Source organism: Anolis sagrei, chromosome 1 (genome assembly GCF_037176765.1).
Source record: "Anolis sagrei isolate rAnoSag1 chromosome 1, rAnoSag1.mat, whole genome shotgun sequence".
NCBI classification, from domain to species: domain Eukaryota; kingdom Metazoa; phylum Chordata; class Lepidosauria; order Squamata; family Dactyloidae; genus Anolis; species Anolis sagrei.
In genome coordinates this window covers 97,211,354-97,283,442 of record NC_090021.1, presented here as the reverse complement: position 1 = coordinate 97,283,442, position 72,089 = coordinate 97,211,354, and positions in this window count along the sequence as shown.

Here is a 72,089-nt window from a genome sequence, read left to right as displayed (position 1 = left end):
AACTGTTGCTGACCTTCAACAGGCTTGTCCCTTCCTTCAGACAGAATGGATGGACACTGCGAACATACCCCATCATGTACACAACAAGTATCAAAACAGCAGTGCCAAGTAAGTCAACATCTCTTGAAAATACTTTGTGCTGGCTAACCCCAGAATATTAGGTGTCCCAAAGTCCAACAGTTATTTAGTAGCCACACAAACATACTAGATACCACTGGGAATGGTATTCACTAACGTCACTATGCCAAATCTAAAGTAATCCAGAGAGTCCAAAGTTTAAATGCACAAGTCAAGGCTGGAGAAAACAGGTCAATGGTCATCTAAAGCAGAGATCAAGGTCCAAAAATTCTCAGCAAAATGCAAACAGTAAGTATAGAACAAAGTTTTTCCCACAACTGGCCCATAGCTTTCACAGCTGCTTTATAGTAAGCCAGCAAGCTATGGGTTGGATCCTGACTATGATCTGTCAGTTCCTCTCTCCTGCTCCCTTGCAGCTAAATGAGCACTTCTACACCTTTCCTTTAATACAAACCTTAGCCTCTGTTGCCTCTGCTCTCTTGGTGACTCAGGTGAGCTGAGAGTCTGCTCAGGAACAGATGGGAGACAAACCCTTACCCTGAGTTTGCTCCTGCTCTGTCTCTGCAGGCTGAGATGTTGCTACATTTCAATCCTTCTCTGGTGCCTCTGGGGCTGTCTATATCCAGATCTGGATCTGGAATTCCCTCATGCTTCTGGCTCTGAAAAGCCTCCGAAGGCAACTCATCCCTTGACTCCTCACTAACAAGAACAAAAAATATGGTCCACACCCTCACCATTACTACATGGTTGCCTCTAAACCATGCGGCAACAAGATTAAGTGGTCTCGTGAAACCCCCTTATAGTGCCGTGTGTCAGCTCACAGCAGCCATCCCCAATAAAGACACAGGACCTCCATCCGTTATCAAGAAAGGGCTTTACTGCTGGACACATGAACATACAGAAAGCCGGGATTGACCAGCAGCGGCTTGTCGCTCCTTATATACACACACCTACATTTGAATCAACAGTTCCCGCCAAGCCAAAACCCTGCGCAATGTTCCCGCCAACAGCCAACCGTCTTCTCCCAAGGCCGCCAGCTGCAGGGTCCTTATCAGGGTTTTACATCAGGATCCTAGATTTCAGCGCTGAAACCGAGGGCCTGGAAACAGGATCCTGACAGCCATGGCAATAGAAATGTTGGGAGGGGAGAGGCTGATAACCCACAAAAGATTACTACTATCACATCACCTCTAGATTATTAAATATGGTTGTCTGTGGGTGAGCAGATGGTGACTACTGGATGGCATATGTTCTGTGTCAGAAACTACAGCTGATGTGGTCTATTCAATGCAATTTTCTGAATCAGCACCCTAAATAACCAAACCGAATCTAAAGTTGACCAAAAACTGATTTGTACCCTTTTTGGTACTAATGTTGGAGAGTGGCCCCTGGTCAAAAAAAGGTTGAGAACCATAGATCTACCTGGTATTAAATAGCTTTAGATTTGTATAGATCGCTGACTCCTGTATTGGCTTAAGCTATACTTTTCCTTGTTGTTTCCTTCTTGCTTTATTTTTTAGGACTTCCAACTTTCTCAGTTGAAGCCTTTGTAAATGTCCTCCTTTAGCAAGTTCCCTGATCTATATGTATATAAGGTGGACTGTTTCCCCCTGCTAAACTTTGCCTTTTCTGGCATTTGCTTGTCTAGTCAGAGGAAACAAGTACAAGCAAATGTTTAATACGGAAGGCCACACGAGCATGCTTACCTTATCTCCAGTCCTCTGTTTGGTGAGAGAATTGTATGGTTGAGACAATATATCATCTATAGGGAAGTCCCAGTGGAGTTCTGTATGTGATGTGGCCAAGCACAGAAACAAATTATGCTATTAGCTATGCATTGCCCATTCCTTCTTTTCACCAGTGAAGGCCTCCAATTTTTCAAAACCATAATCACAATTTGCATATATAACCCCAATACCAAATTTGTTCATGTTTACTCAAACTTTCTATTGACACATTATTCCTCCCATACATGTTTGGCTGAAACTGGTATTTGCTTCCATTTATTGTGCTATTTTATAATGATGCTAAATAGCCTTTTTGAAACAGGACCTGTATGTGAGGCAGTAATGGCAGCATACAGTACTTAAGTCAGTAGCTCTTAGATTAGGATCTATGCAGTCTTTATCTGCCATAAAATGCCTTCTGCCATCTATTCAACTATGCTCTAATCTGCAGCAGTGTTCAGTCTACTGTAAACAGCAGAGCCTCTATAAGATTGTGATTTAGAGGAAGCTCAGACATGAATTGGTTGTTACTTTCACTTTCACTGACTTGCTGTTCTTTTTTTTTTACAATGGCATCTCTTTATTCTTTAGAGAAAGAAAACAGAGAGCCATTTCAGTAGAAAATAAAATACCTGATGGTTGTTGAACACTTTTGTGCCACATGTCAAAGAAAGATGGATGTATTGCAGCTTTGTATAAGAAGAAATAAAGACAAAGAGCTAAAAGGAATCTAAAGTCTTGTGGGACTAAGAGCTTGCTATTTGTTTCCTTCTTAGGGGGAAAAATCTTTACGTCAAATATTTCTTTTGTCTCATAAGATAGCATGTTGTTTGGGAAGAGTGGTTCTTTTAAAAAAGTTTTCTGCATGCCTTGACTTCTTTCTTTGCATTATAGTGACAACCATTGTTATATACATTTAACAAAATAACAAAAAAAGATTTTAAAAATAGATTGATTCAGATTTTTGCTGCAATCTATTGGTTCTCTTTGTAAATGCACAGAATTAGGAGTCTATGCACTAATATTATGAAATGGGCATGCACTTACATATTTCAGATGTAACATGCATGCAACATTTCTATTTCAGTGATTTCTTTATGGACACAGCTGGAAAATGAACAATAGGAAGACAAGCAATTTAAGGGTGTTTCTACACTGAAGCTAGTTGGGAACCATCTCCAGTTGGGAACCATTTCCAGTTGGGAATCACATCAGTGCACTAGACAGATATGGGATGGGAAAAATGGGAAACTGACAGGAGTGGAGGTAATCAATTTTCCCTCCCAGGGGATCAATTAGCCTCCTACGTATTTTTAACAGCAGTGACTTCACAACCTGCTGCTTTTCTAGTTGGCATGTTGGACTTATTTTTTCCCCATTATGAAAGGAGTGGACCAGTATATTATAGAGGGATACATAACTCTCTGTGTGATTTATTTCTCTTTTTGAACTTATACTCATTGGCCATTCCACTCAAGTTGTTCAATTTGGTATATCTGCCACTGAAACGCCGCCGCCCCTTCAGAATCCTTTCTTGAAATGTTATTGGGGGGGGGGGGGGGCTTCTTCCCCAAATGAATCAGAGAAAAGTGTCTTCATTTAATTATGATTTTGAAATGATTTCATTCTGCAATAATTATGTTTTACATTATCTTTCAGATAATGTGTCAATTTCTTATTAGTATTTTTATTTTTTAACATGTAAATAACTTGCATTCTCCACTTAATTTAGGTTGAAGAAAAGTCTGCAAAAAGTATAATTGACTTAATTTGGTTTAATTAACTGCAGGAGAAAGAGGACAATTAGTTAACATGTCTTAATGAATGATATAACAAATGCATGGCTCCCAGTGGAACAAATGTTTCATGTAATGGGAAAATTGGGGTTGTAAATATAGTGAAGTCCTTGATTCTATTGAAAAGCTTGCCAAGTATGTTAGTGTAAGATGCTCTTGGCAGTTGGAGTATTCTGACAAATTTAACTGTATGAGATTGGAATTCCCAATTCAATAGTAGTACTCCCTAAAAAATCTCCTTACAGCATATTACTTGACATTAGTTTTGAAAGAATTCTGTGCTTATTGGAAAAAGGAAAACAATTAGACATTCTTTCAAAACAGGAGTGAGGAACCTGTGGTCCTCCAGTCCTATCCATTTTTATATGGGTTGATAAATTGTAGTCTGAAATACACGATGGGCTGCAAATTCCTCATCCCTGTCTTAGAGCTTTTCCCTGAGAAAGTAACTTTTCAATTCAATTTTAATGCTAGTTGAGGGAAAATTGTCAACCATGGAGAGAAATGCTGACAACTGGAAGGAACAGAAATATTCTAGCATGGAATTCAGATCAAATTCACATCCTGAGCTACAGAAGACAGCCTGGTTTTGTTGAGTTGGAGAAGGTCAAATTAGGTTCCCAAGCAAGTGTGAAATGCAAAAAATCTATATTACCCTGAACACTCAATATTTAGTTCTATCTGATTTCATAAGCAAAATAGGTTGACACTTCTTAGGTCATAGACAGGATACCACCAGAAAAGACCAAGGATTTCTATATTGGGTTAGGGAAGAAAATTGTTTGTAAGAGAAATTCATTTGAGCATTAGCTGACAGTTGCATAATACTGCAACAGACCAAGCAGCTCAAACAAATGAATTATTCTACTACTGTATTAGATACTAGTATCATTTGTGAGTATTCTGCCAGAAACATATCAGCCTTCACAGAGTTTCAAGGACATATCACTGACAGACTGTCAGAGAATATGACATGGTTATATTCTCATATGCATTCTGAATCATTAACTCTACTCAAGCACCTATTGTTTCAGCTCTAGACAATGAGAACATGTTTTGAAAACACTAACAGATTCCACAGGAATGTTTTGAAACACTTGCAATTTGCATGAATATGCAAATACCATGTTGCAACAATTGTGGTTGCAAATTACCTGTGCTATAAGAAAAACATTCCAATTACTACATATTATAAATGAAGTCTATGTGCAATTACCATTGGTATGATATGTCTGTTGACATTTCATTAGGCAAAGGCATTTCAGAACAATACATATTTTAAAAATACACATTTGTAAATATTTATATAAAATAGCCAAGCTTGACCAAGAACTTGACCAAGTACTTAATTTATCAATTAATTTTTTACCTTTCATTGACTATTATTTCTAATTGAGAAGTCTATTCATCACAATAATTTTCAAATAAATTAATATTAAATTTGTGTGCATGTACCTTCAAGTTGCCCATAGACATATGGCAACCCAATGAACTTTATAGGCAAGGAATAATCAGAGGTGGTTTTGCCAGTTCCTTCCTCTGAAATATAGCCTAGAGTACCTGGTATTTATTAGTGGTCTCCTATACAAGCACTAACCAAAGATGATTGTGCCTAGCTTTCATGATCACTGGGATCTGGTGCCTTTAAGATATGGCCAGCACTAACATTACATGTATAAATCAAGTACACGAAAGAAGTGTCTAGGTCTAAATCTTTGTGACCATTTCTGGACAAATAATCATACAACCAAAAGCCACAAAGGCAAAGCCTGTGATAAGGGGAGTCTTTTGAAGGGAGTAGCGTTTATTGTAAGCATAGGAGTTGTAGCTTTTCAAAATCTTTAGCTTTCTCTGCCAAAGAATACTGATTTCTCACCAAACTACACTCCCAGGACTCCATAGCATTGAGTACTGGAAATTAAAGTGTTGTCAAACTGCTTTAATTCTATTGTATAGAGGTACTTCTAGTCTCTGTACCATCGTCCTATATCTGTTCATTTCATTTTTCCTTTATATTTCTCCTTCTTAAAATTCATTTTATTAATTTTGGCCCTGCTCTATAATCTGTTAAGGAAATTTTGAATTCTTATCCTGGCTCTGAGATATTAGTTATCCTTCCCAATCTGGTAACAGACTATGTGGCTGGTATCCTTTATATGGCCACTTCTACACTGCCATATAAAATCCAGATTATCTGTTTTGAACTAGATTAAATGGCAGTGTAGACTCATATAATCCAGTTCAAAGCAGATAATGTGGCTTGTCTGCTTTGATAATCTAGATTATATGGCAGTGTAAAAGGGACCTATGAGTTATGATGACAACGATCTGACCTCTGTCATTACAGTTTACCAGGACAAAATATTTTCCCAAGCTGCTTTTTAAGCAATGTAGCCCCTCCTCACACGGCCAAAATCACTTCTTCCATGTTGCTGGAGAGTAAAGAGATTAGAGAAAACATCTTCAGAACCTTTTCTTCAATTGTATGCTACTACAGGCATCTGTGAGGACCAATAGGAAAAGAGCTGGATGTGTCTCTGCTTATCCTCCTGCTTTCTAGTAACATGGAAATCATATGGACTAAGCTCTGTCTACATATCTGTCTACATATCTCCATTTCCTGGTACAGGATCTTGGCCACATATCTTTTTTTCTTTTACTTTAGAATCAATGAAAATTTGAACCAAATGGGACTGCTTAGTTCAGTTGTAAACTTGCTTCAAACTCAATACACAATACATACAATCAAAATTGAAGTGGCATTTTCCTCTTGGAAATGCATAGGATCCAAACTTCTTCACATCAATATCACGATAGACTATTCAATGGCCACCCATAGAGATTTGTAGATGCCAGAAAAAGGCAATTTCTGTTTGCTCAAGAGTTAACATTAAAAATAGGCCTAACTAATTTTTACCCCATACTTTATCATACATTGACTTGATATTAATTTTGAAAGACTGTAATAAAAAGCAAATTACAAGAAATAAACTTAATGTAACATAGTTTTACTGTTTTAAAAAACTTTATGATGGTAACATGCAATTCTAGTTAAATGGCCATCAATAAACTTTTCAACTTAATGAACTTCTCTCATCACAGACAATCCCTTGTAGCCAAGTGCAATTGACTTCCAAAGGTTGAGTCTTGGCAGTGGGTCCGTAAGTGACTATAGAAACCTATTCTAGATCCACATGGTCTTTCGTAGTGATGACATATGATACATTTCCAGATGGAAGGTGGTCCTGACAAGGGTTTGGTTGACACACCTTCCTCTGGGAACATTTCTCCCTTTCATCCTCTATTTGTGCCTCTTCAAAATCCATAGCACCATTGGTGATCACCAACCTCTGGTTAGAACTGTCAGGTGCCAGATCTTCTCTGTCCTAAGTGTTCATTCCACATTTTAAAAGGTTAGGTTTAAGCCCATCCTTAAATTTCTTCTGCTGTCCACCTTCATTCCATGTTTCATTCTTGAGCTGAGAGTAAAGTAACTGCTTTGGGAGATAATGATCAGCCATTTGGACAACGTGGCCATTCCAGCAAAGTTGATAGTGGAGTACTGTTGCTTCAGTGCTGGAGGTCTTTGCTTCTTCCAGAACACTGACATTTTTCTGGCTGTTTTCTCAAGAGATTTGTAGGATTTTTTGAAGGCAATGTTGATGGAATTGTTCCAGAAGTTGAGAGCAATGTTTGTAGAGGGTCTACGTTTTGCAGGCATACAATAGATTTAGGAGGACATTAACTTTATAAAAAAGCATCTTCATAACTCTACAAATGTCCTGATTCTCAAACACTCTCTGCTTCAACACTCTCAAGCTGCACTTGTAGAGCTCAAGAAGTGTTGTATTTCAGCATCAATGTTGACTTTTGTGGAAAGGTGGCTACCTAGATATTGGAATTGGTCAACATTTCCAACACCATTAAGCTTTACTTTTGGCATTGAAAAGGAATGGGTTGGTGCCTGCTGGTAGAGCACTTTTATTATCTCAATATTCAGTGGGAGGTCAAGCTTCTCGTAACATTTTTTTTAACTTCAAGTAACTTAAAAAGAACATATGCTCACTTAAAACTCACATTTCTGCTAACAATGGCTTTAGCACTGCAGGTTAACCACCAGCTGTAGTAAATCTTGCCAACCAAAAGGTTGACAGTGTGAATCCTGGGTCAGGGTGAGCTCCTGGCCTTTAACCAACTTCTGTCTACCTAGCAGTTTCAAAAACACCAATGTGAGTAGATAAATAGATGCCACTTAAGCGGGGAGGTATTTAAGGCACTCAGAAGGAAATGCCAGAAAAACGCTGGTGATTTGATCAAGGAGGAAGTTTATTAACAAAGCTCTTCGGCAGGAAAAGTAGAGCCACAGCATCCCCTAATGGCCGAAACCGAGCACAGCCTCCAAGATGCCAAAGATGGGAAAGGATGTATGTGTGTGTGTGTGTGTGTGTGTGTGTATACATACACCTGTATCTATGTACAGTTGTCTGTCTTGTCAGTGTAATACAACATTGAATGATTGCCATATATATGTTCTGTGATCCGCTCTCAAACCCCTTTGGGTTGAGAAGGGTGAGATATCAATACTGTAAATAAATAAATAAACAAACAGTTTTTATTTCTTTAATTTTTGTCAGTTGTGTTGATAGTTCCAATTGCTTGAGTTCAAGTTAACTAAGTGTCTGCTATATATCAAAATTGCCAGGGAAAATAAGCAGGGACCATTAGGCTGCCCTATCAATTTCAGTCCTTTTCTGGTAAAATATTCGAAAGCTACATCTTCCAAACACCAATTGAATATCAGCTATTTAAAGGCTTCATTTATTTGAATGTACTGTATATGCTTTGAGGCTTTATGTCAAAAGAGAATTTCTAAGAATCAAAATATTTTGATGTTTTCCATCATACACAAATGAAAGAAATTATACAGTAAGGCTATTTGAAAATTAGAAACACTTTATTCCATATCCTCCCTCTTTCCCCATCATACCTTAACAATAAAATCCACACATCTGGCATTGTTTGCTTCTCAAGCATTTATAAACCAGAAAAGTTATATACAAACTGTAGGTGCTGCATTCTGTTCAATGACATTGTATTTTTTCTTGATTGATGAATACTTTCTGCTTATATGTTGCGTTGACTTCATCAAACCGATTTTAGGTTTTGGTAAAATGTCATTGTACTTGATTTTAGAAGTAAGGACACTAATCAACCTTGCAGGAGGAAAATGATTCAGTTATTTCTGCTTTCAAACCAAATCAAATATCAACCTAAAATGATCTATTCAAGTAGCTCATTATGCCTGTAATTTTTCTTGAGAGAGAGATGACAGGTATCAATCAAACTGTCATTCTGCATAGCTACTCAACATCATCCTCTATGGGAAACTGTGTGAACCATAGGGAAGATTATTTTTAACGCATCACATGATTAAAATTATATAAAAACAGCTTATACACATTATTAACGCTTGTAAGGAGATGGACAGTTTTGGTTACACATATTTGGCAACATTTGATTCCTACTCCATAAGAGTTTTCCTTCAGAGTGTCTGCAAAGTTCATTGGGTTATTAGTCTCTCAGTCTTTTATGTATCTAAGCAAAAGCTTTGGGGAGCATTGGGACAATTTCATTACAATTTTGGCCCTTCCTAGGCCGTTTTATGTTGAGGCCTTTAAAAAGAACTAACCTAGAAATCAACATGATATTGGGAGACACATTTTCCTCGTGTTTTTTTTTGTAAGCAATTTCGCCTGAAAAACTCAATGTTTTGTACGCATTGATTTCACTCCAAGCGCTCTTTCACACGAAACAATTATAGTTCTATCACTCCACTTTAACTCTTTTGGTTGCATCCTATGAAATGCTGAAGTCTGTTGCTTTGGCTGAGAATTCTTGAAACCCCTTCAATAAGACCCCTTCCTCTCTGCCATATAAAATCCAGATTATCCACTTTGAAGTGGGTTATATGGTAGTGTAGACTCATACACTGAAATATATGATTTGATAACCTGGATTATATGCCAGTGTAGAAGGGGCCTAAATTTCCAGTTCCAGGTTTCATTAGATATAACCCTGGCAATTAAAGTAGAATTAAAGTGTCATAGGCCAAAATACTGTTTCACTATTACAGAAGTGTAACACACATGACTATTATGTATTCATGGCCTGGATATAACCTTAGTTTGGGGGCTACATAAGGGCCCAACTCTACTTTCTGGGGAGTAAACACTGCATTTAATGGAGTGTGTTTCCATGTCACTCGAAAAGCAGCTGACTGTTGCCATCTCTCCCCCTTGCACAAGCTATCTCTGACAAGAAGGGGAATTGTTTCTGCCTGTCACTATGGGGATCATTCACGAGAGGGAGTGGAAAAGACAGCTGCTTCCTAGGTAACATGGGAAAAGACACCCATTGTTTGCAACGGCTGAGGCCCAGGAAACAGGGATTTAGTACATAGTATTGTAACTTGGTGCTTACATATTCTTAAAGAGCATACAGGAATCCAGATATATGTAGTGTGAAATTGCTCCAATTTTCTTGTCCTTCCACCTGAAAAGAAAACAGAATAATTTACAATATTCATAAACTAATTTTTCTGGGTAAAATGTAAATACGACAGTATGAAAAAAAAAACATAGTCAAGAGTTTCACAGTGCTTTTTTAAAAAAGTGTGTGCATCAGCTGAGAAAGTATGTGATAGCTGAACAGTGGCAGACTGCCAGGATGCCAGTGTGTCCGATGGCACATGAGCCCTTTTAAACATCAGACAATATGGTAAAATGTTAAGGAACTTTTAGTAGCTTGAAAATAGAAGTTATGTTGTATTATTATTTTAATAATAATTTTAATTGTGCCTTTCACCACATTTCTATATCTATCTATACATATAATAAAAGTGAAGTGTGTGTGTGTGTGGTGGAGGTGTCCACTTACACAGACAGCTTCTAGCCTCTAAAAACAGGCTGTAGCTCCAAGTGCTGAGAAGCCTCCAAAGTCACTCCCTCAACTAACATTTCAAGGTAGATGAGCACCATGAACATGTAGCCCAAATGCTGCCAATGTCCTCCATAAACAACACACTGTCCACCACCTAAGGAATGTTTTCATTCAGGAACAATTTCATCCTAGATTTAATGTGTTTCCTTCACTACAGGCAGGCATCACAGGATTCCCTGTGTGGAATTTGCATGACCCTGCTCACTGCCTCTCCTTAATCCTTTACTACCCTGTCATATGGCACAGCAAACACAGAGGAATTGATTGTGGCAGAGTTTGGGGGTGATTGCTCTGGGAATCTGGGAGTTGTAGTTCAACCATATCCAGAGAGCACTAAACCTAGCTAATGATAAATTGGGACCAAACTTGGCACACAGACCCACCATGGGCAACTGTACATGCTGGCAGGATTTGGGGGTGTTTGCCCTGGGAATCTGGGAGCTGTAGTTCACTGTCATCCAGAGCACTGAACCCAGATGACAACGGATCTGGACCAAACTTGGCACATAGACCTCACATGTGCAACTATGAATACTGGGTTTGTGGGTGATTGCACTGGGAATCTGGGAGCTGTAGTTCATTATCCAGAGAGCACTGAACCCAACTGATATCAGATCTGGACCAAACTTGGCACACAGACCCTACATGGCCAACTTTGAAAAATGGCAGGGTTTGGAAAGGAGTTACCCATGACTCTGGGAATTGTAGTTCACCCACATCCTTATGCATTTTCTAATGAGAGCATTCATAAAAAAAAGAGAGCAAAGACTGGCTTTTTTCTAATAAATAGCATTATATATTACCAAACTGATATTACCAAACTTCAAAAAACAAACAATGCCTTTCTCAAATAACCCATGCACTGCTGGGTCCCCAAGCTAGTATTAAATAAAAACCTTATGGCTGTAAGTGGGGCTTCTTGGCCTCCTGGCAACCAATATTTTTAGTCTGCGACTATAACTGAAACCTATACATTTGGAGGCAGCATTATTCACAATCTCCTCCCTTTCTACCACTGTGGATGAAGCTCCATGAATGAAGAAAATGGGGAGTAAAATTAGGAATGCTGACTATTCATGATGTAAATCTTCATATATGGTTTGAATAATTGGGGTGGAGGGAAAAGGTTGCCAAGAAATCAAGTTCACTCTATTATGAGAGGTCAGACGAATTCTCTTCTGTCAAGCTTAGAAAGAGAGGCAAGGTTTAACAAGCCCTCAAATTCCTTTCCAGCTCAGGTAGAGCTGGTCTCCCTTGATGGCAAAATGTTTCACATGACCAACCGAGCAATCCCTTTTCTCCTAAGCGAGCAAAGTTTTTGTCAGACAGGGATCATCCATCCAGCCTGGCCTGCCTGTATAACACACTTGACCACTTCTTTTGAGTCAAGCAGAATGCTTTTGCTGAATATAAAACTCAGCCCATGATAAAATAGCCACCAGCACAACACTTTCTGTTTTAACCACTTTTTCCAGTTTATTAACTTTTCCCTATTATTTGGCCTCTACACCAAGGACCCTCTGACAATTATAGCCCAATGATTCTACTTTAACTGTCATAGCTGCAATTTATTTAATTTCAGGATTTGCAGTTCAGGTGGCTAATTTAAAATTCTCAGCAAGAGTGCTCTGGTGCCCACAAAACTACAAATCCCATTGTTCCATTAGATTTTGCCAAAGTGGAGTCATAGTGCTATAACCATATGCTGTGAAAGGGTCCAAGTATGGCCTTGTAACTTCTTGTAAGGCTCCAGGATAGGGGTTTTTTTTTAGTCCTTTGGCCAGTCCAGAGTTAATTACCTTTCCTGGAAGGCTCCAGAAAAGGTTGTAGGGCCTTTTTCATAGTTTCGTACACTCCAACATTTCACAGATGGCAACCAAAATGTAAATGACCAAGAAACGCCTGATGGTCATCTATTACTAATATTTGCAGGCCACACATTTTGGGAGTAAGAGTTGATGGAGTTATTCATTTGTGCAGAAATGTGTCCTGTGTATGTTCATTGGGATTCAAAATATTTCTGATTAGGACTTCTCCACTCTTTATCTTTGTAGCCAGTCATTGTGGCTGGAATTTCAGTGGGCCAGTGCCTTCCAATTGAAATAACTTCCTATTGTATTTTAACAAATTAATTTGTCTGAAGATATTAGAAGAGTGAGTGAAATGTACTTATAGTTTGAGGTGGTGGTGTGTTTATGGGAAGAAAAGAGAAATGCAGATGAATAACAAACATAATTGAACAGGTGGTTAAATTATATAATAATAATAATAATAATAATAATAATAATAATAATAATCTTTATTTGTACCCTGCTACCATCTCCCCAAGTGACTCGGTGTGGCTTACATGAGGCCAAGCCCACAACACATACAATAAACAAAAGCAATAACAATTATCAATACAAAACAGTTAAAATAAACTCAAAGCAAAAAATACACAATAAGCAATAACAGTAATATATCGCAACATACAGCATTTAAAAACCTATGGCCGGGCCAAATGTAATAATTCAAATTTAAAATAAAAAAGTGCTGGAGATGAACAAGGTAAGACAAATTAAAATAGGGTTTTCAGAAAAAGATGAAGGTGGGCAGACAACCCTAAATCAATATTAAAGTGCATTTGAGGACATATTGCTAAGAGTTTTCCTTATTCTGGGAAAGCACACTGGAACAACCACGTTTTCAGGCTCCTCCTAAAGACTGCCAGCGTTGGGGCATGTCTGATGTCCCTGGGGAGTGAGTTCCAGAGTCGAGGGGCCACCACCGAGAAGGCCCTGTCCCTCGTCTCCACCAATCGCGCTTGTGATGGAGGCGGGAGCGTGAGCAGGGCCTTTCCAGATGATTGAAGAGATCGTGTGGGTTCGTACACAGTGATGCGGTCACGCAGGTAGGCAGGTCACAAACCATTTAGGGCTTTGTAGGTAAGCACCTGCACCTTGAATTGGGACCAGAAAATGAACGGCAGCTAATGGAGCTCCTTAAACAGGAGGGTTGACCACTCCCTGTAAGAAGCACCAGTTAACAACCTGGCCACCGCTCTTTGAACCAATTGAAATTTCTGGGCCGTTTTCAAGTGCATTAGAGTGCATTACAGTAGTCCAAGTAGTACAGTAGTCCAAGTAGCACGTAGAGTGCATTACAGTAGTCCAATCTGGAGGTGACTAAGGCATGGACCACCCTGGCCACATCCCCCTTCATGAGGTACGGTCGCAGCTGGCCCACGAGTCTTAATTGTGCAAAGGCCCTCCCAGCCACCGCCGATGCCTGAGCTTCAAGCGTAAGTGATGAGTCTCAGAGGACACCCAGACTGCGGACCTGTGACTTCAGGGGGAGTGTAACCCCATCCAGCACAGGTTGCCACCCTATACCCCGATCCGGTTTACGATCGACCAGGAGGACCTCTGTCTTGTCGGGATTGATCCTCAGCTTGTTCCTCCTCATCCAGACAGCCACAGCAGTTCTGTCTTCTGGATAGCCTTTTCAAACCTGACACATACCAGGTATACTGGATTTCCATCATCCCAGGCAATTGTATTATGGATTTAGAAGTCCATCTAGAAGAAATTGCAAGGTTGGAAGAGGATGAGTTAAAATTCATACAATCTTAATCTTTAGTTGAAAAAAGAGTAGAATTAACTCTTCCAAATTTAAAGGTCTATTTAGCTGCTGTTGCAAATTTAGAAAAGAAGCAGCCATCACTTTTTAAGCCCGCTCTGTTAAATTATGCTGACTGAAAGTAAATGGAACTTTGCTCAAAAGGGTGGCTTTGCTTTCTCTCATTACATTAATGTTCTGTCTTTTGGTGGATTTAAGATCATCTGGAGAGGCCCTGCTCTTGGTCCCGCCATCATCAAAAGCACAGCTGGCGGAGATGAGAGACAGGGCCTTCTCAGTGGTGGCCCCTTGGCTATCGAATGCCCTTCCTAGGGAGATCAGATTGGCTTCTTCACTCCTAGCATTTTGGAAGAATCTTAAGACATGGCTATTCAGGCATTTGCGACTATTGAGTAATGGACATAAGAACAGAACAACTATATGATGGGACTGGACATTGTTTTAATGAGTGTTTATTGAATTATGTTTCATTACAGTGTTATGATTTTATTGATGTTGACATTTTATATTGTAATTGTGTTCTTGGTGGCATTGAATTTTGCCTTGTAAACTGCCTCGAGTCGCCGGAAGGCTGAGAGGGGCGGCATACAAATATACTAAATAAATAAATAAATAATCTATATTTTATCTACTTCCATTTTTTATTATACAGGAAAAATTCCTACTTGAGGCAAATGCATCTAACACGAATGATTCCAGAATCATTATCACTGCAGATTCTTATTTGCCACTTAAAAGCTTCTGTGATTATCTCACCAAAATGACAGTGTTCTGTGAAGAAGTAGGTCCTTCAGTTTTCTTAATCCTAAACCTTGCAAATCTATCAAGACATGAAAGGAACATTGATTTGGTTCTAGAAATGTCTCTAATTAATTTGAATTGGTAATGATGAATTTGAATACCCTGAATAAGAGTTAAAGTGGTTGTATCTCTTACTGGTTTGGGTTATTCAAGGCCCTATGAATAGCTAAATGTAGGACTGTGATAGCAAGCATTCTCTTTTTCTAAGCGCAACAGGTTTCTAAAAGCATGAAATTGCCCCAGCATTCTCCCTCCCTTTTTCTGTCTCCCACACACATATGCACACACAAAATTTAGTTTAGCCTCCTGCAGAGAGTTCCCACACAAAAAATTGGTGCTTCTCAGTTGGAAAGCAAGTGAGTGAGAAATTGCAATATCACAAAAGTAAATATAATATTTTTTTCAATAAGCTGTATAAACAAATTTCACACAGAGAAAGGCTGTGTTATTTCAAAAATATGATTGAGACACTGGAGGGACACCTTTTCATCAAAGTGCTCTTTATTCTATGTTACAATCACCTAGTCATGTCACTCTTTTAAATGTCTCAGGAAAAAAGAGAAAGGAAAATGTCTTTGGTTTTTAAAAGTAAGAGTAAATGAATAGTCAGTCAGCTTTTTGTCTAAGTTAATTTTTCATATACATATACACATTGAGAAATTTATTGGATTTCATATATTTTCAGGAGAAATATGTATTCCAACTTGAAAGTGGCTGTGAGAACATGGGGGACACATTTGCTGATGTGATCTTCATAATTTATTTTAGCATAATCACTGGTTAAGCTATCATATGTCTCCATTGCATAGGAAGGACCCTGAACCTCCTTGAAAAACAGTTTTTCCCTGATAACGCAACAACTGTCTAATATTCCCCAGGTGAAGTTCAACTCCCAATCCATATTGCTACTTATTGAGCAATGGAGGGTGGAGTGGGGAAAATAATACACCCCTCTCACCCCATTTTGGTTATCAGACATGACTACCCTTTGTAATGCACAACATGTAATGGGGAATGTGGTGCTGTGGGGCGAGGCATGACTGCTTCCCCACTGCTCCATGGATTTGCTGTGATGCTCAGCAAATACTCCTACTGCTGCCGATGTTAGGGAACTTATTGTGATGAGATCCATTATGTGGGTGTTTCTACAAATGCAAGAAATAGTCCCAATTATTCATTTTCTCATTGAAAAATTGTGAAGAATAATTGATTGCGTAATTTTAAAGGCGTTGGCCTTTAAAGCCCTAAATGGTTCTGGCCCAAGCTACCTATCCGAACGTATCTCTGCTTATGAACCCACCAGGACTCTAAGATCTTCTGGGGAGGCCCTGCTCTCGATCCCGCCTGCATCACAGGCACGGCTGGCGGGGACGAGGGACAGGGCCTTTTCTGTGGTGGCCCTTCGGCTGTGGAACGCCCTTCCCATGGACATTAGATCAGCCCCTTCGTTAATGGTGTTTCGAAGAAAACTAAAAACTTGGCTGTTCGAACAGGCGTTCGGCTAAACAATTGCAATGTACACGATGAATATAGGAAACGGAATTATGGAAAACGAATTGGATCACGATTCTAGTTACGAGACGTTAATGTGTTGTTATTGATGTGCCATTTGTATATTATGCTGTTAATGGTTTTTAAATTTTGTATGCTGTTGGATTGATTTTTGCTCTTGTTGTAAACCGCGTTGAGTCGCCTACAAGGCTGAGAAATTGCGGTATACAAGCAAAGTAAATAAATAAATAAATAATTTCTGTAGATCTGCACGTCTTCCAAAGTACTTGTGTGAAGTAGGCAAATTTGGCTGTTACTTACTGCCTCCACTGAAAACTGAATATATTGGAGTGTTGTAGGTTTTTCAGGCTGTATGACCATGTTCTAGAAGCATTCTTCTAGAATATGGCCATACAGCCCTAAAAACCTACAACAACCCAGTGATTCCGGCCATGAAAGCCTTCAACAATACATCTGAGTCTACTGTTTGGTAGTCAGCACAAACTGGATAGGTATACTTCAGGCAGGCATATGTAAACCTCCCCACTCACTGTGTGAAAGTAGGACCTCTCATGCAATCTTCATGACCCTACATGATATCTCATGAGAATCTCCCAACCTTTGTGAATATCACAATGACATCCTAACAGCCATTGTGAGATAAGGAATTTTGCCACTGTGAGCATAGTTTCCACAGATGAACCCAGCATTTGGTATGCAATAGGACAGTTTTCTGTGTACCAAAAGCTCAGTGGTCAAATCTATTCTGACATTCTGGCATGCTCACTTCCTACTTGTGATAGATCATGGATAGTGCATCAAATATGAAGGGATACTGTTTTTGTTTTGTTTTTTGTCGTGTCAGGAGCGACTTGAGAAACTGCAAGTCACTTCTGGTGTGAGACAATTGGCCGTCTGCAAGGACGTTGCCCAGGGGACACCCGGATGGTTTGATGTTTTATCATCCTTGTGGGAGGCTTCTCTCATGTCCCCGCACAAAGAGCTGGAGTTGATAGAGGGAGCTACTCCGCCTCTCCTCGGATTTGAACCTGCGACCTGTCGGTCTTCAGTCCTGTTGGCACAGGGGTTTAACCCACTGCGCCACCGGGGGCTCCAGAGGATACTGTGAATATATTATTATTATTATTATTATTATTATTATTATTATTATTAGTGTGTCCGGTACCAATTTCTCCCATTTCATCTGTTGTTTCATTCCTTTCGTTTCGTACTGGAACACAAAATGGGAACCACTCCCCCAGAATGAAAATAAGTTCAAACTGAAAGGAAGAGGGAGCAGGTACCATTTTCTTGTCTGCTTTTTTGGGCCACGTGGCACTCCTCACACAGCTGTGAATTGTCAAATGCTATTCCCCTCTGAGCCCTGCCTGTTGGGCCAATTGGAGGAAAAGAACGTTGTTGGCCTTGCCTTCTGCCTGCCTCTCCTCGCCCACAGCTGCTCATATACTTTGCAGATGGAGGGGAAAGCATCACAGGAGGAGTGGTATCTGAAGTCCTGTTTTCAAACCCTGTTCTCTTGTGCAGATGGAGGGGAAAGCATCACAGAAATAGTGGTATCTTAAGCCTTGTCTTTAAAACCAGGTCTCCTCTACAGACCATGGGGAAAGCATCACAGGAGGTGTGGTATCTTAAGTAACTCTGATAATTTAATCCAGGTCATAAGGAAGGATATAATGACAAACCATGCCATTGCCAAAAATGATGGTAAACAGAGGGGAATCCCCCCTCCCATTGGTGCTAGTTAAAGAAGTGAAGTGGTGAGGCTGGGTACTGGGGTGTGTGTGTGTGGAGTGTGGAGGATCTTTGACATTTCGCAGGAAGGAATGGTGCCCTGTCCTGCCTCCCTCCTGCTGCTGCTCCTAGAGAAGTTAGAGGGCAGGGAAAAGAGGAATTTTTAAAAAGATTTTATTTAAAGAAAAAAATCCCTAAAAATTGGGGGATGACCCAAACATTATAAAACTTGGTGGGCTAAAAGTGGTAGATGTGTGGTGATTTTGACTCCTCTATGCCTAAAACTGAGGGGAAAGGGGACCGGGGAAGCCCACCAGTACTGGCCGATAGATTAAAAAAATCATTTTTCTGGATGTGAAATGAAAGCACCCATTTGGATAGGCATACATTTTTAGGAGGTGCACAAAAATGAAAACAGGGGCTTACAAATGACACAAACAGAAATTAATAGTGATTCTATAAAATGCACAAGACTATTAATTATTTGTTCTAATATACAAGGCCTACATAGTAGACAAATTAAATGTCTAGGTGTTTCCAATTATTCTGTATCCATTAATTATTTCATTGATAGTTATCGAGAGAAAGCCAGGTGACTATAGAAACTAAATTTAGGAAGGATCTTTTGAATGTGGCAGTGCTTGAATTACTTCATAATTCAGTCCCCATGTTATGTACAAGATAGGTTCTGTAGATTTATTCTTAAGTTGAACTTGTATATAAGTTGAAACAGGCACATTTTTAAAAGTGTAACTCCAGCCAAAACTATATCTATTTTTAGCTTTGTATAGCATAGGGAAGAGTCAATGCCCCTGTGGTGTTTGTTTTGCTGTCTGTGCCCTCGTTCAGAAGATTTCACCTCACTTTCTGTCTCTGTGATAATTAGATTTTGAAAAATTTGGCTTGTTGTGGAAACAAAGATTGGTGATATAACTCCAGTGGAGACACTTTTTCTCCGTGATACCTCTTCCAGGAGAGACTTTTCCTCCCAAGCATGCATTTCTCTCACTTCCTGTTATCTCACCTCCATTCTTAACTATGAGTCATTTGTAAGTTAGGGACTGCCTGTAGAAAGTATTAAATGTAGAAACAGTTTTCTCATATGAATTCTTTACAAATGTATTTTGAATGTCACCAGAGCAGGAGATTGTGTAACAATATTTCACTTTAGGTTAGTTTCCTTTTTCCTGCTCCGTTAACATTAACTGATGTTTGAAATAAATGTTTGTCAACATACATGGTTGAAAAAAAATGGTGTCGTTCTCTTTGTTTGCAGAATGACATTGTAGTGCAGCCACCTGCTAAGATAACAATGTTATGTTGATTACATTAACTCACACCTAAGCACATAATAGCATGAACATGCCTTTGTTACAACACATTCAGCTCAACATACTACAGCTTTTCTGTAAGCATGTGCCACATTCATTTTCAAAAAGAGTCAAGTGTCACTTCCATGAAAATTAATTAACATAAATGCACAAATGTCCCCCTGTGTTAGGGCAAGAGATAATGGCAGATATTTAGCTCAACATTTTTTCTCACATTCTTTTCTCCTCCCCCTGCCATCTGTTTGTGTCACAATGAAGGACATTAATAATTGAATAGCTTTATACAACATAACCTTTTCTATCCACAGATTCTCTATCCACAAATCCACTTACCCACGGTCCTAATTATTTTTCCATTCCTTGGAAATGCTTGTGGGCACTCTTAATCCTCCATTATGAGTCAATTGTATGCTTCCGAACCCCATATATATAGGGTTCACTTTTATTCATGATTCCAGGTATCCACATGAAGGTTCTGGAATATAGCCCCACTAAATACAGAGTCATACTATATTTAAAAAAAACATGGTGGACATAATTCAGCATTTGACTTTTCACTCCAGGGCTGTAGCCAGGGCTGTAGTTCAATGTGTGCAGTATCTCATACCAATAAGTGTATAAGGAGAAAAAAAATGTAGCTGTTGTGGGTGTGTATGTCAAAAAAGTCTGACTCAATGTTTATTGCTGATTAAAATAGAGCAAAAATTATGTTCACTCTCACATATACATACACATACTGGTGGAAATATTGCATATACTATTCCCCTCTCTATAAAAACAAAATGTTTATTAGTTAAATAGTCAATAATTTGCTTTCCCTAGATGCCTGAGTAGGGTGAGTTCTTAAAAAGTCGGGATATTTTTCAGTGTGAGATAACATTGTTGGACAATTTTAGTAGAAACAAGGTGTCCAGTTAACCTACTTAAAATGTGACAAGAAACTTAAATCATGGAAATATACATCTTTGATTCAAGCTTATGGTCAGAATGGCCAATTACCTTCTAAATCTGTCTTATGCCCATTTCATCCATTGCCAAAGCAACATACTTCTTTATCTGGAAGGTCTCCATTTAGTTCTTGGTTGTCATTTACAGTATCCAAATAATACTATAGAAGATATAATAAATATTAAAATAGAAAGAAGTCCTAGTATACCTTTATTATCATTATATAATAATAAACAATTGAAAAAAGAGAATAAAGAAGTGATAACAAATTTATTAACAATAGCAAGACTGCTTATAGCAAGGAACTGGAAAAAAGAAATAAATATACAAATAGAGGAGTGGTACAAGGAAGTATGGAAATTGGGAATAAATGATAAACTGACATGTATATTAAAAGTTAAAAGAGGTATAGGGAAACAAAGTGATTTTAATGATGTATGGAGAACATTTATTGAAAAGAATTAAAAAATAAAGAAGGAAAGTTATCTCCACAAGAAGAATTGAATTTTTGGACAGATGACATGTAAAAGCTGTGGCTTGAGAAGGGGGAGGGGAGCACAGCGGTGAGGAATAGATAATATGTATAAGCAGAAAAATAATACTAGATGCCAAAAGTATGGAAGGTTGTATTGAATAATATGTATCTGCTGTAAAACAAACAATGTATAACAAATGTATTAAACCATGATAAAATTATATATATATATATATATATATATATATATATATATATATATATTCCATCCCCACTCTTCATACACTACAAACTTTTGGAACAGTTTCTATGCTCATTTGAGATGAGTTTCTATCTTCTTTTATTGCTCTGTTTTCTAGCTAGCAATGGGAATTATTTTTTGGATTGTTGATCAGAATTCGCAAGAAGACCATGGTTAACTGTAAAAAAGTGGCATAACCATGTTTTTTCACTTCACAGCTGGATGTTATCCATGAATATATAGTTACTGAGCACTTACACATACACTAAATCATTAGATAAATAAGTACATCAGTAAATACCAGAACAAAAATAATATTTCGCTAAATTTTTCTGTGCTTGCTGTGCTTGCATCTTGAGAAGCCAGAATTGGCCATGATGATCCACGCTCTTGTTACATCCTGAATAGACTACTGCAACACTCTACGTGGGGTTGCCTTTAAAGACTGTTTAGAAGCTTCAAGTGGTCAACGGGCAGCAGCCAGGTTGCCCGCTGGAGCAGCATACAGGGATCACACAACCCACCTGTTACATCAGCTCCGCTTGACCCGGCCTTAGTTTTATTGTGCTATGCTGTATTGTTTTTACTGTTTACTGTTATTGCTTTAATGTTTTGATTTGCTTTATGGTTTATGTGTATTGTTGTATTGTTGTGTTGTTGTTTTATTGAGGCCTTGGCCTTTGCAAGCCGCATTGAGTCCTTCGGGAGATGTTAGCGGGGTACAAATAAAGTTAGTAATAATAATAATAATAATAATAATAATAATAATAATAATAATTCTCAGTGGTGGCCTCTCAGCTATGGAACTCCCTCCCCAGTGAAAATAGATAAGCTCCCTTCCTCCCTCCGGACCTTTAGAAAGAAAGTGAAGATGTGGATGTGAAACCAAGCCTTTGGACAATAATTCTCAGTGCAATAAGTGGCTATGGAATAATGCAATTTATGGCTGGAATAGTTCCTGGACTATGCCTTTGGATTGCATTGTTTTAATTAATCAGTTTTAAGATTAAGATGTTTTAACTTGTTGGTTTTAATGTATATGTTTTTTTATTCTATGTCTGCATATGCAGCATCAAATTGTACCTTTTTTGTGAGCCGCTCTGAGTCCCCTTCAGGATGAGAAGGGTGGAGTATAAATACAACAAATAAATAAATAAATATTTCCCCATTTATTTTCACAGGTTTATTTTTAAAAAAGATTTTGCTCTTGATATTTTCAAATTAATTGCCTCTAAAAGTATTATTTATTTAAAAATAAATTGAGTAATGGGGATATTTAACTATTTTTGCTATTTGTTGGAAGCAGGTAATTCTATTTGGTGTTATATAAAAATCAATAAAACAATTACAGAATTTTCTGAAATAAGAACTTTGACATTTTTATGTCTGTTATTTTTGAAGTATTTAATTAAGTTATTCAGCGGTTCATTAATTTTTCTTTCTTCAAACTCTTTCACCCAATCAATACTTTTTTAAAAAACCAGCATGGCCACTTTATAAAAATTACATTGAGGCAGTGTTTTGCGACTACAGTGTTTTACGACTACAGTACTCCCACCACTGAAGAAGACATCCTTCTTTTTCATTATATCTTGTCTTTTTGCTACAGTACTAGGTGAGACATGTTTTAAAAGCATTGGTTGTGTGCACATACAGTATATTTTTTTAGATCACTACCATATTTTGAAAAAAACTAGAAATATAATTAATTTTCATTCGCTTTATTTAGTGTTTATAAGTGTGGATGAGGCAGATGGCTATGTATTCAAAGAAATAGCCGTGTTGGCATCCTAGTAACTCAAAACTTGATATTCATTCATTCATTTATTATAGAGGTTTCTATACCACCTTTCTCTAGGATGGACCCAAGGCAGCTCACATCATATTTAAAAATATACATACAAATAGTTAAAACCCGTAGCTAAATAAGTATTAGAGGTTCAGTATTAGACATTCTACTGTGGAAGGTTCAGAGGTTTATTTCCTGCCCATGGAATACTCTTTGAGAACTGGGAACCCTCCTTGCAAAGTCCCATTTAGAAGCTGGAGATCCAGATCTGTTTTTAAAAAAATGATCTTAAAAAAGATGAATCCTTTGTAACCCAATTTTTCCATTGCTTTTAACACGTCCCAACGTGGCTCACCTCATCACCCTAAACCTAATCCTTAACCCTTTGTCTTAAACTTATCACAGATGCATTTAAAGTGAAAAAGCTCATAGATTACACTCAAATAACTCAGCAATGGGAAGAAGAGAGGTAGGGATTGAATCTTGCATTTCTTGGTAGGTTCTAGCAAAAGCAATCTCCTTCAGGCCCTCATAGTTTGCGTGTTATAGTGATAAAGCACCTGGTACAACATGCTTGGAATTAGTTAAAATCAGTATTTAAAAGGGGAGAATTTTGGTTTTATTCTAAACAAGGAGAGTTGCATCATTTTGGTAAGGCTTCATACAGCTTGGATGGGATAATGATTTGGAGAAGGATGGTAGAAATCAATAGTGGCACAGGATCAACACAGTCCTAAATATTCCCACTTAAAAAGATGTGAAGCATTGGGAAGATGGTAACTTTTCTAGAAGTAATGGGATTTTATTTTATTTGATGTATTTATTAGGCCTGGGCAACCACGGAAAAAATTGTTTCTAAAATCGATTCGTTTTTTGGGGTTTTTTGCGTTTCGATTTTTAAAAGAATTCCGAAATTTTTCTTTTAAAAAGTTCGATATTTATAAAATTTCGTAAATGTAAAAAAAATTACGAAACAATAACGAAATAATTTCGAAACAATAACGAATCAATTCGTTAATGGCGGACGCGACCGCGCAATACGCTAAAAAACCTCCAAATGGGACAGGGGGAACTTCTGAAGCTTCCCTCTCCCTCTGTTGTTGACTGTTGGTGTGATATTATAATTTTTTTCACTAATTAAACAAACAACAACTATAAAACTTGCCCCAGACATGCGGAAATAATAACTAAACGACTTCAAAACGATAACGAAACGAATACATAACGGATCCGAAACAATTAAGAAACGAATTTAAAAATTCGTTTCGTTTTTAAGTTGCTCCAGAATGGTTCGTTATCGCTTCGTTATAAAAAAACGAATTTTTAACGAATTACGAATTTACGAAATGAAACCGCCCAGCCCTAGTATTTATATATTGTGTCTCAACCCACAAGGATCCACAAGGCAAAGCATACCAGGAAAAAACATTTATGAAATTTATGGAATAGACATTTGAAAAACAAGGGGGACATTTGCAACTGCTCACTCTGTGTGGCAGGGATCTCATCATATGGGGGAGGGGGCAGTGGGAAAAATGGGAAAAACAGAGGGAACCATATTTTTTACTTCCCTACTATCAAGATCCTTTGCCTTTCTGTCTTATGTGATGGTATTGGTCAGTTGCCAATACATGTCCTTTCCCTGTCTTTCCCTGCTTCTATCCGGATTCTCTTATTGGGAATCAAGTAGCACCTGACTCCTGAAAATGCAGTCTTCCATCAATTTCCTTGTGCTGTTGCAATGGAGTCCCATGGACAACCACCAGAAGTGGACATGCGCCATATAATGGCCTCCATGGAACTCCATTTCAGCAGCACAGAGAAACAGAGAGAAGTCTGCTTGGAATTCCAGGGATTCAGAAAGGGATTAGAAAGTAGTCAAAAGTCCAGGGATTCAGAAAGGGATTAGAAAGTAGCTCATAAAGAAATGCAGAGCTGTTCAAGCAGCATTTGAGCAGTCTGGCCTTCTGTGAATAACCCTTATAGCCTTCCCCCTGACCCTTTTATCATGTAAGGAAAAATAGGTTTAATATTTCCAACCCAATTCTTTAAAATGAGACATACTGCAGTAGAAACTAGGCGCAAGCAGGATGGAAGAAAGCAAAACAAGCCCCACCCAAAGCCTCAAAGGCGAAGCTTGAGGCAAGGCAAGGAATTTGGGCCACTGCATGAATAAAGACAGTTTGGACCAATGGTAAGAGACTTCCTTGAAGCCTCTTTCTCCTGTCATGTGACAAGGGGCAGAAGAACTATATAAAACATGGCTGCCACTTGTGTTTGTCTTTCTTTTGGCATGAAGCTGGTGTAACAGAGTTAAATGAGGGATGTTTAGCCTGATTTGGATTTCTCCCATTTAATCTTTCAACTACATTTAGCTTCTTTCTCTCCTCACCACTTTGACCTTTATTCAGGGCTTTTTCTTTCCCAGTGTCCCCTTTTATTTTGGTCAGTTACCTGGAGTAGTTGAGGTGGGGTGGCAGGTTAACAAGGCAGGAAGGGCCTTTCCTTCCCCCTCCACTTGTCATCTGCTGAACCTGGTGTGGGGTTTTTTAACCTGTCTGAGGGTTTTTTTGGCTAGCTTCACCTCACTTGGCTGTTCAAGTGGGGCCAATCAGGTCTGTTTGTGGGCCTCCATAGGCCTAATTTAGGTCTTGCTGAAAAGTAGCAGACCACTTATTCAAGCTTTAAACCTTTCTTGCAATATACTTGGAAGCCTCCATTTGGTTTCAATCCTCATAATTAGGTTTAAGCCTTTGTCAATATGTTTGGAAGCCTCCAATTGATTTCAGGCTTGACCTTGAAGGAGCTGAGGGTAGCGATGGCCGACAGGGAGTTCTGGTGTGGGCAGGTCCATGATGTCACAAAGAGTCAGAAACAACTGAACAAATAAACAACAACAAATTTGGTTTCAGACCTCATGATCAGGCTTTAAGCCTTTACCAATATATTGTAGGTGAAGGGTGAGCCTCTGGAGCAAGTTCTCTGTGTTCTGGGGCTTGAATTGCTAGAAAGGGAACTCCCCTTGGGGCTAGGATGAGAATTCCTCACTCAAGAAAAATTCTGTGGTTTGGGAGGGGAGCACCCCCAGGATGGTCTTCCATTAAATATTTTGGGCAAGTAACCATGATAATCTGGATTGCCCAAAGATGGTCTATGGAAGTAGTCCAAGAGTTGACACTTAATCTTGACTATACCCAACAGGTGGATTTAACCCCTTCTTTTCTGCAATTTGCAATATTAAATAATTAAATAAATAGGTCAAAAGCTGGCCCTTTATACCATACTTTGTTTTTCTAGTAACTCACCACCTCAGCCCTGTTGACTTGTAAATGCCTTTTTTACTTTTAATGTTTTGAGTGTTTGCTATCATTAGATCTAGTAGTAAACATGTTCTAAATGTTTGATTTATATATTTAAATGTCTAAGTTTGTTATTTTTGAGTTGTTCTATAAGTACACCTGATGTTGTTTATTTTATTATTAATGATTTGATTTGTTTGTTATGTTATGCTGGCATTGAATGTTTGCCAATTTTCTATTGTAAACCACCCTGAGTCCCCTCGGGGAGATAGGGCGGGATAGAAATAAAGATTGTTGTTGTTGTTGTTGTTGTTGTTGTTGTTGTTGTTGTCTCTTTATTTCATGAAGGAAGGAGAAACTATATAAATAAGTAGGAAATAGGAAGGTGAAGAAAACTTTTCATTTAATCACTCAAGCAGTGAGTGTTCATTAAAGCTCACTTAAAAGTGTAATCCACAAAACCAGAAGATGAAAGCAATACAGATGTGAGGAACAGAATTTAAGAGAGTAGCAATGCTTTCAAACCCACTCACACCATCATATAACTATAATAATTTCTATACACTGAACATTTGTTCGAATCCAACAACGTTCTGCACAAGCAATAGTGCCTCATCGTAGTGGTGGGAAAATTTGTAGACAGGGTGTAGGAAGTTTCTAGCATGTCCTAGACCCTTCTTTCTTTCTAGGGTATTCTGCTATAAGCGATGATGACTCTTAGGCCTGCCTGGCCTCTTCTTGGTTTTCTTTTCTGTCCCCAGAGTTTTCTGCTCTCTCATTTCCTAGGAGGCAGTTAGGCTAGGTTAGGATCAGTACCTCTTTCTTATCAGCAATGAAGTTCTCTTAATAAAGATTACTTTAAACTATAGCTGCTGAATCCTTGCTCCTTTCATGCCCTCTCGTACTCTTTCAGTGATTAGTTTAGTCTGCTAATAACTTTGAGGGACAGGGATGCCATCCTCAACTGTGAGAAATTTTTATATTCTCAAAGGGCTACCCATGCTTCATGGCATTCTCCTGAGCAACATTATCATCCCGCTGAAAAATAAATACACCCATTCCATTTCCCCAATTCATTCTCTCACTATTTCACATCTATGATTTACTCAATTTTCTTGCTTCTAAAGTGCTAGAGATAGTAGGCAATAATCCAGCACAGAGCCATGTGATGTATTTCTTCCAGTCCCAATTATTCATCTCAAACACATGCTGTCTTCTTGTATCTGGTAAAGTGTAATTCCAAATAGAAATTAATAGTCTGCAAAACCAAATGTGTTGAAATGCAGGAATACTTCCAGTGTTAATCAAGTAATCTATGATAAACTTTGTTGCAGGATCTAACAAATGCATACTTTAACTAACTGAACAACCTTTTTAGAAGTTCTGGTCTGAATATCAAATACTAGATATTCATCCTGATATTTTCATGTTGGTCGCTAAGAAATAGCTGTCTTTAATTTGTTAGCTGATTATCATTTGAACAGCGCTTTGACTCTGCTATTAGCTGATGTTATGCAACTGAATATTTTGTCTCTTACTGCATAAAATGTTGATTACATAAGTATATGCATATTCAAGTATTTCCAGATGTTACATGCTCATAATTTCAAAATGTCCTTGCACAGTTAATGACATCTCCCTTCACTACCTTCACCACCCATCAATCTTCCCACAGTGTTCCAATGTAAAAAATATAAGGAAAAAACATAAAAAATTCTTGATTTCTCTTCTACTGATCTGCAGTTTTTAAACTCTATTTTCCATCACTCCTGGTGAGCAGTGCAAGTAGAGATGTATGATGGGGGTTTAAAAACACCCGCCAGCCTTTATTTATGACATAGTTAGACATAAAACAGTGAGGGGAAAATAAGAGACAGAATAGAAAATGAAATACATAAAAGCTGGACATAATGCTTGTTTAAGGACACGTCTACACGTGCTTCATTCCAAAGGAGTCTGTTAAATGAACTCTGTGGTGGCTGCATGACTCACAAAACTGATTTGGGTTAATGAGAGTTGTGAATTCATACCTTTGCTTCGTAGGCCGCAGCCTGGGAGTCAGTGAGCAAGCCTCCATGTTGGGAGGGTGATTAGAACAGGAGGGGAATAATCAGGATTTTTTCTTGCCTCCACAACATCCCAGGTGCTGGTATTATGAGCTCTCTCCCATCTCCAGAGTGGCCCGGGAGCTGTCAGTCAAACTTATCTGAAATTCAACACTCCAGATCAGCCCCTGGATCAAGAGTCCATGTAAAACCTCCCTGAGTTGCTAATTAGCTCTCATATGGAAGGTTCCAAAAAGAATAAATATGGGTCCCACATTGGAAAAAGGTGTAGTATAAATTAAATAAGTAAATAACTATAAATGTGGGGTGATCACAGGGAAGTTGAACCAAAGTTGGTATATTAATTAGTAGCAATTCGCTAGTCTCCCTCTGCACTTTATTTTTCATATCGAAGCAGGCAAACATGGATTCTTATTTGAAAATATTGCCAGTAATCCACATACTTTATCTGTAGAAAATGTCACTGCATGTACTACCACAAACATAATTTCAACTGGAAAATGTGGGGTGTAGTGGGGTGGGTTTGGGCACAAACTGTGAAATTCTTTCTTAATAGAAGTGACATTACATCAGTCTTTGCTGAGATGTACATGGCAGTGAAGACAATTATGTTTTTTGAGAAGAAAAAAATAAGGTGTCATTGAAGGGATATTTGGTATTGATATCAGAGAATAAAATGTATGCAACAGGAGAGTCCATATAGAACATGCTCTGGTAAAGTTAAAAAAGTAAAACATTTATTTTTTTCAGGAAATTCATCTTGGGTATAGATAAAATATAGATAAAACAAGAATTCTGTACTGAAAGCCATTCTGAGGAATAAACCCCATGGCTAACTCCTTTCCCAGACAGAAGATCACAAAACAGTGATTTGAACGGGGAGGGAAGGAGCAGAAAATACTTTGCTACACAAATAAATGTGTATTTGTGTAGCATTTATTTGTGTAGCAAAGTCTTGCAATCTAGAGCTCTCTTCCCTAATCTATCTATACAAGTATTTGGTGTTGCTTTGCTTCAAATTGTTTTAATATTATTTTTGTTTGGGTAGTCTTGTTTGGATCCAAAGGCAGAATCTGAACCATCATCATCATTTCTCTACTTTCACAGTAGATTTCTCAAATCTAACATGTTAGAATGGATTCTCATCAGTCCTATGTAGAGGATATATGTAAAGAATCCTCCTGATTATTTCAAAAAGATTTTTTTCTTGTGGGGGAGGGGGTAGAGAATATCAAATGTATTTAAGACTCTCTTTCACTTGAATGTTTTCTTTATTGATTTTAATTAAGTGTTCTCGGGGATAATAAACAAAGACATTTCATCTTATTGACATTCCCTATCCTTATTGTGTTTGTAGAGATGCAGGCACCCATTGTTGAAGAAAATAAATCATTTAAAACATAACTGGAGGGGAAGATGGTTTTGTTAAGCAAATTCTATAATAGCAGGGTTAGAAAGGAAATCTATAAATCTGAATAAATAATGGGAAAGAATTCCCTTCAGTCGCAACTTATATATAAAACATTTGAAGAGTAGATGTTACTGTTGCCTCTGATGCAAGTACACTTCTCAAAAGCTCAATTGACCCATGTTGTGGTGAAGTGTTAATTTTAATCTGCAGTTATGTGTAATTATAGATAGGTGTTTAAAAGGGTAAGTATATAGAATAGCATAATTGGGGGATGGTAGCCAGCTTAGCTCACTTTGAGCTGAGTTGCCATGAAAAAAGGGGCAGAACGAACTGCCACTTGGCAGGCCAGCCATTTTAAAACAGTTAGTCTGTAGTCAGCAAACTACAGGGAAGGCTGGTTCTGTTGTGTGTTGAGAACCAGTAAGGTAGTCTGTAGTCTAAGAACTATAGGGAAAGGCTGATTCTACTGTATGGAGAATCAGGAAGGCTTTGGCTTTTAGCCTGTGTAGTTTAGATAGGTCGAGTTGACTTATTTATATTATTATTCAGTGTATGAGCAAAAGGGGGAGAGAACCCTAATAAGAATATTTATTGCAACAGAAATAGCATAAGGAAAGAATAAACATGTACCCGAAGTAATCTGTCAAGGTAAGAAACACATTTTGAAGGAAAATAAGTTTGAAACCTGATCAGTGGAAGGAATAGTCCTCTCAAGAGTTGTGTTATGAAATGTTATAAATTTAACCTCTGAAAAAATGTGCCTCTAAGAGTTAAGAAACATTGAAACCATCAAGCTTCTTCTATACTTCAATAAACTTGTTACAGTTTCTTCCAAAGCCAAGTCTCCGTTACAAATACTTTCAAGTTAAGCCACGCTACACATTGAAGAAAGCATAAATCAATATCACAAGCTATTAGTTGTGTTATCAATTTAATAAGTCCTTACAAAGTGGTGGCTCCTTTACAAACCGTTACAAATTTGTGGCATCGTTACAAACTCGGTGCCATCTTTACACACTGGTGGCCTCTTTGCACATGTGAACATGAATGAAGCGAGAGAATGTGCAATAGATCAAGAACAAGACCTGCCCAACAGAGATAAGTATTAGGAAGTATATGCACAATATTACTATATTAAATGTACATTCCTTATTCTTTAGGTTTGGATGCCAGTAATTCTAATATCCTGGAGAATTATCCAGTACCCTGGATACTTCTTCACATTATCATCTCACGTTGTTTTCCTTATGCATTTTGTGTTCTTGCATATTGAACATTTCCTCTCCTTGGAACTATCTGAATGCACTAAATGACTTTCTCTTTTTCTTAAGTAAGGAACACAGCCTGGACCATTTTCAAAAGGATCATTTATTCCTGTAGTGTTAAATAGAGATGTCAATAGCTTCTTCCATATTATATGGCAATAACTTTCTAGTTTATTTACAAATATCAGGGGGTCTTTTAATACATTATTACCAAATTAATTATTAATATTCTAATTACTATAGGACAATATACAATTCCATTGTGGTAATAATTTATTTGAGGCTCCAGGCAATGCCACTGACTGTGGTTTTCAGTCAACTTTTGTTTTCAGCACATTCTTTGAAAAAGATTACTACCTTCCAATGCATTATATGCCCTACTATATTCTCGAGTATCCCCACTTCCATTGTAGACATCAGGCAGCTTATTATCACTATATTCTGGGAGCTAAATGTATTGAGTCATTCTTTTCTCAACAAGTTTCTAATAAGCTAGACATTTGAGATATTCTGCATCATTTCACCTCAGCTAAACATTATATGACATTGAAAATATTCTATTGACCACAAATTTATTTCAAAATTGATTTCAAAATATTGGTAATTTTCTTCAAATAGGGAAATATATTTCTGTCACTTTTGAATGCAATAACGAACGATGTCAACTTTCTTTCCTACCCACTAGATGAGGCATTTTGTGCAATTATTAAATGACTTGGGATATTATTCCCTGGAACATTTGGACATTTTTGTGTAAAAAGCAAGAAGAAGAAGAAGAAGAAGAAGAAGAAGAAGAAGAAGAAGAAGAAGAAGAAGAAGATTTTGTATAAAAATATTCAGTAGAAATATGCATTTTGTGACGAGCAAAAATAACCAAACAGGGTGCAGAAAACAAGGTATGTTGCACAAGTACTTCTTTAAAAACATTTTGTAGTGAGGAATTTTGAGATATTGAGTCAACCTTTTCCATTAAGGACAAGAAAACCTGCAATTATTACTTATGCTCCTATTTTTAAAGACCTACTGTCAACCTTCCCCATCATATTTTGTGTATGTACAGACACATGACTAGTGTTTCCATCTTCAAGTTGTCTTTGGTACTTGGATATTAAATTCCCTGTCATGAGAGACTATGCTATCTCCCTTTTAACCTGTTTTCTTTTGCCAATTGGAATGACTTGTCTTTTAAAAAAAGCATTTGTCTTGGTGACTGTCTGATTTCATTTATTGATCATTAAACATAGTGTTTTAGACTCTGCTGCTGAATTTAGTTTTAATGCTAATTATGTTTTCCTGTGCTTCTGTGTCATAGACAACCAAGGCCAACTGCCAGAGTTGAGGCAGGGTGTTAGGTTGACAAGAGCGCAGAGAGCCTAACACACACACACACACACTGCCATGCATCACCTGTATGTTATTTTATTTTAATAAAAACCACTACTGAAGGGAAGTATGCTGCAAATGCAATGGGAAAGAAGAGGAAAGTGAGGAGGACTATGGGGAAGGATACTTTTCCTTATTCAATCTGCTACCACTACTTGCTCCTTTATCTCTTCAGTATGGCCTCTGTGTGAAATTTCTTGACTGAAATCCCACCAGTGGCCACTACTTCTGAGGCACTCTCACAATAATCTAAGCTTTTTTCATCTTCTGTGAACATCTTTATCAGTTGCTGTCACAATCACCTTTGCAAACCTTTTTGCATGGATTCCTATAATCCCATCATACTTTTTCTGCCACCAGTGATACCAATGTGCCTAATAGAGGTGTGCATTTTTTGTTAGTCCTTGTAATTTGGGTCAAATTTGTTAAATTTTTACTTATGAGGCAAAATCCAATATGTACTTATTAAAAAATGTTGTTTATAAAAACTTTGAAAATTTCCCCAAAATGCATGATAAATGAAATGTTCTGAACTTTGGTGGGTTAAGAGTTGTAAATGTGCCCTACCACTGTAATGAGTTTCACCCCAATAGCTGTAAAAATGTGGGAGAAAGGAGCACCTGAAGTTTTCCTAATTATAGTAATTATGCACAATTACTATAATGAAATAGCAATGAAATTTCACTACTCTCATTATAGTAACAATTTTTTCACTCAGTATACTTTAGAAACACTTTAGAAATGAAACAGCAGCATCCCTCAGTTTTGTAATGACTTTTGAACCATTTTAATGGATCACACATTTCTAGTGCTAACCTTAAAATATTAAAGTTGTAAAGGAGCAAATGATAGCAACAGAATGATGAAGGCTACTTCTGTTTTTCTGAAGCAGAAAGTTGGTGCTTGGTACCTAAATAAAGTCCCCTGAAAGGAAGGAGAGGTGGATGCCTTGGAAACTTTTAAACAGAGGCTGGATGGACATCTGTCAGGGATACTTTGTGCTTTTCCTGCATGGCAGGTAGGTTAGACTAAATGGCTGATGTGGTCTCTTCCAACTCTATGATTCTATGATTCTATATATGGAGAACTGTCAATAAGATTCTTGAAAAGGAAAGATGGCCATGGTATTTTAAAAAAGAGCAAGTGGAGATGTTGTGATTTCCTTGAAAGTAAATTAAGTGAGATCCAGATTTTAAAGAAAGTGTATCCACGGTTTAATCATTCTGTCATCTCATCACTCTCTGAATCTGTATGGAGAATCGTTTGGAAAATGGGATCATTACCACAGTCCATATGCTTTGTTTCAGTTGGTGTTCAAAGTCAAATAAGAATCTGGCCTAGGAAACAAAACTTAATTATTTTAGCAAGTACAAGCGTGCTTTCATACAAAACATTATGGGTGTTCCAATGTGTTAATAGTTTTGAGTGTGTGTGATACACACATTATGAGATTAATGAGCGTGAAAAGCAAGGCTCATGTACATAATTGTTGTTTGCATCAACATATTTTTCTGCATAGCTCTTTCTGAGGAGCTTGCTTTCCTGACTCATTGGGATTTTTCATTACATTTCTTCATAAAGTAGCAACAAGTAATTTCAACTGTTTCTTCCTTTTCCAATAAATTCTTTGAAAACCCCACAATATTCGAAGACTATTCATAACTCAGGACTTATTTTGAGGGGCAATCCCACATAATTGTTTAATGAAGATGCCAGCAATTTTTGTACTGAAAACAGCCTTTTCTGCATGGAAAATAATATTTCTATGAAAAAAGTATTAATTCATGCACAGAAAATGCAGTAATTGGGATTTATTCTGCACAAAATTTGCACATGGTTGATTTGTGTAGAAAACAGCATTTTCTGCACAGAAGTTAATATTTTGTATTGAAATACTAATTTCCTATGTAGAAAAGGCTGTTTCCTGCATAGAAAATTCCATTTTTGCATACAACAGCCATATGTGAATTGTGCCCAAAATAAGTCCTAAACTGCAAAGATTCTTGCCAGTCTGGATAAGGAAAAACAAATTGAAACTGAATCCGGAAAAACAGAAGTGCTTGTCATCAAGGGTAGTAATCTGGGGATGGAGGTGTGTCAACCAGTTCTGGATGGGGTTTCACACAGCCTGAAAGACTGTGTATGCAGCTTAGGAGTGCTCCTGGATCCATCTCTCCACATGTGAAACCAAGTAGTTGTAACAGTCAGGAGTACTTACTATCAGTTCGACTGATCTGCCAGCTCCACCCCTTCCTAGATTTGGAGGACCTAAAGATGGTAGTGCATTTGTTGGTAACCTCAAGATTGGACTTCTGTAATACACTTTATATTGGGCTACCTTTGTACCAAGTTGAGAAACTCCAGTTGGTTCAAAATACGGCAGCCAGATTGGTTATAGGAATATCCAGGAGTGAACATATTACACCTATACTAAAGTCACTCCACTGGCTGTCAATTAGTTTCCAGGCAAAGTACAAAGTGTTGGTTTTGACCTTTAAAGCCCTACATGGTTTGGGTCCAGGTTACCTACAGGATCACCTTCTTCCATACAAACTACTCCAAACACTTAGGTTCTCTGTGCACTCCAGCTCTTCAGAGCCCAACTGGCAACTGTGACTCGGAAGACCTTTTCATTGGCTGCCCCAAGACTGTGGAACAACTTGCCAGAAGAGCTCCGACAACTAAATGAGCTGTTGGAATTTAAAAGGCAGTTGAAGTCTGATCTCTTCTCACAGCCTACCGAGCCAACATTAATCATGAATGTTAAACTTGTGTCTTGTGTTTAGTCTTTGTTCTGTGTATTTAAATATGTATTTTGTAGAAATATGTTTTAATATGTGTATTTTATAGAATGTTTTCGATTATTATGTGTTTTAGTGATGTTGCAACCCACTTTGAGCCACAAAATGAAATTATGATCTTGTAGGATTTTCTTGGCAAGAAATTTTCAAAGTAGATTTCCATTGTCTTCCTCTGAATATTTCCTACAGCATCTAGTTTTCCTTAGCAGACTCCCTTCCAAATACTAGACAAGCCTGATCCTGCTTAGCTACCCAGATCAGTTACAATTTTATGCCCTCAGGGTATTAATGCCACTGCTTACACACATGTAAACACATTTGTTTATTGCAAGTGATTCAGTAATAGTTCCATTTATAAGTATTTCCATTTGCCGGTTAATCTTCGCATCATATTAGAACATGATTTTTTTTGGTCATGTCAGGAGTGACTTGAGAAACTGCAAGTTGCTTCTGGTGTGAGAGAATTGGCTGTCTGCAAGGATGTTGCCCAGGGATGCCTGGATGTTTTGATGTTCAATCATCCTTGTGGGAGGCTTCTCTCGATTCCCCGCATGCGGAACTGGAGCTGATAAAGGGAGCTCATCTGCGCTCTCCCTGGATTCGAACCTGCAACCTGTCGGTCTTCAGTCCTGCCGACACAGGGTTTAACCCACTGCACCACCGGGGGCTCCAGCACATGATAACACACAATGATGAAATCTGTGAAGCAGTGACTAAAATAATTCCTAGTGAGATATGTGTTTTTAGCTTGTAAGGAAGTCTTCAGTACACTATGAATTAACAACTCAGATACCCCTTTAACCACAACACAAATGGACAAACAAGAGTAAATTACAACGTGATATTCTAAGTGCAGCCATTAAAAATTAGTACATTTAATTCCTTTTAGCCTCTTTCAGTCAATAAACTGACATACATTATTTTCATTAGGGTCCTAATTCACAATATTTCCTGCTTCTACTTCTGCAGAATGACATGCAAAGACTTTTGACAGAGTAGACACAGAGGAGATATGTACATTGCCATGTTTGATTTCTGTCAGAAACCCACTGACACCACTCCAGCTGTCTAGTGCTGTCATCTCCCCTGAAGTCAGCTGCAGCCTCACTGAAAAGTGACATGTGGCAATATTTACATGTCCCTAGGACACATTCATGTGCTGTCATTGGCCTGCTATGTATATATTTTGAGACACTTTTCCCCCATGGTGAATGGCTGTCTTCTGGATAGCCATGGTACTTGTAGGAGAGTTGTTTTTATTATTTAATGCATATGAATGTATATTCTGTTCCTGTGTGGTCACTGAATAGTTGACAAGAGGACCTAGTTTGAATAGATAACAACTCAGGAATAAACTTCACACTATTTCTGCTGAGTGAAGACCAAACAATTTTTGTGACATTCTTCTACTGCTCATTATAAAGTCAATAGATAGATAGATTGATTCAGCTAGTTTGACATACACCCCTACAATATCATGCCATACAGTTTCTTCAGGAGCATGGATCTTTCTATTGAGAAAATGAAGATAAACTATACAGAAGATGCACAAGGAAATCAAGAAAGAGATAAAGACAGTGAATGCATATTTATATAAAATGGAATATAAAGAAGACAGATTACCAGATGTTATGGTTTTCCTGGATATTACCAGATGTTACATTTCTCTCCTCAATTCTTGTCTTCAAATACATGAAGATTTTTTTTTACTTCCTGATCACAGCATTTATGATTTTCAAGTACACGAAGCTGATTGCTTATCTACCATAATTTCAAATGGGAAGCTGTTGTTAGAACTGAAGATATGTAAAAGAGAGATTGCTCTAAAGACCTTGATGCTTCACAAGTTTGGAATATGAATTCATCCATGTTTATTCAGTATTTCTTTATTTTCTTTGTTTTGTGGAGGATGAGGTGATCAATGGTTACCAGCTATGATGGCTTTACATAATCTCTGTATATCATTTCCAGGAGAGTATGAATAAAAGGTTATAGTTACACTCATACCCTACTTGTGACCTTCACTTTGGCATTAAGTTGTATGAAAAGAATGCTGAGCTAAATAGGAGTTTGGTCTAATCTGGCATGTTTCTTCATACAGTGCTAGGTATGTATGAGTTGACCAATGTTCACAATATCCAAAGAGGCCTTTTCACCTTTCTATCACATCCATGAAACCCTTCAAATGAAAGGTGATTATCAGTTTTATTGATATTCATCTTGTCCACCTCTACCAAGGGAACTAAAATAGTAGCAGGTAATAGAGGGCATCACAAATAAAGTTTGGGGGGGGGGCACCAAATACCCCTGTTCGTTCCTGGCTGGCACTGATGTGACTGCTCTATATTGCCAGTGTAGGAACATTGTTGTCATATTTCTTCAAGAAAAAAATGGAAAGTAATGAGGCAGGCTGTTTAAATGTTTCATTGGTTTATATACACCTTTCTCCCAGGAAAGGCAGCTTAGTACAAGGGATTTAATTTTCTGACCTAAAAATAAAGGTAAGGTTCTCCGTTATCTTCTGTTTAAGATATCAATGGAGGGGGAGCATGTATCTTAGAACTTTTCCCTTGTGGAGTCAGTGGTTGTGCTATACTGATTTAACCTTAATTTGGGGTGTTTTTTTTAATGTATTCTCTGCTTTTTTTTTAGGAACTGCCTTGAGTACACAATCTGAAGTGTCTCAGCAAATAATTCTACCCAGGAATACATTTGGATTTTGAGAGCAATACATTCTTCTAGAAAGTGATTTTTCCACAAAAACAACTCATTACTTAAGATCGTATCTCATAAGGCATTGTGGTTTGGCAAATGGTTTCTAGAATGACTTGAACCTATGGCATGGCATGTTTCAGGTTGTATTTATAATATTAAACATTTGATCTCTTTGTTTTTCATCAGGCAAACAGCAAAAAAAATGTTTCAATTCTGATTTCACGTGGATCTGTTTTAATTATTGTCTCTTTGAAGAAATTCAGTTTATTGGCTAATCTAAGGTGTAAGTTTATATTGGGTTTTTTTAGTTATTGCTATTACAGGATTTTTTTAAAAAAACCATTAGACTTTTTTCATTATTTTTGCAACTCACTTCAAATAAATGTTTTCATTTATAAAGCAACATATATTAACATTCTCTCAAATAAAATAATAAAAATCACTGTTTCCTTTGTCAGTTAGGGCATCTAATCACAGCTAGGCTATGGAATGGTGTTTTTTTCCAAGATAGATGCTTACATTTTGTAAGTTAAATATGTGTTGTTAGTATCTGCGACTTTACCTCGTGAAGTCTGACTTGACCATGGTGGTCCATGCCTTAGTTACCTCTAGATTGGACTACTGTAATGCTCTCTAAGTGGGGCTACCTTTGTCCAACGTTCAGCAGCCAGATTAATAACTGGAGCAACTTACAGGGAGCGGTCAACCCCCCTGTTTAAGGAGCTCCACTGGCTGCCATTTATTTTCCGGTCCCAATTCAAGGTGCAGGTTATCACCTATAAGCCCTAAACGATTTGGGACCTGCTTACCTTCGTGACCGTATCTCTCTCCATGAACCATCTCGGGTCCTCTGTTCTTCTGAGGAGGCCCTTCTTTCACCTCTGCCAGTCTCCCAGACCCGTCTGGTGAGTACAAGGGAGAGAACTGTTTCCTCTGTGGTTCCCCAACTCTGGAACTCACTTCCTCGAGAGATTAGGAAAGCCCCTACCCAAAAACCTTTTAAAAGAACCTCAAAACCTGGCTCTTCCGCTGCACATTTGATGAAAAGATTTACATCCTCATACTAGTGCTTAGTTTTAACGGTTTCTGTTATTGGAGTGCATTCCCCCCTATAGGAAAGCTTTGCTCCACGACCTCCATGAAAATGAGCTGTCCTCCACAAATAATCTGTCCTTGTTTATCTCGTGTTTATCTTGTCTGAGTTTTTAATCTGTTTTTACCTTGTTTTCTTTTATCCATTACATGTAGGTCGCCCATGTTATTGTGGTTGTGTTTATTGTAATTTTATATTGCTATGTTATCTTTTGTTTTATGTAATTGCATTATTATTGTTTATTATTTGCATTTTCGGTTTTGGTTTATTTTATGTAATTGTTGTTTTGGGCTTGGCCTCATGTAAGCCGCACCGAGTCCCCATCAGGGAGATGGAGTGGGGTACAAATAAAGTTTATTATTATTATTATTATTATTATTATTATTATTATTATTATATGTGAATATAATATGGATTTTTTTACAGGGCATTATTATAGAAGTTACTGTTTTCTATAATCTGAATAGAGTTCCATAATATAAAGACTGTACACATTAGAATTTTATAAAATGAAATAATTATTCAATTGGCATTTGGTACCAGTCTAGTACACTATAAGAATACCAATCACATACTGTCAGTCTTGTCAGTCTTTAAGCATTAATAAGCAAAGTCATAAACGGCAGCCTCAGTTTCATTCATGGTCTTAAATCTAACATTAACAGGAAACAAAAGACTCAAAATCCACCCATAAATGCTATTTCTTAGAATTCTACAAACTTTAAAATGATGGCTTTATATTTCAAAACACTTTCAAAAATCACATGTATACCATCTGTATAAAAAAAGAGTCACTCTTCGAGGATTTTAACTATGAATGGTGGTCTGCTTGAGAATTAGACCCATTTTGGGTCCCATTACTTCTGTCAAACATTTCAGACACAAAATCTGATAATACCTGAAGATAATGTAAGGGGCAGTTTGATCCTGACCACTCTATGCTTCCATCTCATACTCCAGTCCAAAGCCCAGTTTCATAGGTGGAAAAAAGCTATGGTGGCTGCTCTCAATCTTTCCTCCCATTTAGGATTGCTCTATCATATTGCAACAGAAAAAGCAATATATTTCTAATGATAATAAGTTACTTTATTTGTCAGAGCTTTCTGCTCTACTAAATTATTTAGCATCAAAACTGTGATGGCAGAATAGAGGGAGAAATATGAAAGCATTCTCCAAAGGAGTAGGGATATCTATGTAAGTTAGATGGTAATTTGCAAATATGGTTTGTGACTGATCACATTACTTTGGCTGGCCCCAAAACTCCAACCTCCAGGCATCCAGTCACTTGCCTTTCCCCCCTCCATTTAAACTTTTTCTGGATTCGGCTCAGAATGCTCCCATTAAAGGTGGACTTGTGGATGTGTTTTTTAAAGGATTTCCTTGTACTGAGAAAAGCAGCATGGATGGTAGGCTTGTACATTCTGAGTAAACTATTATCTGTTTTGCTATCCTGGATTTCGGTGGGGGGCCTGATCCATTTTTCAGGAGCCTCCTGAATTCATGAGGGTAGATATCAGTTTTCACTCTGGGATGCCAAAAGATTTGTTTTCGGTCTGGTCCATTATGGGGGGGGGGGGGGGGGCGGCTTCCATGCCACACGCTCTTTCCAGGCATTTGAAGGAGGCTTCTTAAAGCTGTTTGTACTCTAGAGGAGAAGCACTCCACAGCTGCAGGCAGGTACACACACTTTCTCTCCTGGTCCTGCACCACACCATGCATGCTAAGGAAGCTTCCCCACTACCAAGTAAGGAAGACCAATGACGTCCTGGAGGTATTGGGCTTCCTTTAGAAAACCCTCTTTTTCCTGGCACTCTTCAATCTCCTTTCTACCTTGGGTTTAATGCTTCCTTACAGCTGTTTCTACTCTCTACTCTAGAGGAGTAGAAACTAGAGGTAACTGGTAGCATTTTCAGGGAATGAGGGTTTACTTTTTGTTTGCTGGGATTAATAAAAATATTAAACTGTGGTGCCAAAAAGCAGAGGAGGAGCTGGTGAGTTTTCGTACTGGGAGGGCTCTTACTGTTATTTTCTCCTGTTATTTGTTCACAGACTTGATCTGTGAACAAGTCTAATGGATGGTGCTGTTAAAAAAGGGCACCCTACCCAACTATTTCCACACAGGAGAATACAACTTGTTAGATACTGCTCTTGAACCATCTTCACTACTTTGTAAAAATCTTTCAGGAAATGCAGCATAAATTATTGCAGACTCTTCCAAGAGTAATTTAACACTGAACTGCTGTTGGACAAGTGTGAACTATAAAGTATTGGGAACACATCCAGCAGTCATTCCAGCAAATAAATTGCCAGTGCTAAAGCACTCTTAGTCATGCTAGAGTGCAACAATATTTTTATTCTTCTTCTTTAGATAAATCCCCAGTAGAAAATGCAGAAAAGACTGATGCTAGAAATCCAGCTTTAAAACATATACAAAATAGACTTGGATTTGCCAACATACATCTGTAATTCTGTATACATGTAGAATGATCTCCATAAGACTCCAAGAGGCTTTGCTTTATTTTTTGCCAGCTCTGGACCCAGCACCCTCTCACACTATAAAATAACATACTACGATTTTACTTTAACACAACAGTTTCATTGTATGGAATCCTGGGATGTGATGTTTAGGCAAAAGCATTTAGGATCCTCAGTCAGACAGTATCTTGCCAAACTACAAAGCTCAAGTTTCCTTTAATAGATAGTCATAGCAGTTAAAGTTTAATTGTACTACAGTACTGTCCTTGTATAGTATGAAAGATGAAATTGCAAATGCATAATTGCACAGCTCCTGAAAATCAACATACTAATTTAGTATGCAGAGTTACTGCTTTGTACTATCATGCTTGCAAGCCATTAATGATCCAGCTAATGTTAAATACTGTGGAAGGATTGCAATGGAATCCTTCTGTGTATGAAAAATCATGCTTGAAGAATTTGATCTGATACTTTATTTATTGTTAGCCTTTCAGGAAAAAATTCAAAACTCTGAAATTGCCTTCATTAAGAACATTGAAAGTATCATAGAATATTGAGCAAGATTGTGAATATAGCCAATGGTACAGAATGCTGGGAGTTGCAATCCAACAACATGAAGAGAGCTGCATGAATCCCATTGTTAATTTAGACCAGAGACTCTTTTTGCAAACTCACAAATTAATGAATCAATTGATAAAATAAATATCTACTATCCACTATCCAGCACAATGAACATTGTTATAAAGACAGCAAATGTTAAATTTTCCACAGGTCCTACATTAAATATAAATAATCATTTTATATTCAGTAACAGTACTTTTTATCATTTCATTTCATAGCATTTTGGCCTTTTTCCTAGAGCATTCATCACAGTCAAGTGGAATGGTGGATTTGGATAGTTAATACTCCTTTGGGTTTTGATAAGCTTTCTTCTGACATTTAGTCTTCACAGTCAGTATCTCTTTTAAAATCTAATCATAAGTATTTTCTGCATAGTCTGGCTGTGTAACAGACCAGGTTTATGCTTGTGATAAGATGGTTAAAGACCAGAAAATATTTAAAGAATAAATACTGCTTCGCATGAAAAGTATGCATATGTTTACCAGCTTTTACTTTGAGCCAAAAGGGAGTTCTATTCATGGTGAGCTTGATCTTTCTGACTGCTTATTCTAAGCACAAATTCATGATATCCCTGTTCAAGTCACATTTACAAGGATTTGCAGTTGCATGCCAAATAGCCACTATTGGTTTTTAATGACATATTTAGGCAGAGGGTGCAAGACAGACAAAACCTTTGGTGATTGTCAATATCACATAATGCCATGTGCAACATTGCTCAAGGTCCATCTCCTTCCTATGATTCTCCTGACCTTAGCTGTAGCTATTGATCGGTAAACCCAGTTGATAGCTCCCAATTCCTTAATGTTCTTCTTACTTACCTTTGTGTGATGGGTCCCTTCCACTTCTGCATGAGCATGCTGGCAGTGAAATGACATCAGGGATGGAATTCCCCCTCCACCTCTCACTGATTGAATACTGAATGTTTTTTCTTTATTTTATGTTATATAGTTATAAAATATAAAATAATTGTATATTTGCTAAGATGGGGTTGCGCAATTGCTCTAACAACAACAACAACAACAAATGGCAGTAATGCAGTAACACACACAAATGAAGGTACAGCAGAGTCTCGCTTATCCAACATAAATGGGCCTGCAGAATGTTGGATAAGCAAAAATGTTAGATAATAAGGAGGGATTAAGAAAAAGCCTATTAAATGTCAAACTATGTCCCTGTGAGGAGGAAGCAGTGGAAACTGTGGAGCACATTTTGTTTTACTGCTCTTTTTACCGTGACCTTTGTAAACATTTTATAAATCCAATTTTAGAAAGTCTACCAGGGAGATCTGTAAGATTTTATATAGATTATCTCTTGACTGACCAACACACCAAGGTCACTGTCAGGGTTGCTAGCTTCTGTGCAGCAGCAATAGCTTGTCGCCACAAGATGCTGTCACAGTCTTAGAAAGTTTTGATATATATTTCAGTTTTACCATTGTCATTTTAGCATCTAAACATTTAATACCATTTCAATTATCTTATTCAATATTGGGTTTTAAACTTTGCTTTGACATTGTTTCTTGATACCCAGATGTGTGTGTAACCTGACGTTTGTACATTTATGTACATGTGTTTGTACATGTGTGTGTACTTTGACATTCGTACACCCTGTCACTTGTACATTTTCAATGCTGGTCATTGACCGTAATAAATCTTGTTGTATTAAATGTCAAATTACATTATGATTTTACAAATGATAACATGTTTTACAACAAATCAACAAAAAAAGGAGTTCAGTACATGGTAACGTTATGTTATAATAGCATCTGGCTATTAGGGCTGTGGAAAACTTCATTTGTTATTCATTTGTCATATCTATTTCGTAAGATTCATACATATGAAGAGATATTAAAAAATGCAGGTGGCACCCATGCAAAAAACTTAAGATTCGAAACACTGAGCTATAACTTTCAAAAGAATTATTTAAATCTCGTAAATGGCTCCAGGTCTCAATTGCAGGTACCATTTCACACCCAGAAGGGCTGGGTTTGGTTCCCCCAAAAGGTCCTGAGGATGATGGTGAGTCTGAAGTGGAGGGAAAAGCCCTGATCTTTCCCCAAAGGGGGGGGGCAGGAGAGAGGGAGGTAGGCAGTAACTTCAAAGTTTACCTAGTAGGTTTCCTATTATTATTATTTGAAACACAAGATGAGTCCACAGCAGACACTTTGCTGGCTGTTGTATTGGATCACACGTCGGACACTTCCTAAGTGTCTAGGGCTGTGTGATGTATCGACAAATAATGCGTGCAGATCCAGTAAGGTGGTCTTCTGCAGCTGGCAGATGGTAATTTTGTCAGCGCCAATTGTGTTTAAATGCAGACCAAGGTCTTTAGGCACTGCACCCAGTGTGCCGATCACCACTGGGACCACCTTGACTGGCTTGTGCCAGAGTCTTTGCAGTTCGATCTTTAAATCCTCATATCGTGTCAGCTTTTCCAGTTGTTTCTTTTCAATCCTGCTGTCACCTGGGATTGCAATATCAACAATCCATACTTTGTTTTTTAACATGAGGTCAGGAGTATTGTGCTCCAGAACTCTGTCAGTCTGAATCCAGAAGTCCCAGAGGAGTCTGACGTGTTCATTTTCTGTAACTTTTTCGGCTTGTGATCCCACCAGTTCTTTGTCGCAGGCAGATGGTATTTGTGGCACAAGTTCCAATGAATCATCTGAGCAATGGTGTTATGCCTGTGCTTGTAGTCTATCTTCTTGCAGCAGCTGAGAATGTGATCTATTGTTTCATCTGCTTCCTTGCAGAGTCTACATTTGGGATCTGTTGTCAACTTTTCAATTCTGGCTTTGATGCCACTGGTTCTAATGCCTTGTTCTTGGGCTGCCAGAATCAGGCCCTCCATCTCCTTTTTCAGAGTTTCATTTGTGAGCCACATCCATGTTTTTTCTTTGTCAATTTGGCTGTCAATTTTTGCCACAAACTGTCCATGGAGTGCCTTCTTTTGCCAGTTTTCTCCTCCTCTTCTTCTTCTTCTTCTTCTTCTTCTTCTTCTTCTTCTTCTTCTTATTTCAAAGGCTTGATGGGCATCTGTTGGGGTGCTTTTGACTGTGCTTGCTTTTCCTGTCTAGCAGAAGGAGGTTAGATTGGGTGGCCCCTGTAGTATATCAGTGAAATAGTACTGTTAAGTTTATGTTTGCTAAAATTCCCTAAAAATCAGTGGATGTTCAAATCTTTCTAAAACCTCAAATAGTCCAATGAGAGGCAGCAAGGCTAATAACTGGGACAGCATACAGGGAGCATACAACTCCCATGTTACGCCAGCTCCACTGGCTGCCAGTTTGCTACCGGGCACAATTCAAAGTGCTGGCTTTGCTTTCCATCCCGCCATTGTCACAGGCACGATTGGTGGGGATGAGAGACAGGGCCTTCTCGGTGATTGCTCCCTGGCTATGGAACTCCCTTTCTGGTGAGATCAGGTTGGCCCCCTCTCTCCTGTCCTTTAGAAGGATGGTAAAAATTTGGCTGTGGGACAAGCTTTCGGGACAGGGCAATAAAGCGGCAATAGGAAAGATGACCAGGTCAATGATTTGACGTGGATGACTAGGACAGTTTTAAATGGTGTATTTTAATATTTTGATATTTTTTAAAAAATGTTTATGTATTGTATGTGAATCTGTGTCCCGACATTGAATGTTTGCCGTGTGTATGCTGTGCTCCGCCCTGAGTCCCCTTCAGGGTGAGAAGGGTGGAATATAAATGTTTTAAATAAATAAATAAATAAATAATGCCCTGCTTATGTTGTATCATTGAATTTCAAGGAGATAGATCTTGTGGCTTTTTGAAATGTTGTACATAAAAACTTTTTTAATTCCCCAGAATCAATGAATAAGTGAAATGTTCTGAAACATTGGGGGGAGGGAGTAACAGTGGTAAATGTGTTCTAGCATAGTAGCATGTTTCATCTCAATAGCCCTGGAAGTTCCCCCCGTGCGCAATTACCTAACAAAAAAGTAACAAAAATTCATTATACCATTATAGTTATGGTAACGATATTTTAGAAACACTTTAGAAACAATTCGCTAACACTCCCACCTAATTTAGTCATGAGTACTGAAACATTTTTTTCTTTGATCACACCAGCCTACTGCCTATAGGGCAATGACCTTCTAAAAAGTCACATTAACCCATAAGGTGGAAGTCTGCATACATATGCCAACAACAATAACTAGCTAGTATTAGTTTTAAAAAATACTGTTATTGTATCATCCTCCCTTTCTCTTTTGACTGATCTATCTCTCTATCTCTATGTATTGCTGGAATCTACCTTGGAGGATCTTGAGCATTAACTTAGTGGCATGAGAAATAAGTACCACTGCTCAAATAAACAACAAAACAAAAAAAGCTATTGGCAGAATTTGATATGGAAAATTATTTTATCTGAATTTGCGAGAGAGGGTTCATCACTTTCTTTAAAGAACACTTATACAGTTGTTTGTGTGTTCTGGCTATTTCAATCCTAAGGCAAACCTATCATAGTGTTACCATGGCAATATTTATTTGGGGGGGGGGGTGCCATTGCATTCCCCTGAAGCTGAACAAGATCTTCCAGTGATTTTCCCTAGGAAAATGAGGATTCAAATCTTTACCTGCCAGGTGCTAATCTGACATTCAAACCACTATGTTATGATGCCTCTCACAGTCACACAGGACTTCATCACATTAAGACTGGGATTTGCCATGCATCGTCTGGCTTCCCCCTAACCCCATCCCATGGGGAAGCATCCACCGCCCAGCTTCCCCCTGTTGTTGTCTATGCAACACAAAAAGCCTCCTGTGAAATGTTTACGATGCTCCCTTTTCACTTGCACCACAGAGCTCCACCAGAAGTTGATCTATGTCATGGGATGGAAGCCGGAGGGCTCAATGCCACAAGTGAAGACGGATTGTTGTACGACAGGCAATTTTGCCTATCTGAGGAGGTCGTAACTTAGTGAAAAATATTTTGCCACAGCTAGTCTAGGTGGTCCCTAATCATCACTACCTCCCCTTATCCAATTGTGTTATCTCTTTAATAAATGGATTTAGGCTTGTAATCATAATTTCAGGATGAGGCATCAAACTGACTACCATTTATATAAACACTTTATAAAATCATTATGACAGCTAAAGGCAAAATAAATAAACTGCGGATATGATTAAGAAGCCAATAGGTCTATTAAATCAAAACTTGTGTTTTTCCATGAGTGAATGACATTACTAATTAAAACCACAAACTTATCAAGACTCTATTTAATGTGTATAAGTTTTGATTGACATCATGAGAGAAAACAGAAGAAGAAGAAACAGTAGTACTTGATGCATGGCAAATGGCTAATAAAAACCAAACTACAAAAACAATTTTTAAAATCATTTATCATGGGAATGATGGAAGCGTCTATTGTGCAAGATGTACTAGAAGAACATATCCAGAAAGTTATACCATGATAAGAGAGGGCTCTTGAAACAAGTAGAAAATGCAAGAGGGAGCTAGACCCATTGGATTAATTTTCCTATCAATAACAGTTTCAGAGAATGACAGCTTAATGTCAGCAAGACAAAACACAAAATGAGTCATCACTGATAAATGATTCTTTAATTACACAATGGTTCCAGACAATGATTGAATATTGAATGAAGAATTTGACAGATGTGACTGAGGGCATAGATCCAAATCCTAGTAACAGGCATGAAAGGGGTGGGAGTGGGGGGGGGGGGTGGCCAAAAAATAGTCACATACTAGCTTGACAAGCCATTCATTAATGCCCAGTAATGCATTGCCAGATTCTCTTTTTGCTTCAAGGTTACTAGACAAAACAAATAAGAAAAAAGTGAATGAAATGGATTCATATTAAGTAAAAACAATGTGAAATAAAGCCAGCATGTCTACAGATTATATATTTCTATATTTTGCTTAAAAGCCCATTTGTTCAGTTACTCAAAATGTAAATCTAACAATTTTGTTTTCTTCAGTAGGAAGTGCACACTAAATGTGATTTCTTCCAATGAGCCAATTAGAGGGGATCCCCACATGGCAAGCCTCATGTATATATAAGAATCCTGTTTCCTTTCCATTCTGGTTTCCTTTCCTTTAGAAATATATCAAAATGATATAGATGACAGCAAAATATTGGAAGTCTTCTTGATATGGAAGGGTCAAGTAACACCTTAAAAAGTATTCCATATGAAGACTTTGGGGGAAAGCTTTCAAAAGCACATTTTGTGAGGCAGAAGAGGAAGGGCCAAAATTATAATGTGGGAAGAAAAAAAATCTAAATTAGAAGTATATGAAGTTGAGAAAATGAGTTATTAAGATAGCAGGAATATGTTTCTGAAGAAGCGGAAACACAGATCTTCCATTTTAAGTAAAGAAGAGTTTACGTTCATGGATGATCTTAAATTCATGGAAGATCTTATGTGAACAGCAACACAGGAAGAATGTCTCTACTGGTTGCACCATCTTTAATGATGCTACTGTAAGTCTTACCAGTAAATCAAGAAGTCCCAGTCCACATGTTAGTTGCATCATTATATTCTAAATCTTAATATGATTATATCACTACTCCAGACATGACTGTACAATTAAAGTAAAGGCAAAGGTTTCCCCTGACATTAAGTCTAGTTGTGTCCAACTCTGGGGGTGGTGCTCATCTCCATTTTTAAGCTGAAGAGCCGGCATTGTCCCTAGACACCCCCAATATCAAGTGGCCAGCATAACTGCATGGAGCACCATTACCTTCCCGCAGAAGCGGTTCAAAAACATTACATTTGCATGTTTTTGAACTGCTAGTTTGGCAGAAGCTGGGACTAACAGCGCGAGCTCACCCCACTCCCTGGATTCAAACCACTGACCTTTTGGTCAGCAAGTTCAGCAGCTCAGCAGTTGAACCCTCTGTGCCACCAGGAGGCCCTTGAACAATTAAAAATATAGATCAATATATATTTTAAAAACCTTGAAGATCTGCTCAAAGTGACCATCAAAATGGGTCAATTTTGATGTTTTATACTATTTTTTATTGGTGACATTGAATTGTTGCCAACACTGTGAACCACCTGGAGTCCCCTTCAGGTTTGAGAAGGGTGGTATACAAATACCTTAAATAAATAAATAAATAAATAAATAAATAAATAAATAAATAGAAGGAAATCAAAATCACAGGAGGAAATGTTAAAAACAGTGGAGGAGGAGGAGGAGGAGATTTACTTCACAGTTTGATTATCTAAAACTGGGTTAACTCATGTTAATCATAATGTGTAGATCATTTGATATAGATTGTAACTTAAACTCTAAATCATTTTGATATACTGAGGTTTGGTAGCATAGTGTCCATGGCTAAAATATTCTTTTTTCAATGAGTAACTTCGTTCCACAAGGCATTATTTAAAATTTCCCTTCCAACACTCACAGTTGCTGCTTTTGATTCCAGCTACTAACACAAACAATAACTTTGCATAACAAGTCAACAGAAATAACAAAGGAGGAATTATGAAGTCTGCCAGTGCCTGGCTCTGGAATTGTAATTTTTTTGCCAAGAGTAGAGTCCCAAGAAATAGCATAATTAGCCTGGAATATACATGTGCCAGTTTAATTATCACACTCATAGTGCACTCTTTCTTCCTCTTTTTCCTATAAAGCCATCTATTATCCTATCACAAGGTGCACTCACCTTGATAAAGTAAACAAATTACATACCCATCTTGGAAAGTCTCATGTTGCTCATATAGCAAATAGCCCAAGATCAGATTGTCCATTTATCCAGGACTGAGTTTAAGATCTTATTAATAGTCAGAAGTTTGGCCAAATATCATTATCTCAGCCTTGGAGGAAGGAAAAGGCAACTCCCTTCAAACAATTCTTATCAAATAAACAATGTGATAGGGTTATCTTATGTTGGAAATAAATTCACGTCACACAACAATTTATAAAGCTTGAACTTGCCACATTTCTTCTGTTTCCATACTGCAACTTATGTCTGTATGACATTGTGGGAAGCACATTGCTTCCTCCAAAAGACATCCCTTTGACCTCCCTTTGACAAATGAAGCTTCCTTGAACATATTTTTTTCAAAGAATATGCATTTTCCTTCAAACATATACATTTTTAAATAAATTCTTATTTCATTATGAATTTTGTAAAAACATTATAAATGAACAGATTTCCAAGAGAAAATGTAATTCACATCCATGTTTGGTTTTGGAGCTGAGTAAAGAAATATAAATCTGCAAACCCAATGTTCAATGAATGATTCAACAAATGATTCAATGAATGATTCAAGCACATCCCTAGCAACTGTGGTGAGTCTAGTGCCCCAGGGTAATGATGATGCACATCCCTGCCCATGCTGAAGAAGCATCTAGACATTTCAATGGAATAAAAATGAGTATTACAGTGCAGGAATACACCTGGCCACACATTCACAGATGCAGGAATCTCTGTGTCTGAAGAATATCTTGCATTATACAATTTCTTTGAGAATCAGTGAAGAACACTTGGCATCCCTAGTGGCTCTAGGGATAGAAGGGGTAAGAGAAAAAAAAGGTAAAATAGACGGGGGGGGGGGACATTATGTGAAGTCTATAACTTTTCTAACGATGGCCGATGCAGATCTGAATCCATTCACTGGGCAGTCCAGCTGCAGGTCAATATCCTGTGCTGGTTGCTCATCACTTTTTGGTGGCAATTCTTGCTGAAAAGTCAGCCAAATCTGCAGAAACAGAGAGGGTCCTTAATGAACTCATTATTGTCCATATCTAGTTTCTTGAGAGGAATTAAGTAACCTTACATTTTCTCCTCTTGTTCTCTCACCTTACAGCCAATCTTACATAGATTTATGAGAGAGTAAGTCTAACTGAGTTCAATAAGATTTACCTCTAAATCCATGATTGCTCTCTTGGGCCTAAATTGTACTAGTTGTCCCAATTTAAGTAGACCTATTGCATCAATAAAATTTACATATCTATTGACTCACCATTCAACAAGTTGAGTACTAGCTGAGACTACCAATAAGATTCAATCCTTATTTCATTCCCACTTAATAAGTGCCAATAGTAAATATTACCACAACATGCCAACCATTACCAACATTAAAAATGAATTATTGTATATACGTATACATGGAGTTTGCTTTAAAAAATCTACTCCAAAAATCTTGTTTAACTTTTCAACAGGTCAGTGAGAATACTGTACCTTAATTCTGAATAGAATGGGAAAATGCAAGAGTGTTGTCTCTTCTGGAAGAACCTAAAAGAAACATTGACTCAATCTACTCTCTCCACCATATTGCCATCTCTAGCCTTTTGAATGTCTCCAGGAAAATGGTGGTGGTAACCAGCAGGCTCTGTTTTTAACCATTTCCTTCAGCCAATCTGGCTCCTTCGGTATATTCGAGTGCCAGTAATGGCAAGGGACCATGTGGCAGCCAATTTCAGCTACTCTTCACCTATTTGGCACCACGGTTTACTCTTTTTTATTTTATTTTATTTTCTTGATTCTTTTTATCTAGTGGGACTAACTGGGAGTTGGAGACGTATGGGGACTGGTTGGGGGGGGGGAGCTTTTTTTCTCCTTCCCTTCCTCTCTTTCAAATACTTCTAAAAGATAATATTAATTACTATTATTAATCCCAGAAAACAAAAAGAAAACCCTCATTCTCTGAAAACTACTACTACTACGTAGTTACCTCTCCTCTAGAGTAGAAAGTAGAAACAGCTTTAAGGAAGCATTAAACCCAGAGATTGAAGCATGCCCGCTCCAGACAAAGCCTGCAGTAAAGAAAAGAGAATTTCCCTCCCTGACAGAGTTAGGGAGGGGGAGAAATTTGTCTCCTTCCCTGAAGAAGACGAGGGATGGTTCCAAAGGAACCATCTAGAAGAGGGGGTATAGCTAGCAAAGAGGCAGTCAGCCTCAAGCCATTTGGCTACTGACTGTTGACCCGCCACTCCCGTCCATTAGCAGTATAACTATATGGTTGCCTATTGGGACCAGGTAGGAATTTTTCCTTCCTATGTTCTAGGAAGGTTTATTTGCCTACCCTGTACTGTTTAGGGGCTAGCTGGGATGGTAGGTTGTGTTAATTAGGGCTAGCATAAATAGCTAGGGAAACACAAAAGAGTTGGTATACATCCAAGGCATCCCCGTTTAGGGTGTGGGCATTTACCTAATACACTCACCTTGATATCCAATTAAGGAGTGAGATGAAATAAAATGGCCCAGAAATGGGAAGAGTCTGGTCTTAACAACTTTGAGGAAGGTTTCTCCATACATTTCCCTTTGAGGTTGCCCAGGTTTAGATCAACAGGGGACCCAGATGCTTCTCCCTTACAAGCTGAAGGATAGGCCGGGCAGGGACTCTACCTCGTCTTCACCCCATCAAGTCCAACACGTTCACAGTTTAGTTATAGGGAAAGTTAAATAGGTAACAATTAATAAATGCCCAGTTATTAACCCAAGATATTTGTGTCCGATCTCTTCATTTCAGGGGTAGGTAGGCACTCTTTCTTCCCTGGGAAATGGGAAGCTTCATTAAACACCTTGAAAAGCTGTGTGCAAAGAGAGAGCACAAACACCTGCAGCCTGTCTCCTCTAGAGTAGAAAGAAACAACTTTAACAAAGCATTAAACCCAGTGTCCTCTACTTAACTCTAACTCCTTTAAACCAGATCTTAAGGAAGGATATGGAAGGGGAGACTGTGGGAAGCCCCCCTCCCCAAATAATGGTCTGGACAGGGTGCTTTCTTAACCCTGTTACTGACTCCCAGGCTCCCTTGAAGGAAAGAAAGGAAATGGTGCCAGTATTGAAAGGGGAGCCTTGTTCCCCATTGCTACCAATGGGCCAGATCTAGCTGCATTTTTCAGCTAAGGACCAAAAACAGCTATCCGGCTGCTCATCCGTTTTTGATAGTAATGCAAAAACAGATATGGGGTCTACTGGTATCTGACCTGCAGAAATGGATCAATGTTTAGCCGAAATGCACAAGCCTAGTAACCAAGAGTGCTAGTCCCCTTAAACATCACTAATCCTTTTTCCTCTCCATTGAATCACCTTCAAGTTATTCACAGCTCACATCAAAATCCATAATTTTGGCCCCAAAACCTGCCCTCAATACATGAGGCTGAATTATCAATGCATTCTTTCTGTTCAAGAACATGTAAGAATGAGAAGATAAGACTGATTATAAAAAGTTTATTAGATGAGATATTATATTACAATATAATAGTGGAAAAAGCTGAAAAATGTAGTGTAATATAAACCTTGACCCAAGATGGCTGGCAGAGCCAGTGTTAGACATAATAATTACCCTTACTTCTGATAGTTACTGTAATCTTACACCTCTTTTTGCAAAGTATTTTGCCTTTCCTTAAGCAATCCAAATTTTGATAAGAACAATATATTACATGCTTCAATGTAACCTACTTACTTGCTTCCTTACTTTACAGATATTTTCCCCTCATCTTTACTCTTAGATACGTGCCTTCCATTGTGGCACCTGAAATATGAAATACTTTTTTTCAAACAGAACAGACAAGGTTTTCTGAATTAATTATTAGTTATAAATTATTTGTTTGGTTCTGCTCCCTTGGAAATCCCAGCAGACAAGATGAAGGGATGAGTGATTTAAAACAGTGCTCATAATGGATTAAATTAAAATAAACTTTGGGATGTCAATCATAACTTCAAAATCAATTTAAAAAGCTGATGAATCTTGGTTAACCAAGTTGAATTTTCGAAGCGTTGATTTAATACAGGTTGAGTACTCTTTATCCAAAACTCTTGGGACAAGAAGTGTTTGAGATTTCAAAACTTGTGCGCCAGCTGCCTTGGGGGAAGTCTGACTTGGTAATGGTAGTCCACGCTCTGGTTACATCCCATATAGACTACTGCAACATGCTCTACGTGGAGTTGCCTTTGAAGACTGTCCAGAAGCTTCAAATGGTCCAATGGACGGCAGCCAGATTACTAACAGGAAGGATGCTCAGGGAGCATACAACTCCTCTGTTGCACTAGCTCCACTGGCTGCCAGTCTGCTACCGGGCACAATTAAAAGTGCTGGCTTTAGTCTATAGAGCCCTAAACGGTTCTGGCCTAACTTATCTGTCTAAATGCACCATCCCTTATGAACCTGCTAGGACTTTAAGATCATCCAAGGAGGCCCTGCTCTCGATTCTGCCTGTGTCACAAACATGTTTGGTGGGGACAAGAGACAGGACCTTCTCAGTGGTGGCCCCCCGGCTATGGAACGCCCTTCCTGGGGACATTAATATTCAAAAACATTTCAAAATAAATTGTAATCTTTGGAGCCCTTTATGAAGAGCTGGAGCATATAATTGGAATGCTTTTCACAACTGTTGTTCACTTTATGCAATGTCATTCTTTTCAATAATCTTTGATCTGTTTTCTGTCATCCAGGCCTTGGATGTATAGGACAAGAACAGAGTCTGAAAATATGAAAGCTTATAATGGTGGACATTTCATTAGTATTAGAAGGAAACATTAACCAATTAAATACAATATAATTATGTAACCAATGTGGTCCAGTGATTTGAGCATTGGGGTATGATTCTGGATAACAGGGTTCAAATTCCCACTCTGCCATGGAAACTCATTGGATGCCCTTGGGCAGATCACATCCTCTTGGTCTCAGTGGAAGATGAAGGCAAACTCCCTCTGAACAAATGTTGTTTTTAAAAAACCCTCTGATAGATTCACTTTAGGATTATCATAAGCTTGAAATAACACAACAAGCACATCCAAAAGACTGCCATTTTACTGTTAGCAAGGGTGTAACTAGCAATGAATTTGCCTCTGCATGCTGCATATATTCTTGAATTATTATCGTTAAGACAATACCAATATGACTAACCATTGAATCACCACCCCGACTGTGCTTCTTCATTAAAACTGAAACACCTAGAGTACTGGCAAATCCTAAATACCATTGCATGGTAATTATCATATAGTGGTGAACTCTCAACAGTAAAATGCCAACAACTGAAACAAAAATGTAATGGTATATTGGATAATAAAATATTATTTATGAAAAACATGCTGCATTTAGAAAAAATAATTTTTTGAACAATAGTTGAGAACAAATGCAGTTCTACTTTATTTTCCTATGATAGTGGAAACCAGACTTCAGCTTAAAATCATATAAGCAGAGAAAATAATTCAGACAAAGCTGTTACAGGTCACCCAGGAGGCAATAGCATTCAGATTGTTCTTCCTTCTGGATCAGAATCAACTACAGGGATTATGTTTGTACAGCGACAGAGAGCAAGAAAAGGGATAGGATGGAAGGAAGAGAAAAGTCTGCTTGAACGGTCCCAATTGTGTTAAACAGATGACTAGATTACATTGACCTCAAGGTCTTGCTAAAGATGTGGAAACTCCCTGAGCTGCATTTTTTAAAATGCCTTAACACAGGACTTACAGCCAATACTAAATATAATCATTCACAATTTCTTCTTGGTTTAAGATATAATGGAAATGGAATTAATTATATTATAACACAACTAACAATAAAATAGCAGAATTAAAATTCTATAATTTATAAAGGTAGCTTAAATGAATGCAAGCACCCCTGGGGAAAAAGGAAGGATATAGCAAGCAGCCAGAAAGCTGCATCCAATGTATTTCTATTAGCAAAGTATTCTACAATGTGGAAAATGTAGTAGAAAAAAAAATACAAAGCCATGACTGAAGCTTGACTTGTATTATATGCCCATTATCGGAATATAATGGTGAAATAGTTTTCCCTTTTCTCTTACAGCCCTGTGTGATCTCAGAATTGTCTTTGGAGAGTAGAGAACTTTCTCAAATTAATTTAGATTATGGGAAAGAACTGCATCAAACTGTGAGGGGGAGATCATTACACAAATCTGCTTTGACAATGCTGGATGACTTTCCATATAAAAAGGCATTAAATTTGAGCCAACAATGACTCTTGCAGAAGACAAGGGGTGGTTCTACATAGACCACTTATCCTGGGATTTAATTTGGCACGGTGAACACTGGATTGACCGCAGAATAGTTCGGACTGCAACCTCCTCTGCCAACCACTGAGGAGGTGGGTGATCACCGGGTCTTCTGGAGTGACATTGGTCAGAGCACCAGAGTGACGAGGCAGAAAAGGAGAAATCCTCCTTCCTTTCTGATTGCCTCATTGCTCTGGCCAGCATCAGATGATGAGTGATCAGCACTACAGTGTCTTATTCACTGGCCTCCACAACAAAGAAAACTGGAGGGGATGGTGAGTGTCAACCCATGATTTTTGGCTATCCAATCCCAGGGAATACAAGATGATCATATAAACAGTTGTGGCCAGTGCCACTTTGGCAGAATCTCGAGCAAACACGAAGTTGTGGTTTGCTTGACATTCTGGGGTAGAATTCAGAGCAACACAAGACTGTGTGGACAGTGTAGGTGTTCCCCAGATAACTACTTTATTTGTGTATCACCTTCTGTCTGCAACTGCTAAGAGAGAATTACTGGAAATCTGATTTTTCTAACCCATAGAAGGTTCTTGCTCCAACCATGAATTTAGAGATACCCTGTGTGAAGATAAAAAGCTTCTTCATCAGCCTTCATTTTCCATTCTAGCAAATGGTGACTTTCATTGTTGGCTACTGGTATGCTTTTCATTCAGTTTCAAAATGTGTGGGACCAAACATTTTAAAAGCCTTTTAAAAAATCTTACACTACAGAATTTCCCCAGTTTAAAATATGCATAACTTAACGCTATCAATGTTGCATGTTCAGGGCCCGTAAGAAAGCAGAATCCCATTTAATTTGGACTTCTCATGCTCATGCTTGCTTTGAAAATAGCAGGAGGGAGTTCTGTCATTAGGCATCTCTCGATCTGTGCAGCCCAGCTATGCTATTTTAAGTTGGAGTTTTTAAAGCTCTAAATCAGGAATAAAAATGAAAATGGCATTTCAAGTTAATAACAAAGTCAATATAACTTTACATTTTCAATAGATGGCCAGTATTCTATGAAAGAGCTTTTTGATAGAGGCAAAAATCATTTGCATCTACATTTGTATCTACATCATTTGCATCTACATTTTGAAGATAAGACTGGAATAGATGAGAAAAGCCAGTGAAATTTCTTATTATAGCAAAGTGACACAGGAACTCCATTTAATAGAATCAGTGAGGGCAATACAAATATAGATGCCTCATGCAGAAAATCCAACATAAAATGGATTAACTATTTCTTTCATTATTGTAAATTTGTGTCATTTTACACAGAAATAAGTCTTATTTAACAAGAGGCTGGGATGTGAAGCTTTCTCCCTCTTATTCTCTTGTTCTCATTGAGTTTCCTGTGTGATAAACTACATTTTTTATCCAGCTTCTATTTGGATTTCAAGGCTGTGTTCTTTTCACAAGGGAATTTATGTAAGTGTTATGTGCCCCCTCCCGCTTCCTGTGTTTTTCTAATGTAGATTTATTTTCATGCACTTTTCTTTAGTTAAAATATGTTTGTGCACATTTTGCAAATAGAAACCTTCATTTAATCATATTTTAAACTTTATATGGGGTTTTGCACACATTATTCTAAAGGAAAAAAAATCACAAATTTTGTAAAAGTACACATTTCCAAGCCTAGTTGTGTTCCAATCTGTTGTTAGAGGTTACTGAATTAATATTTCCATAAGAAAATGGTTCAACACATTTATTTTTCAAATCTCCTTAATGAAATATATATCTAAGTAAATTAACACAACAACTATAATCTTCTCTTGCATGCACCTAAATGACAAACAAAACTAAAAGGGATATAATGAAAGTACAAGAGTGGGTAGAATAAAAACTGATTGAGGAGAAAGTTGAGTTTTTATTGATCCAATAGATGGTCTTAACACACTATCTTCAGTACTTCAGTTTGGTTTCTACATAGGAGAAAAATGGGATCTTAATTAATTTTTAAAAAATCAATGTTTAACACATTAGAAGAAATCTGATTTTGAAATCAAGAGCATGACTTATATACTGTCAGTGTCCACCTGATTGTAGTGAAACCTACATCTAGAGACCCATCTTCACTGCCAAATAATGCAGCTTGAAACTGCATTATATGGTCAGTATACATTCATATAATGCCATTCAACCCCTAGATATTCCTTAGGAGGAGGACTGCTCTGAATTTAAAATTTGATGAATTGGGAAACTTGGTTTTGAGGTCTGGTCTATACTATCTTTGTATATGCTATAGTTTGCATCTCTTTAAATAGTTTACCTGGTTTTAATTAGCCTTGTTTAACTCATAAGCGATTTAATATGCTTTTAAAATCTTCAGACATGTAAATATATAAAGTAAATTAATAAATACATGCACAAGCTCTGGCCTCAGGTTTTCTTTTTCTTTTCTTCTCCTGGCTGCAAATTACTCAAAAGATTGATCTTCTATTTTCAAAGAACTGTGCTTATGCATTATGTTGCAATGCAAACAAATTGTTTCAGTCTTAAATACTAGAGGTGTGTGAAATGCTAAAAATCTGTTTCATTTGAAATATTTAGTATGCCCCCTGTTTCATTATGTAAGTATTTTCAAACTATATTGAGGGGTCTGTTTTATTTCAAATTTGAAATACCAAAAAATCATTAATATTTTGTTTTGTTAATCTGCTCATTTGTGCCAATGGAAACACTTTTGGAGCTTGTTTCTCTGTCATTTTTATGGCTATAGGGATGAAACCTGCTACACTTGTAAGACACATTTGCCACTGTAAGTGTACCCCCCCCCCAAGTTTTAGAACGTTTCACTCATCCACTGATTTTTTGTGACATTTTGTAAGTTTATATGAATAACTTTTTAAAAAACCTACAAGAGCTATTCCCTTGGATTTCTCTACAATGCTGCAATATAATCAGGGCATAATTCCTCCAAACTTTCAGAGAGATTCACACACCTGCAAATTTTTAGGGATTTTTTTTTCAATTTAAGCTCCTTGGCCAAGTCATTCTTTATGAATCCTTAGTAAATGGGGAAAAAACCCAAAATAATCCCAGTAAGTGAACAAAAAAACCTCACACTCAAAGAAAATGAGCCTAAAGGACTCCTAAGCTGTGGCTAGTTTGCTGTTGCTGCTGCCTGGCTGTAGTTGCTATACTGCTAGACTGAATAGCTAGCAGTTGCATGCAAAAAGCATTGGAGAATGGAGAGTTATAGAGTATTCTCCTCTGGAGATTCTGAAATAGAGATTGGATGGCCTTCTGTCAGGAGTGCTCAGATTGTGTATTCTTGCATGGCAAGAGATTGGACAGGATACTTCTTGTGGTCTATTCCAACTCTATGATTCTAACATTGGAGACAGCTGCTGCCCCCAGGCTTTATATCTCACAATTTTACAGCCAATCTCAGTTATTCTTTCTCCAAGAGGTAAAGACCCCCTCCCCCCTTTTTTGTTGGAACAGGCATTTTTTGACTAATCAGTGATTTAAAAAGTTACTGTTCTTTTATAATTTATTTTTTATTATTAACTTTTTTTCAAATGTGCTTTATTTTAGTTTATGCTGTGAGCGTGTTGCCAGCCCATATTGAAAAAGGCAGGATTTAAAATATTTTTATATAAATAAATAAATAAATGCTAAACTGCCGTTTAGTGTTGCATTCAAATGAAACTTGCAAGTAAATATTTTCTATGTTTCATTGTTTAAATTATATTACAATTAACTGGCTTTAACGTAAAATTCTTATGAAGGTTTTTTTTGGGGGGGGGGGGCGGGGAGCAGAGAATGCCACTATGGATGTATGGTATCTAATGTTGCTTACATTATGGAAAATTTTATTTCCCAACAATCAATCATCCGAGACATTGGGAAGCAACCTAATGCACATTGGAAATAAAATATTATAAGAGATGACTATACGGATAAAATCAAGGAACAGACATTTCTTGTTCTGTCTTCAGCACTTAAGAGTTACTTACAATAATGTGATTGGGGGGTTGACAGCTGTTATTCCATAAGTCAGGGAATGGTATTTGCACTCCTCATTAGCATTACATCCTTCATCTCATCTTCAGAAGCAAGAGAAGAAGGTGAATGAGGAGATCTCAGAAAGTTTTTCAAATTAATTTTCAAGAAACCGACATGCTTAGCATCTTTAAGAAGAGAGTCCTTTCATTATGAACACTGTCAAAAGTATCTGTAACGATGCAGTTAGAATGCACAATCAATAGGCAGCTACTGGAGAACAGAAGAGCAATATCTGGGAATCCATTCACAGCTGCTTGGCATTCTCCTTCATAAATGAGATGTTTAAGATAAATCCTCAGTCTGGAACATTGCCAAATGTTGCATATTTCCTTTTAAAGCAAATGTTAGGAAGAACTTCCTGATGGTAAGAGTTGTTCGGCAATTGAATATGTTGTCTCAAAGTGTAGGGGAGTCTTCTCCTCTAGAGATTTTTAAACCATAGCTAGAGCCTTCTGTGTATTTCTGCATAGCCAGGAGTTAAACTGGATGGTCCTTATGATTTCTCCCAACTCTGTGATTCTTGATTTGCTATCCTTCTTAAATTTGACAAAGGATTTCGTAATTCTTTTTTTAACCTCCTGCTTTTGCATTAGATTGCTTTCTTGAGGTTTGCTGTGCTCCTAATATAAAATTTATATTTTTAAAAAAGTCTTTGAAGGTGAATTTTTCCAAAGTACAATACAGAGCTCTCTAGTGTTTAGAGAAACTTGGATGAAGCTATTCTGTTCTTTTGCAGGAAAACTGTTGATCTGTTCCTTCACCCATGAGGCATAACATATGGCCTTATAAAAATTCAGTCAGGAATCCCTCTGCCTATCCCACCTTACATCTTTCACAACTGCCCTTCATCCCCACCTAAAATAGAAGACCATGTTATGCATATGGGTCAATGCCATTTGACTGCAAGCTTGTGCCCCACTGAACACAGAAGACAATGTTATGCATATGGGTCAATGACATTGTGACCACAAGCTTTGAGTCCTACCAAACATGTTCATTTTATCTTCAGAAGGAAGACTTTGTGCATAGAAGTAAAATATGCAACAAGTCTATTGAGCTGCCTACGTGAGTACAGGGAAAGACAGAAAGAGTGCTCATCAAGCAGAAAAGAGGATACATTCTGACTCAGATAGAATTGTTATGCTTTTGATCCACACAAACTGAAATGTATATTAAATATGAATTGTAATTTTATATTTCTATTAAATATGAATCACATACCAAGTCCATGATGGATCTTTTCTGTACATGTTACCATTACAGCTCAGAGTGTTTTCTTTGAGTCTTTTTTATAATGAATGTATCTGTTGAGTGTGTCGGCAAAATAAGGGATTGAGACCCCCAATAAGAAATGTGCCCACATGACAATTGAGTTTAACCGTCAACAGTAACTTTAAACTTCCATTGAATATTTAAATATACAATTTGGTGGAAAGGTATGAGGAGTGTTACCAAAGGAATACAAAGAAAAAATACACGCATTCTAGGTGTGAACAATTTTCAATTTCTCATTCTGCAATGCTAGAGATTTGAGAAATAAACATTTCAAAGGGAGGAGGCAGAATTTTAATGAGATGGATGCCCTCATTTTGTGGTCTCTCATAACTGCATATCTGTGATAGTTCTGGCTATTTTGAAGTACAAGCCCTCATAGTGGCAGTCACCTTAACAACATTATAAGAAAAGTCCATAAATGCAAGGAACTCTCTTTCTCAGCATAACTTGTTATCTTCACAACAGCAAGTGTTTTGTAACATCAGTGGCTTTGCCCACTCAAAAACACCCCTAAATATTTTGAATTTTAATAAGAATAGTTTATACCTTATAGCAATACATTGATGCTTGAAACATCTGTTTTCCTTCCATCTAGTAGGGATAACAACTGAATTCAGAGGAATGGGGGAGATCTAAAGTGATGGTCAATGCTAATCAAAATGTTCCAGGTCATTGACCCTGCAAGCCTCATCTTCACTATCACATAACGCTTTGGTGCCACCTAGAAAAGCAGGTTAACTCCAGTATATTTGAAATGAAATAGTTTTGTGTATTTCATGGGGACTATTTAGAATCATGGTCAAACTCCTACTGGAAAATTTGGAAAAAATATTTTGCCCATTCATTTGCAAAACTGGATACATATTCCTGCTATGGGGGGGGGGGTTAAATTCATGCTGATAATACCAATAACTTTCTTTAAAATAGTTTTTATAGCCACATTACTAGGCTTTACACCTTTTTAAAGGACAGCCATATTATATATCTATCTTATATTATATTACAATGAGTCACCAATGCAAAGTATCAATGGTGGAGTGAGAAAATAGAAAATAGACAATACAAGGGGGAGTTTTATGCTGGAAAGGAAGAAAAAATCAGAGTCCATAAATGAGTCATGCCACTTACCAAGCACAACTGTTTTAATGTCATCACACGCAAGCAAATAACAGAAAGCGTTCTAGAAGTCATGTCAATAATTCCACTTTTATTTAGCTGAAATATTTTTCCTATTTGTAGTGACTCTCCCCCCCCCCCCCCCCCATATTCCATATTAGGAATATGACTACAAATAGCATCAATACTCATGAGACACATCTTCTGTAAGATTATAAACCTTCTGAATTTCTGAAGCCCAAAGAAATGATTGTTTTGTGAATGATAATTTGATTCACTTTAATGAACTAAATTTCCCTCACAATTGTAACTGTTGCAAAGTTTATGGTAATATTTGTAATTCAGCATGATTTATCATAAGACTGCTTTACACATACAACATTCTTCAAATGTGCTTGTCTGCAAAACTGTATGCTTTTGTTTGGATTATAAACTAGGTCTTTTGACTAGGTCTATGGCTGAAAAACATGATCCATATTCATGGGAACCACCCCCGATAGATTTGGAGAGATTCGTTGCTGAGCCAGTGAGATGTGAATTGTAGCCCTTACGTCTCTGAATCCCATGTAATCATTAAATGAAACTGAAGTTTGAGGTGCTAAATTTTAATGCACAGACTGATTGCTCTTGGGTTTTTATTGCTTATAACAGTTAAGAAGTGAGAGGGAATTTATCCTGAAGGACAAAATGTGTGTCTCTTAATGAAGTGTTATCTTGGGACAAAGAAATCTACAAACAGATGGATTAGTTCACTATGCACTAAATTTAAAATGCACCGAACCTACTTAGCTGCATGATATAGCTTGTTCTGTACATCCACACTTTGCAAAGGTCACACACAAGAGCTTAGCTGTTTAATTAGCAAGACCAACACATTAAAAGAATTACTGATAAAATTACAATTTCATAAAATATTCTATTTTCTTCAAGATGGCAAGAAAATCTAAATATATTATTGAGTATGTTGAAGAACCAAATGCTCAACTGTCATAATGGAGAATTGACCTGGCAGTTTACAAAAGATGAAAAGGAGTAGCAATAGAAGTATATTATTTTAAAATTTTCAGTGAATAGTTGAAGGTGAAATCTGGAATTAATTGATTGGTTTTTGAAGGTAAACCATCAAAAAATTGAAAGAAAGTAAAAAAAGGTTTTTGACCAAATGAATTAAAATTGTCAGGGGGATCACCAATATCTCTTAAGAAATACTACATACACACCCTGGATGTAAAATACATCCTGATTAATGCTGTAACTATCCATGTTAGTGGAATGGTAGGCATAATTAAATAAGAAATAATTGTTATGCTCTGTGACAGACTGGATATTTGTTTAAATCTCTGCTATCTTTTTACTTTATTTGAATGAAAAACACCCGAAAATTCTTGTTATGCAAATTTTCCTAAGCTTTCAGCAGCAGAGCAGATGCATTAGGAATTCTCCTTTATCATTTTTAATTGTATACAAGACACTGTGAATGTAACCCCTTACATTTCCAGTGTGTATATCTACAGTGATGAAAAAGCACTCTGAATGTGATTTTATTTACTGTTTGTCAAAGTTCTTATTGTGTGCATCTGTATCAGAAATCAGTGAGATGTAAGCTTCCTCCACAATCGTATTCTTAGAAAAACTGACCTAATTGTTTCTGTTCTATACAAGTTCAATCTTTACATACTAAGTGGGGAAAGTAAGACTGATCTAATTGTCATTGCCAAGTTAAGATGCAAAATAGAATACAATTAACTATCAATTTTCATACTTATATGAACTTTTTGATAAAGTTCTCCAAAAAGAGATAAGCTACTGTGAGAAGAGGAGGGAGGAGTGGACCTTGGAGGGCACAATACTTATTTCACACATCTCCACACAAAAATCAAGAAATGGGGTTTTCCTTCCTTCAATGTCCCAAATACCCTCTCAGCTATGGGGACATTTTTGCCATGTTTCCTATCCCTGGGGAATTTTAAACCAAAGAGAGGCCTTTTTAGAAGACACTTCAAGTTCACTTCTTGTTTGAGATAAGGGACTCTTGGGACTCTTTGATTCTGGGAAGGGAAAAGTGGAGCCTGTGGATCCCATATACCTCAAGTCTGTTTTTGTGCCTCTTGTGCTCAGGAATTTCACTTTTGTTTCCAAATTCGTTAAAGGTGACATCAGGACATTTCACCACATTTCAGCCCCAAGATAAGAATTCCAGGAAATCATGTATTTATTTAGTTAGTTACGATATTTCTACCCCACCTTTCTCAAACCCAAAGGTGACTCAAAGCAGCTTTACAACATTGGCAGCTATTTGATGCCATTAAAACAATGTAAAATTACAATAAACATTTAAAACAGAAATATAAATTATACACATTAAAACCTTCAAAAACATATAAAACCACTACCTTCACTATTAGCCTCATCGGCCAAAAACATTGTCTAAGCTGTTTCAGTATTGGATTTCACATAGTTGCATGTTTATCTATTGCACTAGGTTCCCAAAGCCTTGGGAGGGAGTGCCACAGCCAAGGAGCCACAACTGAGAAGGCTCTGTCTCTCGACCCCGCCAGGTGTGTCTGTGAAGAAGGCGGGACTGAGAGCAAGGTTTCCCAGATGATCTTAAACTCCTAGATGGTTCATTGGGAGAGATACGTTCAAATAGGTAAGCTAGGCCAACACCGTTTAGGGCTTTATAGGTTAAACCAGCACTTTAAATTGTGCTCAGTAGCAAATCGGCAGCCAGTGGAGCTGGCATAACAAGGGAGTTGTATGCTCCTTGAATGTGATTCCAGTGAGCATTTTGACTGCCGTACGTTGGATCATTTGAAGCTTCTGAACAGTCTTCAAAGGCAACTCCACATAGAGCACATTGTCGTAGTCTATATGGGATGTAACCAGAGATGTAATCAAAGTGTGGACTACCGTGGCCAAGTCAGACTTCCCAAGGTATGGGTGCAGCTGGCGCACAGGTTTTAATTGTGTGAATGCCTCCCTGGCCACCTCCGAGACCTGGAGTTCCAGGCTCAGATATGAGTCCAGGAGAACTCCCAAGCTGAAAGACTGGAACATTTCTTTTGTCCTAGGAACCTGCCTATTGAGTTTTCCTTACATTTATAAAATTCAAAAAGTTGCATGAAAGGAAGTACTTTTTAAAAGTAGGAACTTGCAAGGAGTGAAGTTTATATTGCTATTATCCTCACAAACTTTAGTGAAAATGTATGTAGGAGATTCAAACTTTTCCATTTGCATTCTTTTTTTTTTAAAAAAAGAGCTATTTTCCACCTGACTCTGTAAGAGAATATGTGTTGTATGTTTAATGTCTGAATGTCTCAACTGTTATATACAACACTGAAACTATTTTATCATCTCCTCTTAAATTGTCACACAAATGATGCAATTTAGCATGACTGATTATTCAATGCAAATTGTCTCCTTGGCCCTGGGTATGCTGTCAGCTATGACAGATCTATGACAATGCTGTGGAAGACAAGGAATAATTGAAGCCACAAACATAAATACACTTATTAGAGAGAAGACCTGGATGTGAAATTCATTCAGTTCACACACTCAATGCAAATTTTCCAAACCTCAAAATCCAGACTTTTTTTAAAGTTCCCAGTGAAGTCCCCTAAACAGATAAAAATACAAATATGTATAACTTTAAATAAGTCAATGGGAGGAAAGTCTATTTATTTTTATTATTTTTGTTTAAAACATTTATATTCTGCCCTTCTCATTCCGAAGGGGACTATGGGCAGAGCACAATATCCAAATGGCAAACATTCAATACAGGAACATAAATAAATTATATGCATACATAAACATTAAAAACATTTGTCTCAACATTAAAATACACAGTTTAAAACCATCTGCATCAAATCTAGTTAGCATGGTACGGTTTCCTATTACTGATTTATTGCACTTTATTGTCTATCCATAAAACTGTGGACCCTTTATTCTGTGGGGCATGCATGAAAAAATGGTACGTTTGAAAAAAAGTGTTCATTGTATATATGAAAAGGGGCATACAGTTAATACTTCATACTAAGTCACTTTGACGCCCCTAAGTTAATTAATATACCACTTTTGTCTTAATTTGGAACCCAAAGTGATTTACAATACAAGTTAAAATAGAATGTACTGTGGTTAGAAGTTGAAAAAAAGCATATAACAAACAATCCATTAAAACAATAACTTAAAATAGTTTAAAGGATACTGGAAACACCTTATTAAAAGACTCACTTGACACAAGATAAAAGGCAAATTACTTCTCCTGCCAGAAGAAAGAAAGGAGAAAAGGAGCCAACCGAGCATCCTGTTGAACATAATAAGATGGGATCATCCTATAGGACAGGGGTAGGAATCACTACAGATGCTACTGGACTGCATGCCCAAGCAATAGTCAACAATGTGTATCATACTGGATTTTGCCATTCAACAAGGAACTAGCAATTTTGAAAAATAGTGTAGAAATGTGCATAATTTTCTGTGCTACCATGAGTAGCTTATGTATATTTAAAATACTTTTGAATGATCATATTGGATATGTAAGTTAAAACACTGATTTTGATTATGGCTGAGTATTTGAAATGTTGTGCAGTCTTACTATCCAAAATAACAACTCCGAAATTTTAGAAATGAATTTTTCAAAAATCTTATAACAAAATTCAAATGTTTAAGACCCAGGTTGATATAGCCCATTTGCTGCTGGACTACAATTCCTAACATCTCCAGTCAACACAATTAGTGGGGTGGGAAAATATTGACTATCTGGAGAGGCACAGTTATCTTCCCTTGCAATAAACACTGTCATTTCTTAATTATTTGCTATATATTGTCTTATTTCTTAGCTATGTTTTCTCACTTATCATTTGAAGGTTGCAGGCTGGCATTTCTTAATTATTTTGATAGACTTCAGATATTACATCTCAGAAGCTGTCAAAACTAATCATTATTACATGCTAACTTCAGTAAAACATTAAAAAAGAGCAAGGCGGCAAAAAAGATAGAGCCAGAGAAATCTGCAACCTCACATAATGTATTTGGCATAACAGAATGAAATGAAAATAGAAGATCTAAAGCTGGACAAATAAAACGTGAAATGACTCTTTGTGAGCAGTGAATATTAAGCATCTTTATCCATAAACAAGGCTTAGGGTGCAGTTTCACACCACTCTAATTGTTATGGTTAAGTTCTATGGAATCATGTGAACTGTAGTTTTACAAGGTCTTTAGCCTTCACTGCCAAATAATTGATGACTCATAAAACTACGACTCCCATGATTCTATAGCATTGAGCTTATAGCAGTTAATGTGCTGTCAAACTGTAATAATTTCACAGAGTAGATGCACTGGCAATGGGATCAAATGGGCTGTGTTGGTACATTCAGGACTGCACGTTCAATATTATTGGTTCACTTTGCACGCACATGTTCTAATCTTCTTGTTTTCCCAAGGCAAAACACAAAAACGTAAGCATCAGTTATCAATATCTTCTCTAAAGCCCACAATCTCAGAAATTAACGCAGTTTCCCAAACCTTATTGCCAGGATATAGAGGAAGAGACTGTGACAGGGAGATACACAGAAGGATTAGAATCATAGAATCATAGAGTTGGAAGAGACCTCATGGGCCATCCAATCCAACCCCCTGCCAAGAAGCAGGAATATTGCATTCAAAGCACCCTTGACAGATGGCCATCCAGCCTCTGAATAAAAGCTTCCAAAGAGGGAGCCTCCACCACAGTCCAGGGCAGAGAGTTCCACTGCTGAACAGCTCTCACAGTCTGGAAGTTCTTCCTGATGTTCCGATAGAAACTCCTTTCTTGTAGTTTGAAGCCATTGTTCCATGTCCTAGTTTCCAGGGAAGCAGAAAATAAACTTGTTCCCTCCTCCCTGTGACTTCCTCTCACATATTTATACATGGCTATCATATCTCCTCTCAGCCTACTCTTCAGACTAAACATGCCCAGCTCTTTAAGCTGCTCCTCATAGGGCTTGTTCTCCAGACCCTTGATCATTTTAGTCGCCCTCCTCTGACCACATTCCAGCTTGCCAATATCTCTCTTCAATTGTGGTGCCCAGAATTGGACACAATATTCCAGGTGTGGTCTAACCAAGGCAGAATAGAGGGGTAGCATTACTTCCCTAGATCTAGACACTATGCTCCTATTGATGCAGGCCAAAATCCCACTGGCTTTTTTTTTTTTTTTGCTGCCACATCACATTGTTGGCTCATGTTTAACTTGCTGTCCACGAGGACTCCAAGATCTTTTTCACATGTACTGCTCTTGAGCCAGGCGTCCCCTATTCTGTATCTTTGCATTTCGTTTTTTCTGCCAAAGTAGAGTATTTTGCATTTGTCACTGTTGAACTTCATTTTGTTAGTTTTGGCCCATATCTTTAATCTGTCAAGATAGTTTTGAATTCTGCTCCTGTCCTCTGGAATATTGGCTATCCCTCCCAATTTGGTGTCATCTGCAAACTTGATGATCATGCCTTCTAGCCCTTCATCTAAGTCATTAATAAAGATGTTGAACAGGACCGGGCCCAGGATGGAACCTTGCAGCACTCCACTCGTCACTTCTTTCTGGGATGAAGAGGAAGCATTGGTGAGCACCCTCTGGGTTCATCCATTTAACCCATTACAGATCCACCTCATCGTAGTTTTGCCTAGCCCACATTGGACTAATTTGTTTGCCAGAAAGTCATGGGGGACCTTGTCGAAGGCCTTACTGAAATCCAGGTACGTTACATCCACGGCATTCCCTGCATCTACCCAGCTTGTAACTCTATCAAAAAAAGAGATCAGATTAGTCTGGCATGACTTGTTTTTGATAAATCCATGTTGACTATTAGCAATGACCACATTTGTTTCTAAGTGTTTGCAGACCACTTCCTTAACAATTCTTCTTTGGTGATTTCTCCCTTTTTCCACTTCTTGTGCATGTCTCTTTTGAGCCTTAGCAAAGTTAGAAGTTTTTTGGACATCCATTCTGGCTTCTTTGCACTTGTCCTATTTTTTCTCTTTGTTGGCACTGTTTGCAATTGCACTTTGAGTATTTCACTCTTGAAAAACCCCCATCCATCTGCAACTCCCTTGTATTTTAGTATCTGTGTCCACGGAATGCTGCTCAGTGTTTCCTTCATTTTTTGGAAATCAGCTCTCCTAAAGTCCAAAATGCGGGTTTGACTTGTCTTAGTTTTGGCCTTCCTTTGTACCTCAAATTGCAGGAGCACATGGTCACTTGCTCCTAAGTATCTGACCACTTCAACTGCATTGATCAGGTCCTCTGCATTTGTTAGGATGACATCAAGAGTAGCTGACCCCTTGTTGCCTCTTCTACCTTCTGGACCATGAAATTGTCTGCAAGGCAAGCGAGGAATCTGTTGGACTTTGTACTCTTGGCCAATTTTGTTTTCCAGCCAATATCGAGATAGTTGAAATCGCCCATGACTACTACATCTCTTCTCTGTGCCTGTTTGGTCAACTGTTGGCAGAAGACTTCATCAAGTTCTTCCTCCTGGCTTGGAGGTCTGTCCCAGTTCTCTTGATTCTTATCCAGATGCTTTCAAGCTGGCTTCCGGGATTGCTGTCTGGCATCTCTTCTGCAGCATAACAGTTTTTGACATATAAGGCTACTCTGCCTCCTCTCCCCTTTGTTCGGTTTCTGTGAAAGAGGTTATAGCCCTCCATGTCTACATTCCAGCAATAGAAGTCATCCCACCAGGTTTCAGTGATGCCTATGACATCATATTTGTGGTGTTGTGCTAAAAGTTGGAGTTCGTCTTGTTTATTTCCCATGCTCTGTGAATTAGTGTAAAGACATGTGACCCCCTGAGATCTTCCCCTGAGCTATTTATTTGGGATTATTGTGCTGTGTTAGCAGGGATCTTTTCTGGATCACAGACATGTGAAAATGGCTTCCACATCACTTTCTGCCAATGTCATTTTCCAGGGGTTTCTCTTTTATGGCAAATGAAATATAAAATTATCTCTTAAGTAGGGCAAGCTTTAGTCAATAGTAAAAGATGTTTGTCGTTTCTATAGAAATGTCCAGCATAACCCATATCTTCTAATTCATGAAAGTATGGTTTTTACCTTGGAAAACAGACAGTGGTAGAAGGCACAAACACTAAGGTGGGGGAGGGGGGAGACTGTGCTGGAACTGTATAAGTCCCAGTTCCTTTTGTCAGGCTGCCTCACCCATAGTTTTAGAGTAGTCACATTTCTGTTAGTTTTATGAGGGTGGAGTTTAAGAAAACCCATTGTTATCCACCTTACTAAATCACTTTATCCTTTAACTAGTTCACGTAATGGTTTCCTTCCACCCCCGTCCAAAATTAGTCTTCTCTTATTGTTGTTTCTAGCTATTTTTGTTATGCTGTTTTACACTGTTTTATGCTGTTTTAATTGTTATTGCTTTATTTTAATTGTATTCTGCCTGGGCTTGTGCCCCATGTAAGCTGCCCTGAGTCCCTTCGGGGAGATGGTGGCGGGGTATAAAAATAAAGTTCTTCTTCTCTTCTTCCTGGTTTGAATCAGTAAGTTTGCTCACCCCTTTGCCTGGGGAAAGGGAGCCATTTTATATTAGAATTATTACCACCAGGGAATCTTGGAAGCAAGATGTGTCTGCAGTTGTTCCCAGCCAGATCCAGGCTTGGAAAGCTGTTTCCAGTCAATTAACCAATAATTATTTATCAATAACTAATTAATGCCTTGGGCATTGGGCACCACAGAGGCCCCTATACCAGAGAAAGTGAGCAAGGAAAACTTTCATCTATATTTCTTCTCAGAAATCATGCATCACCAGCAGCTTCAGGAACAACCAGCTATCTTCGAATTTTAAATATGGACTTTGTTGTGGAGAAATCAAGTTAGTGCCTGGATAGAGATAGACCCAAGATCAATCAATAAATTATTATCATTACTTAAAAGCAATAGCATGGACATTGATTCTGTGGGGTTTCTTGTTCAAACAGGAAGGCAATCCAGCATCCCCCAAGCTGATAGAAATTTAGGATACATTAATACTAAAGACATTTAAAGCAACTTGGGTGCAACAGCACAGGGACCCAAAACCAAACAATTTTTGCTTCATACATCAAACTTCATTGCCACACTACTACTGGACACTTCATTTCAAGATTGCTTTCAACCCCTCCCTTTTTTCCTCCCTTGCTTTTGAGTTCACAGTCATGTGATTCAATTATTGATGGTGTATGGTAAAATCACATTTTTGGTAACCTCTGACACTGAGACTTGCGAGCCAAGTCTGAGCATGCTGAAGTATTCAAATATATAAAAAAATGCTTTTATATTCAATTAACTGAATGAAACAATTGGGCAGTTTTATATGCCTCAAGCAGTGTTAAACCAGATGAGAATTATCTAGGGAGAAATTCAGCTATAAAATAATTGCTGAGATGTATCTCTTGTAATCTGTTAGTTCACAGGTGAATGTATTTCTGATGCAGAATGAAAGCAATGATGTAATCGAAAGTAATGACTATTAAAGTTGCTGATGACTATTGAGAGCAATAATTTACAGATTGAGAATTTTAGCTAGTA